Source organism: Oncorhynchus nerka, linkage group LG28 (genome assembly GCF_034236695.1).
Source record: "Oncorhynchus nerka isolate Pitt River linkage group LG28, Oner_Uvic_2.0, whole genome shotgun sequence".
Taxonomy (NCBI): Eukaryota; Metazoa; Chordata; class Actinopteri; order Salmoniformes; family Salmonidae; genus Oncorhynchus; species Oncorhynchus nerka.
Genome location: NC_088423.1, coordinates 69,680,497 through 69,752,585, shown reverse-complemented (window position 1 = coordinate 69,752,585; position 72,089 = coordinate 69,680,497). Strand labels below are relative to the sequence as shown.

Sequence of the window (72,089 nt, the reverse complement as noted above, 5' to 3'; positions counted from 1 at the left end):
AAGAGAAACAGTATAGGTGATGACCGTTACTAACCTTCTTTGGATCCCTCACCCACTCACCCACTCTGTGGATCCTCATAGCGAAACAGACATGGGGCGGGGCAGCAGTCGCAACCTCTGACCTAGTCTACTCAGTGCTCTTAGTGGTCTACCCAGGCAGCCACGCCTCCAGCCAGGCCGACTGGTAACCCCCAGCCCCCCAGCAGACAACACAGCCCCTCCGCCTCTCTATCAGGACAGGAAGAGGCGTGGCGTCCACTGCTGTCAGAGCAGGAAACAGGAAGTGCTCGACATATGCCAGGGGAAAATTACCGGTGGGCCTGGCAATACAATGAGAGAGAAACCTGGCATCCGTTACTGTCAAAATGGATCAGCTGGACAGCCAACCTGCACTGTGTGTGAGGAGGACAGACAGGCTCTGTCCAAGGGAGGATGCGTCTTAGTTCAGCCAACTGCTGGATCTACATACCTGCAGTTTGGTATAAGAGGCATTGACTAGTCCATTTCTCAGAACGGAGTGCCAGTTCTCTATATGGGAACCACTAGAGCAGGTGCAGGGAGAGAGAGAGATAAGGAGAGCTGTGAATACTGAACACTTCTTCCTCAAACAGGGCCAGTGCTTTCTAAAGGCTCCAACAACGCTGTGCAGAGATCGTTCAAAACAGAATTATTTCCACGTTTGCATGCCCACCATTTATGGACAGATTGTTATACTGTACCTCGAGTAAAGCATTCATGCCCGTGAGATATCTACATCGTATTGGCAATGCAATAAGTCTGTTTCCACTGTGTTTTTGGCTGATTGTATGAGATAGTAATTCTATTTTCTCACATTTTCTAAACTTGTCGTGTTTGTTTGCTAAAAACAGCAGGATGGCCGAGGACCTAAAGCACAAGAACAGCTCAGAAATCTCCTGATATTACATCCCCCCTCCTTCTCATTTCAACAGCAGGATGTTACGTGAATAGACGTCTCAGTGGGAATACATCAAACTGTACCGTCTCTCATCTCTTATTGTCCTCAAATAAACCCCCAGGGGTGAAACAGGGTAGCCATGCTGTTATTCTTAGCAGAGACAATGTTCAAGAGGAGTGGTTGTTGAATTGAATTCAGCTAGCTCCCTGAGGGACGGAGACAGTTCTGATTGCTTTGAGATGGTCCCATGCGTGCTTCTGCTTTGTGCCTCTGTACCATCACCTCACTCACATCACCTCACTCATATATCTTTATGTACATATTCTTTATCCCCTTACACATGTGTCTATAAGGTAGTAGTTTTGGAATTGTTAGCGAGATTACTAGTTGGTTATTACTGCATTGTCGGAACTAGAAGCACAAGCATTTCGCTACACTCGCATTAACATCTGCTAACCATGTGTATGTGACAAATAAAATTTGATTTGATTTGATTTGCCTTTCGGCATGGCTGTCTGACTCTGTCTGTCGCTCACACTGATGTCTCTGCATCAGGGACCCAGTACTGCTGGGAAAACAGGGTGTGGTGTCTGCTCACTGTGCCGTCAGCTGGTGGATGCTGTAACTACCAGCTATGTGGGACTATATTATGTGTTGTCTCTGTCTATAAGACCGGGCGGCAGGTAGCCTAGAAGTTAGAGAGGCGACCCAGCAACCGGAGGGTTACCAGTTTGAATCCTGGGTCTGACGGGAAAATGAAAATCGGTGTGGAAGTGAGCTGGCAACCGGAGGATGCGGGTATCTAATCCTAAATGCGTTGCCTGCCATTGTACCCTTGAGCAAGGCACTTAACCACCCACAACAACTGCTCCACGGGCACCCAGTGTGGCAACCCCCTGCTCCAACCTCTCCAACCTGTATGTTTGAGTGTCTTTGGGAGGGGATGGGATACATTTCGGTTGGACTTTGTGTACAATTTACGAATAAAGTTATCTCAAACTTAATAAAACATAGTACCTATTCTGTATGTGGGAGTCTATGGTTAAGGGGAGGTTGGTGCTGCCATACACTGTATATGGGACCACTTCAGGGGAGTGGCACCCTTAGGGGAGAGAGAGGGGACTCACTGGAAGGCAAAGGTGCTGCCGTAGAGCTTCTTGGCCGTGCGAAAGCGTGCCTCCTTGGCAGGCGGGCTGCTGAGTAATAGGAACTGGTGGGATGTGTGCATGAACTTCAGTTGCTATAGGACAGAGAGAGAGACGGAGGGAAGGAGAGAGAGAATAGAGAATCATGTAGTGGAGAACACACGGCAACAGTTACGAGGAAGAGCAGACAGACCAGAGATCTGTGTTATTCATACCCTGCTCAGAGGCAGCTTGACGATATGGGATCGGTTACTGGATATGATCCTAGAGAGGGAGAGAGGGAGAGAGAGAGAGGGAGGAGAGAGGATGGGACAGGGAGGAGAGAGGATGGGATAGGGAGGAGAGAGGGAGAGAGAGAGGGAGGAGAGAGGATGGGACAGGGAGGAGAGAGGGAGAGAGGGAGGAGAGAGGATGGGATAGGGAGGAGAGAGGGAGAGAGAGAGGGAGGAGAGAGGATGGGACAGGGAGGAGAGAGGGAGAGAGGGAGGAGAGAGGATGGGACAGGGAGGAGAGAGGATGGGACAGGGAGGAGAGAGGATGGGATAGGGAGGAGAGAGGGAGAGAGAGAGAGGGAGGAGAGAGGATGGGACAGGGAGGAGAGAGGATGGGTTAGGGAGGAGAGACGATGGGAAAGGGAGGAGAGAGGGAGAGAGAGAGAGGGAGGAGAGAGGATGGGATAGGGAGGAGATAGGATGGGATAGGGAGGAGAGAGGGAGAGAGAGAGAGAGAGGGAGAGGGAGGAGAGAGGGAGAGAGAGAGGAGAGAGGGAGAGGGAGAGAGGGAGAGGGAGAGAGAGAGGAGAGAGGGAGAGAGAGAGAGAGAGAGAGGGAGAGGGAGAGGGAGAGAGAGAGAGGGAGAGGGAGAGAGAGAGAGGGAGGAGAGAGGATGGGACAGGACGGGGAGAAGAAAAACAGGTTAGTGAAAGTGGCAGAACAAGGTTGGAGGTTTAGATTGCAGGAGGTGTAAGCAGAGACCTTCTACCTACCACTGCAGTAGAGGGTGAGCCAGGGGGTCCAGTTTGTCCATCTGTTTCTTAATCTCCAGATATGAGCCCTGGAAAAGACAGCTTTCATTATGTCACACCCCACTATCCTTTCGTCATTAGACTACCAGATCTAAATATGACAAGGAGACGACTCAACGCAACAACACATATATAGTCTCTTTTTTACAGCCCAAGTCCAGCACAGGACTGCCCTTCCTTCATCCCAGCCTCCCCCAGCCTCAGTACCTGGGTCATCTCGCGGATGGACATGACACTGTCCAGTGCTTTTTGCAATCTCTCATAGTTCTTCTTCTGTGACCAGGGAGCAAGATGGAGCCACAGAGACAGGCGTCAGAAGGACAGGGAGAGAGAAAACCATGGGATTAATACCTACAACCCAACCCATAATGTTTCAGAATGTTATCACATATACCAGACAACATGTATCGTGGTGTGTAACCATAGCAACAGTGGGTAACCTTTGGGTTGAAGGCCAGAGTCTTGGGGTCGTTGGGGTCGACCACAGACGGGTAGGGTTCAAAGATGATGCTTTTACGAGGAGACTCCAGAGCAGCCCGACACATAGCCACCAGCAGATCCACCACCTAGGGATCAGCATGAAAGCCCATCAGTTATCACCACATAGACAGGGACAGACAGACCAGACAGGGGGATAGAGAAAGTGTGTGTGTTGTTAGTCAGGCAGTCACCTCTGCTCCAGTGGCCACCTCCTCTGCTGCTCCTGACATCACACCCAGAGTGTAGAAGGAGAACACACACAGCTCTCTAGTGCACACAGCTGGCTGCGCACCCACACACAAACACACACACACACACACACAAACACACACACACACATACAGGGCAAGTGGTACACACACGTACACAAACAAACATCAATCTGAGTGAAACAAAGAAACTTGCTCATAACTGAATTGAAACGTTTACATTTTAACGTTCACTTCACACTGAATGTTTAAAAAAAAAGTGGTCTACCTTCAACATGGATCCGTTCTGAAAGACGTGCTGCTCGTCACAGACCACACAGTACTCATTGAGAGTAGGGATCCTCTGCTCCGAGTATTTCATTATCTGTCGGGAGACAAAACGTGGTTTTCCTGCCAATCACTCCCTCCTCTCCTCCAGCACCATATATCACTATCCTATGATGGCATCATCAGCTGACTGGGCCTCTTATCAACGCTGTAGTCTGTCACTTTAACCAGGGTTGAAACAAACCCATCATACACGGGCACATTAAATATAAAGATAAAACACTTCCTCGTTTCAACTTTCGTGAATCAAACAAACAGAGGTGGAGCCCTTCTTTAAGCACACACTGTGTCCTCTAACTCCTGTACGTGTGATTGACCCTTGATAGTCCTATCAGTGTTTGTGCTTTGGAGTTGTTTTGGAAGGACGTTCAGAGTGAACTAAAAGCCTGTTTAGGGCCCTAGCTATGTCCTTGAGGTCTTATCTACCTGTACTAAGAAGCCATACTCCAAGGTAGGGATGTTCTTGCAGTGGCCGCCCGCCTGGGATGAGAAAAACAATTCAATCAGCTGCCTCGTGGTAATCTGCGCTGGGGCCCTGGCCGCCGGGACAGCCACAGTCTGATGGGTACAGTGAAGACAAAGCATTATGGGACACGGCGCCAGCCGTGGTCAGGTATGGGTAGGGAGAGGCTCAGGAAGGAAGGTAGGTACAGTACTGTAGGTGTGTTGGTTGGGGGAGGGGTACAGTCAAAGTTGTCAGGTAGTTCAAAGCGAGAAAACAATTAGATAGTGTAGATAATAGAATGGGGAAATAGTTGCTTGTTACGAGTATTGCTCTGAATTCATGCACTTTCTGATATGGATGATGTATTGTGTTTGACTGTTCTAGCTAGCTGTACGCTCACAGTGACGTTTTTAATGCAATAGAATACCCATCAAAACACACATGTGCAATTTCATGAGGTGCAATAATTGGGCTCTGTGCAATACACTGCGTGCACAATTATTAGGCAAGTGAGTATTCTTATCTTATCATTATTTCTAAGCACATTTTCCAGCTCCGAACCATATAAACTCGAATGCTTATTGGATGGAATCATTTTCAGGTGATATGTATTTGTGTAATGAGGGAGGGTGTGGCGAAAGTGAATAACACCTTATATCAAGGTATAATTACTAGGCAGCTTCATTACCTCAGGTAAAATGGAACAAAAAAGAGATGTAACTGAGACTGAAAAGAACAAATGAACAGCAAAAGACTTGAGAAGAATTAAACATCAAGCTACCAGGAACCCATTATCCTCCAGTGCCACCATATTCCAGAGCTGAGAAGAATTAAACGTCAAGCTACCAGGAACCCATTATCCTCCAGTGCCACCATATTCCAGAACTGAGAAGAATTAAACATCAAGCTACCAGGAACCCATTATCCCCCAGTGCCACCATATTTCAGAACTGAGAAGAATTCAACGTCAAGCTACCAGGAACCCATTATCCTCCAGTGCCACCATATTCCAGAACTGAGAAGAATTAAACATCAAGCTACCAGGAACCCATTATCCTCCAGTGCCACCATATTCCAGAACTGAGAAGAATTAAACGTCAAGCTACCAGGAACCCATTATCCTCCAGTGCCACCATATTCCAGAACTGAGAAGAATTCAACGTCAAGCTACCAGGGACCCATTATCCCCCAGTGGCACCACAGGAACCCATTATCCTCCAGTGGCACCATATTCCAGAACTGAGAAGAATTAAACATCAAGCTACCAGGAACCCATTATCCTCCAGTGCCACCATATTCCAGAACTGAGAAGAATTAAACGTCAAGCTACCAGGAACCCATTAGCCTTCAGTGCCACCATATTCCAGAGCTGAGAAGAATTAAAAGTCAAGCTATCAGGAACCCATTATCCTCCAGTGACACCATATTCCAGAGCTGAGAAGAATTAAAAGTCAAGCTACCAGGAACCCATTATCCTCCAGTGCCACCATATTCCAGAGCTGAGAAGAATTAAAAGTCAAGCTATTAGCCTTCAGTGCCACCATATTCCAGAGCTGAGAAGAATTAAAAGTCAAGCTACCAGGAACCCATTATCCTCCAGTGCCACCATATTCCAGAACTGCAACCTACCAGAAGTACAAGGTGTCAAGTGCTCAGAGACATGGCCAAGGTCAAGAAGGCTGAAACACCACCACCACTGAATAAGATTCACAAGTTGAAGCGTCAAGATTGGGCAAAGAAACACCTGAAGACAGATTTTTCTCTGGTTTTATGGACAGATGAAATGAGAGTGACTCTTGATGGTCCAGATGGATGGGCCCGTGGCTGGATCAGTAATGGACACAGGCCACCACTTTGAGTCAGGCGCCAGCAAGGTGGAGGAGGGGTACTGGTATGGGCTGCTATCATTAAGGATGAGGTAGTTGGACCTTTTTGGGTTGAAGATGGACTGAAACTCACCTCCTAAACCTACTGCCAGTTTCTGGAACATTCTTTCTTCAAGCAGTGGTACAGGAAGAAGTCCTCAGCATTCAGGAAGGCCATGACCTTTATACAGGACAATGCTCCATCACATGCATCCATGTACTCCACTGCTTGGCTAGCCAGCAAGGGCCTCATAGATGCCCAAATAATGATCTGGTCCCCTTCCTCACCTGACTTAAATCCTATTGAGAACTTCTCAAACTTGAGATTTACAGTGAGGGTAGACAATACACCTCTTTGAACAGAATTTGGGAGATCAAGAATCTGACAGACTCCATGGATGGAACGGTGGCTATATTGGTCACTGGATATTTTTGAGAGGCCCAAAATGTTATTTAATTGCCATTTTCTGTTACTTATTTGTTACACTTACTCTAAAAATTGAGAATAAACAAGTGAATTGGGAGAAATTATTTTTGTAAATTAGTTGCCTAATGATTGTGCACACATATAATTCCCTGAGAAAGACAAAACTCACTTTTCCTTTGTTAAACGTTCAGGTTGGAGGTTCAATAACATTTTGGATTGACTGAGAGCATTCTGTCTGTTCAACAATAACATTTATCCTGAGGAATACAATTTGCCTAATAATTGTGCACGCAGTGTGATTTGTGTTTTTACAACTCAGGTCCAACAACAATATGTGGAATGACTTTTACGTGTATTGTCTTGACCCCTGTTTTGAAACGTGTCTGTATGTCCTGACTGCTGTTTTGAACATGTCTGACGCATGTATGTTGTCCTTTTGCATACAATGTTTCCATGTTTATATGTTCACCTTCCCGGGGACTGCAGATGTAAGTTAGCTGTTAGCTAAATCTGGTACAACGCATCACAACTCACTTCTGAGATGTATGTTATTGTGGTCCAAATCAACGTAATAAATCAAAAATAAATCAATATTGTGTTGTCTGTGCTGATGTGTATAGGGGTAAGAGGGCCAGTCAGGAGAGGGGTGTGTGATGGTGGTGGTGAGGGGAGGTGACCTCCGACCTGGCTGTTGGGGGGGTAGCTGAACAGCTCCCCCTTGGGGTTCTTCATGGTGCAGGAGATGGAGCGATTCATGAGCCGGGTCACCCTCAGCTCTGGAACACTCAGCTTCCCCTTCAGAACCGTGTCCTGGATCAGAGGGAAGCTGGGGGACCTGGGAACACACAGACACACAACCCAGAGACCATTAATGGATAGACCTGGAAGTATACAGCACATACACATACAGACAGTCATTCAGAGACCTATGGAAGAAAATTATACAAACACGAAAGTTCAGAGAAACTAATTAGTGTATATGTTTACATGCACACTAATAATTTGATATTAAGCTAATTATGACAAATACTAGTTTGGCACTAGTCATGTAACCACCTTACTCTGATTATCTTAATCTGCGTAAGGTCAAGCAAAGTAAAAGCATAACCCAGTTAAAAACACCTCCATTTTCTAGCAACCTAGGACATGTAAACACCTTTATTGGAGTGCCTGTGTTGTATTTGATCTGCGCGTGAGCTCCCTCGAGGGAAGTGAGTTCGGGAAAATGTCTTTCAAATAGTTTACACACCCAAACGTTATATGTCCAAACTCAAATAGGCTTCCCAAAAATAACATGGTCCCCGGTGATAAAACGTTAACTTTGATTGCCAATTTTCTACATTGTTCCATCAGGAAGCCTGTCCATGTATAGAGGATTGTAAGCGAAATTGTTCTTCTTGCAAACCATGTCAACGTTTTAATCTAAACATTACATTAAATCAGAGTATTCACAAGAATAGTTTTATTGAATGGATGTAAACATACCCATTGACTACTGAGATGACAGTGATGATGAAATCTGACCAGGATAGTGAATGTGAAGCTATAATAGTATCCGGGTCAGTACTAGAAGCTGTAATAGGAGCCATACTTGGGGATGGGAGAGAAGATGCTGAGTCCTGCGCGGAACTTCTTAATGGTTCCCCCGGCCTTGAACCAGCTGTGTCTCTTCTCCTGCTGGGCCTTCAGGAACTCATTACTGAGGTGCTTCCACTGTTGGGACGTGAACGTACTCAGGATCCTACAGGGCAGACAGCACAACCAGTCACAATCACTGAATTCGGACGAAATTAGCAGATGTCATTGACTCTACTGGACATTTAGGGTACATAATATACAGTGCCTTGCGAAAGTATTCGGCCCCCTTGAACTTTGCGACCTTTTGCCACATTTCAGGCTTCAAACATAAAGATATAAAACTGTATTTTTTTGTGAAGAATCAACAACAAGTGGGACACAATCATGAAGTGGAACGACATTTATTGGATATTTCAAACTTTTTTAACAAATCAAAAACTGAAAAATTGGGCGTGCAAAATTATTCAACCCCTTTACTTTCAGTGCAGCAAACTCTCTCCAGAAGTTCAGTGAGGATCTCTGAATGATCCAATGTTGACCTAAATGACTAATGATAATAAATACAATCCACCTGTGTGTAATCAAGTCTCCGTATAAATGCACCTGCACTGTGATAGTCTCAGAGGTCCGTTAAAAGCACAGAGAGCATCATGAAGAACAAGGAACACACCAGGCAGGTCCGAGATACTGTTGTGAAGAAGTTTAAAGCCGGATTTGGATACAAAAAGATTTCCCAAGCTTTAAACATCCCAAGGAGCACTGTGCAAGCGATAATATTGAAATGGAAGGAGTATCAGACCACTGCAAATCTACCAAGACCTGGCCGTCCCTCTAAACTTTCAGCTCATACAAGGAGAAGACTGATCAGAGATGCAGCCAAGAGGCCCATGATCACTCTGGATGAACTGCAGAGATCTACAGCTGAGGTGGGAGACTCTGTCCATAGGACAACAATCAGTCGTATATTGCACAAATCTGGCCTTTATGGAAGAGTGGCAAGAAGAAAGCCATTTCTTAAAGATATCCATAAAAAGTGTTGTTTAAAGTTTGCCACAAGCCACCTGGGAGACACACCAAACATGTGGAAGAAGGTGCTCTGGTCAGATGAAACCAAAATGGAACTTTTTGGCAACAATGCAAAACGTTATGTTTGGCGTAAAAGCAACACAGCGCCCTGAACACCCTGAACACACCATTCCCACTGTCAAACATGGTGGTGGCAGCATCATGGTTTGGGCCTGCTTTTCTTCAGCCAAATACAGGACCATTCTGGAAGAAAACCTGATGGAGTCTGCAAAAGACCTGAGACTGGGACGGAGATTTGTCTTCCAACAAGACAATGATCCAAAACATAAAGCAAAATCTACAATGGAATGGTTCAAAAATAAACATATCCAGGTGTTAGAATGGCCAAGTCAAAGTCCAGACCTGAATCCAATCGAGAATCTGTGGAAAGAACTGAAAACTGCTGTTCACAAATTCTCTCCATCCAACCTCACTGAGCTCGAGCTGTTTTGCAAGGAGGAATGGGAAAAAATGTCAGTCTCTCAAAGTGCAAAACTGATAGAGACATACCCCAAGCAACTTACAGCTGTAATCGCAGCAAAAGGTGGCGCTACAAAGTATTAACTTAAGGGGGCTGAATAATTTTGCACGCCCAATTTTTCAGTTTTTGATTTGTTAAAAAAGTTAGAAATATCCAATAAATGTCGTTCCACTTCATGATTGTGTCCCACTTGTTGTTGATTCTTCACAAAAAAATAGTTATAACAGTTTTATATCTTTATGTTTGAAGCCTGAAATGTGGCAAAAGGTCGCAAAGTTCAAGGGGGCCGAATACTTTCGCAAGGCACTGTACACTAAATGACCAAAAGTATGTGGACACCTACTCGTCGAACATCTCATTCCAAAATCATGGGCATTAGTATGGAGTTGGTCACTCCCTTTCTGCTATAACAGCCTACAGTCTTGTTGGAACATTGCTGAGGGGACTTGCTTCCATTCAACCACATTGAGAATTAGTGAGATCGGGCACTGATATTGGGCGATAATGCCTGGCTCGCAATCGGTGCTCCAATTCATCCCAAAGGTATTCGGTGGGGTTGAGGTCAGTCTTCCACGCCGATCTAGACAAACCATTTCTGTATTGACCTCGCTTTGGGCACAGGCGCATTGCCATGCTGAAACAGGAAAGGGCCTTCCCCAAAGTGTTGCCACAAAATTGGAAGCACAGAATTGTGGATGCTGTAGCGTTAAGATTTCCCTTCATTGGAACTAAGGGGCCTAACCCGAACCCTGAAAAACAGCCCCAGACCATTATTCCTCCTCCTTCAAACTTTACATTTGGCCCTGTGCATTCGGGTAGGTAGGGCTCTCCTGGCATCCGCCAAACACAGATTTGTTCGTCGGACTGCCAGATGGTGAAGTGTGATTCATCATTCCAGAGAACACGTTTCCACTGCTCCAGAGTCCAATGGTGGCGAGCTTTACACCACTCCAGTCGACAATTGTAATTGCGCATGGTGATCTTAGACTTGTTTGCGTCTGCTTGGCCATGGAAACCCATTTCATGAAACTCCTGACGAACAGTTCTTGTGCTGACATTGCTTCCAGAGGCATTTTGGAACTCAAATACTGAGTGTTGCAAACGAGGACAGACAATTTTTACGCACTACGCGCTTCAGCACTCAGCGGTTCCGTTCTGTGGTCCCATTCTGTGGCCTACCACTTTGCGGCTGAGCCACTGTTGCTCTTAGACATTTCCACTGCACAATAACAGCAGTTACAGCTGACCAGGGCAGCTCTCTAGGGCAGACAATTGAATGTCACTGAGCACTTCAGTAAGGCCATTCTACTGTCAATGTTTGTCTATGGAGATTGCATGGCGGTGTGCTCGATTTTATACACCTGTCAGCAATGGGTGTGGCTGAAGGGGCGTCCACATACTTTTGCATAGATAGTAGAAGTTGTATAGGTGTCATTGAAAATGGTGGAAATCTTGTGAAATTAGCGTAGGACCCGTGGATTGCCTCTCTGAACCAGAATGTGAAGAATCGTGCTGAGTGGCATGTGACTCGAGTAGGACTCACTTCTTGAGCTGCAGGCCCAGGCTGAAGCCCTCTTTATTGGAGGGCTGGAACACCTCCACTGACGGTTCTGAGAATAGATGACTCATTATTATGCAACACATAGGAGTGAAGAACTCAGCTCTGATTACACAAACACAGGCAGGCAAACGCATGCGCACACACACACACAGTCACTGGGGCTCTGCTCACCCGGTCCATCTAGGTACTGCGAGAGAGAGAAGCGCAGTCTCAGAATGATGGGCTCTGTTCGGATGACCTTCCAGGCTGTTGCCACCTCCTCCTAGAACAAACACATACACAAACACACACACACACATATGATATACACATACACTGTCTACCATGATGAATTGTAATACTGGAATGCCCATAGAAAATAAAATGAAAACTCACATCCAAGAAACTGATGTTAATCTGAAGGTCAATGTCCACATCATCAATGGTTCCATACTCTCTGAAAGAAGAAGAATAGCAAACATACAGATTTAATAATCACATAAACTGATCAGCTTTTCCATGCTAAGAAACTTGATATCTCAGTGGGTCTGATGTTGTCTGGAGCAACGTATTTACTGATCATGATAATAACAGTCAGTGGTCTTGGTTTCCAGATTTGGCTGTGGCGACTGTGTGTGTACTGTAGTACCTGACAGAGACAGCACTGTCGGTATAGATGTCCTTCACTGCCTCGATGTCTGCATCCAGTTGGGGGTGTCGGTACAGGTCAGCAGCACAGCTCCCCTACAGGCCGGGAGGGGCACAGGTCAGACCACTGAATTATCCATGGAGATGCTGCTGTAGCCTCCATTTACAGTAATATGAGCTAGCTCCGATACTCATGTATGAAATGACTGTAGTATTAGACAAGGTACAGGGCCAGTCTCCAGTGCTGCTGTCTCACAGGACTGTATCGGTGTGTCTCTCTATCTCTAGTTCGATCTTCTATCTGTCTCGTTATCACACACATATATCAGTGCCGACAAACAGGCTCTCATCTCTTGGTCGATGGTCTGAATCCAATGGAGAATAGGCTTTTAAAACCAGACTGAATTTACAGTACTTTCAAACCGAGCCTTCAGAGATAACTTTTTGTAAAAAGCTGATTGAAAGATGAACATATTGTGTATGTCACATAGGATTTGATGTAATAAGATAGCAGTTTCTGAGGACCACTACGGGGAGTTCTGAAGACCCCAAGTGATGATTCTGATTGTATTGGACCAAAGAGCCTAGCGGGCAAAACTGGTTGAAATGATGTCATTATGACATTTTGTCCGGTTTGCCCTCTGGGAGGGACAGGAGGCCTGGGAGGATGTCATGACAGCCTGGGTACCTGGATCCCATAGAGGAACTGCTCCGACTCATTCTCCCCATCTGATTCCTCATCAGTCCAGGACTGGCCTTTGATGTCCTGCAGGCATACAGACAGATGTGAAACGCCATTCTAGTTATTATCGCTCCATCTCCCATCCTTTCTCTCTCTCTGTCCATTTAGCTGCCAGTTCTTCAAAGACTTCAAAATAAAGCTTTTTATGTCACGTCAAAGGGATGGACGGAGTAAACAAAGTACAACTAGACATGAAATAAGCCACAGATATTCAATACATTTATTTGTAAAACATGTACGACGATTCACTATTATGTTATTGTTTGGCTTAGTAGTTATTGACAGCAAGGCATCACGTCTTGTATATCTATTAGAGATCTACACACATCAGACATTCTGACTGTATCTATTATGATAACTGCAGCCTGATGATAAACAGAGACTACAGTACTACGTCTATGATATTACCATTGGATATGGTGTTATACGAGTTGTCTCACCATTGGGTCTGTTGTTCATAGGGGTTTCTCAGACTGGGTTAGGCTTCTCCCATCCATAACAGCTGAGCTCCATGTAGGTGGAGGGACTGAGGTTGAAGTCTGGCCCGGTCACTCGGACTTCCTCTCAAACCGTGGTACCTAACCATTTGGCACGAGAGACAGGAGGAACAAGAACAATAATCTTACAGTAATGTCTCTTATTTCAGCATTTTTTTTTACGAAGCATCTACCTTTAATAAACACAACTTACTAAACAGTGATGCAATGACGTTTTCCGCATTGCCACTTCCTAATGGTGGCCTCCTTTTCCCTTTTTCCTTCAATCATCTGCACTCCACCGTGCCATGTATCCTAGCAACAGCCACTTCTGCCGTCTGTCACCCTCCCATTACTCACAGTGAAGACGGAGAGTGTGTGGGAGAGAGAGGCTTTACGTGTTTGTGCTTTGTGCACAATTTTATGTTTAGGTCATCTGAATATTCAACAGAATCTTCATCTAACCTTTTCAATCTGTGCGCAAAAGGTAAGGAAAGGGCCGTCCATTTGATGAAATCACTTCATTGTATTACCTGCACTCTCAAGTTTATGAATCGTCTTTGTTAGGAACAATCATTGAAATTGTGCAAAAGATTTACCTGGCCAAATTAGGAGTTAAAGCCAGGGAGGGATATATTTCTCTCAGGGCATTTTTGACATTTTCTCAGCATCCTAAAATGGTGATATTTCAACAGAGCAATCATAATCAGTCATTAAGCTCTCAGACCTCACAATGTCCTCAGAGGATGAGATCACTGTGCTAGATAGACAAACTGAATCTATGATATATCCCTAACAGCTCCCAACAAAAACACAATCGTGTTCCAGATTATACCGTACTTCACTCCACATATTCCAGCTGCCGTATCTTTACATTCAGATGTAAACACATCAGACATTGTGTCCCCTAAGCTAAACACAACATGCACTGAGGGCAATACATAATGGTAATGGACTCCTGTCTACTGTACGATGCTCATAGTTGAATACAGGTTGTTGGCACAGAACCCGCTAATAACCTCACAACACATACACAGCCTGTGGCTGTTAGAGTCAACGACAAATCCAACAATGCCTCCTCTGCCAGATACGTATGAGTCAGTAAAAATGAAGAAACACTTTGTCTCTCTCTGTCTCTCTCCCTTCTTCTTCTGTGCTTACTCAGTTCAGCGACCTCATCTCCATTTTGTTTCACCAGAAACTGCCTCTAGCGAGACCACATTCCACTTCAACTATAGTGTATTTATCATGCGTCCTATTGCTATTAATGGTTTTCCATATTTCCTGGATGTTCATGATCCTCTTTTGGAAAGCCCCCCCCCCCCCCCCAAACCCACTCACCATTATCACCCCCCTTCCTCCTCCTGTCCTCTCCCGCCTGCATTGCCATGTCCCGACCCCCTCTCGCCTCTCTCTGTCATCTCACATACAGATAGAGATGCAAACTGACGCCCTCCCCTCATCCCCTCAATGAGAATTATACACACGCAGAGGCATGCAGCTTTCCCCCTCCCCCACCTCTCCTCCGGCTGACACGCTTACCTATACAGGAGCTGGAGATGGAGGATGGAGATGGAGGATGCTGTCCTTGGTCCTGATCCTTTCCCTCTTAAAGGGAACACCTGCTTTTATATCCTTGCTATGTCCCCCCTGAATGAAAAATGAAAATAAAATGATTTAAAAAACAGCAGTGAGAATTGTAAATGCCAAAATGGCTGCCTCCCTCTCGCTTCCTGTCAGCATCAGCCTCTCTGCTTCCCGGTGGCTGCTCTATGTCTGTGTTTATCTATTGCAGATCTCGACTCATACTGCCGTCTTATTTTTTGCCTGACAACACTGAGGGGCCTGAGCATGCTCAGTTGGAGCTAGCAGCTGGTCATGTGACTTGCAGCTGACTGTGTTTCTGCTAAGGGGGAGAAGGGCGAGAGGAAAATGGAGGAACATGGCAGTCCTGTTAGTGCTGTGATGACTGTGTGTTTCTGAGTCTGTTTCTAAGTCTGTGCCTGTGTCTCTGCCAGAGCAATCACTTTTTGAGAAAGAAGTGCATGTCTATTGTCTGATACTATTTTAGGACCGTTCTGTCTGTTACGCTCACAAATCGCCTTTTCTAAAAGATGAAATTAAAAAATATATATAAAGTGAATCCTCAGGAACAAAACACATTCCAATTAACTCATGAAATGTAGAAGCAACGGAACAGTATTTAATGTATTGCAGTGTGTATAGCAATTATAGAGCTGCATATTGTTTAGGAAATCGTACAGTGGCTGAGTCAGCGTCTGAGACAATGGCAATTAGCCTCTGTGCAACGGTCTTAATCAGTGTTTAGCCTGGTTAGCTCCCTGTGTCGTGGTAAGTACTGACCAATATAACGGACAGATTAGGCTCTGGCTCTGCTGTGTGTCCACTCTTAGTAAGGAGTGCTGTCTCTTTGCTGATGTGATATGGCAGGAATCCCAAAGTGCAGTGACCCTTGTTAAGATTTTCTGCCTGAAGACAAATATAGGACATACAGTGCATTCAGAAAGTATTCAGGCCCCTTGACTTTTTCCACATTTTGTTACATTACAGCCTTATTCTAAAATGGATTAAACAAAATAATCTCACTAATCTACACACAACACCCCATAATGACAAAGCAAAAACAGGTTTCAGAGATTTTTGCAAGTTTAAGTATTCAACATAAGTATTCAGACCCATTATTTTTTATATTTTTTATCTCAACCTCTGACAGGTTGGATGGGGAGCGTTGCTGTACAGCTATTTTCAGGTCTCTCCAGAGATGTTAGATCGGGTTCAAGTCTGGGCTCTGGCTGGGCCACTATAGGACATTCAGAGACTTCCGAAGCCACTCCTCCGTTGTCTTGGCTGTGTGCTTAGTGTCGTTGTCCTGTTGGAAGGTGAACCTTCGTCCCAGTCTGAGGTCCTGAGCGCTCTGGAGCAGGTTTTCATCAAGGATCTCTCTGTACTTTGCTCTGTTCATCTTTCCCTCGATCCTGACTAGTCTCCCAGTCCCTGCTGCTGAAAAACATCTCCACAGCATGATGTTGCCACCACCATGTTGCCAACACCGTCCTCCAGACGTGATGCTTGGCATTCAGGTCAAATAGTTCAATCTTGGTTTCCTCAGACCAGAGAATCTTGTTTCCCATGGTCTGAGATTCCTTTAGGTGCCTTTTGACAAACTTGAAGCTGGGCTGTCATGTGCCTTTTTTTGGGCTGTCAAGTGCCTTTTACTGAGGAGTCAGTGGCTTCCGTCTGGCCACTCTACCATAAAGGCCTGATTGGTGGAGTGCTGCAGAGATGGTTGTCCTTCTGGAAGGTTCTCCCATCTCCACAGAGGAACTCTGGTGTTCTGTCAGAGTTTTTGGTCACCTCCCTGACCAAGGCCCTTCTCCTCCAATTGCTCAGTTTGGCCGGGAACCCAGCTCTAGGAAGAGTCTCGGTGGTTCCGAACTTCTTTCATTTAAGAATGATTGAGGCCACTGTTTTCTTGGGGAACTTCAATTCTGCAGACAATTTTGGGCACCCTTCCCCAGATCTGTACCTCGACACAATCCTGTCTCGGCACTCTATGGACAATTCCTTCGACCTCATGGCTTGGTTTTTGCTCTGACATACACTGTCAACTGCGGGACCTTATATAGACATGTGTGTGCCTTTCCAAATCAAGTCCAATCAATTTAATTTCCCACAGGTGGACTCCAATCAAGTTGTATAAAACATCTCAAGGATGATCAATGGAAACAAGATGCACCGGAGCTCAATTTCAAGTATCATAGCAAAGAGTCTGAATACTTATGTAAATAAGGTATTGCTGTTTTTTTATTTTTAACACATTTGCAAACATTTTTAAAAACCTGTTTTATCTTTGTCATCATGGGATATTGTGTGTAGATTGATGAAGACATTTTTTATTTAATCCAAGGCAGTAACGTAACAAAATATTGAAAGAAGGAAAGGGTCTGAATACTTCACGAATGCACTGTACTTCAAGAGCCTATGGTGGGGGAGCATGCCATAATCATTTGATCTACTAAGTTCTACTGCACAGTGCATGACCATTTCAATAGAAATAATTATACAGGACAAGTGTACATACCTTCTCAGAGGATGGCTCTAGCTCCATGCATACAGGGGAGACTTGCCATAGACATAGAATAGATAGTTCTGCAGTGAATACTGCTGTTCTAGGTCTTTAAAAAATATATAATCACTTCATTCAAAAATTATAAAAACTTGAAGATTTGACATTATATGTAAGTAAACAATCATCATAGTCAGACAACATATATTTTCACAAATCAAAATACGAATATATCATAACAGCTCTCATCTAATATCTATACATCTATAGGATTTGGCTGAGGATTTCACCAGGGTGAGGGCTATCTCACTGTACCTCATGGCTGTGGTGTGTGAGACGATAATGCCCTGTGACAGGTGGGGGCTTTGCCAGGTGATTGGGTTGGAGGGAATGTCCCTCACCTGGGCAGGTGTCCATTGGTCTGAGGGAGCAGAGCAGAGTGCAGGACACAGCCAGAGTCTGGCTGGGGCCAGGGAGAAGCCAACATGGGCAGTGGCAGCAGCTGCAGCAACGTTACCGTTGAGATCAGGTGAGGACTACTGTAGGAGGGGACAGAGAGGGAGGGGTTACATGCCAGGACTGAATACTGTACATGATGACATGTAGACAATCCCTACAGTTAGAACACTTCAACAGTGACAGCAGGTAGGAATTTGCCTCTAACTTGGCTTGATAAGGGTTAGACGGGACATGTAGTCTCTCTCCCATCTGTGATAAGAGGTTGAGTTGAGTAGGAATTCAACAATTCAGATTGAGTGAAAGGGTTTTTGTTTATATAACTACCTAACCAAAAATATATTGCATGATATAAAAGTAAGAGAAAATGTTAGAGGGAAACTATCAAAGGTTTGTGCTGGGGGAAGGAATATTCAACTGTAGTTTAGCCACAGTAAGCTAAGCCTCAGCTAAGCTCTTCTTCCTAATGAACACTAGAGGGAGCTGTTGATTATAAATTATCTCATTCTCAACTGTTATGCCAAAGATACTGGCTCCTTCTTTTATCTGTGGTTATACTGGTGCTGCTGACAGACTCCTCTGAATTCCCTGAATGAAAAAGTGAACTGTTAAAGTGACATGTTGTGGAACTTGCCTTGCATGATAAATAATATTGTGATGTAACTACAATTATGTCAAATATCGTCGTCATCATCATCAGATACTATGTGTGTGGGTGAGAGGAGTGGAGACTGGAAAGGAGAGAAGTACTGATTTGTTTGAGAGTGAGATACAATCATTTTCTTACATATTTGTTACTTACACAATAATATAACCTTTCAGTCATGGTGCATCCCATGAGGCACTGCGGCTTCGAGGATATACGTGCATCTTTTGGTGTGTCTTTCCTGGGATTTTCACATCTCCAACCACCACGATGGGCATACATTTATGCAATTATTGACTATACAGTGAGATTGAGGATAGTGTCACTGAAATACAGGTAATTGAATATAAGACCCTATGGTACCCATTCCGATGTTCAAGAAATTATACTGCATCCCTGAGTCACATGTCTGCCCCATGCTTCAGAGATACTTCTCAGGTTCCTGATTGGACATCAGCGGTATCGCATCACCGCACTTTCATTATTATGTTCCTTTATGTAAACTTTCCCTTGGTTTATAGTTCCAAGCCCTAGGTTACCGGGTGTTTTTTTCTTCTTCAAAGAATATAACAGAAATCATACATAAATACATTCTAAATATGTATGAATTATTGAAACCATATATCTCGATTGAATGCATTATATCATTTGAATAGCGACTTACTTCTTTATCGCGGATGGATACGTGATGGATCGGACAAAAAAATAGTTCCGGTTGAGTTTGGGAGATCACCTTGAGCAGCTGGGTGTAAGAGAAATACGTCAGTCTAGCAGTTGTTCATCCGAAGTAAGGTGAGTCTCGTCACAAGATAGCTAGCTAGCTAATGACATGATGTACGTTTGTTTTGTAGGACTTATGTCACCAAATGGCCATTTTATTCATTTTTGACGGTCTCATATTCTGTATTGCCAGCTGGTTTCTTTAGTGGCATAGTCCAGGCAATGGACGTATCCCCGAAAGAAAACTGTCTAGATAGTAAGAGGTAATAGTAGTGGTCACTTTGAACCATCTTAAATCCGCAAACCATGTGGTGTTGTAGTCATACAAAGAATGGTGTCGTTTGTCAGTGACTAACTCAAGTGTGATGCAGCTTTCTCAAGTTAACTATTCATACAGGTGAACTTACTACTTAATGACTATTTTTCTGAGTGGTGTTATTTGTCGTGAACTAACATGGTATCAGTCTAAAACCTTTATTTTAAAGAGGGGAGAATTTTAAAATAAAAGTGCTTTTTTCTTGTCTTGCATGGTGGGTGTGGTTAACCGATGAACTTGGAATTCCATTGGCCAGTTTCTCTTCGCAATATCTTAAAATCGTGAAAATGTGACGCAGAAATGGAAACGTGCCCTGTGGCGCGTCAGTGGATTGATTGTACTGCAAACTGATGACTGCGACCATTCTCATGTTACCAACTTATTATTAAAACTACCGGTTAATTAATCAGATATGTGCGGTCCACCCAGCCTCCTGAACAAAACGTTTATTCGAACTGTGACTTGCAGTGGTCTGGTGTCCTTTTGTTAGAAATAAGTCTACAACAAGCACCTTTACTGCAGTAGTGTGGCGTCACTGACATGTCAAACTATAGGGCCCTATAAAATCCGCGATACGGTGAACCCAGACAAAAAAACTACTTTTTATATGGCCCTAAATATATCACAATGGATTGGCTTTGTTGACATTGGGAGGAGTCCGTGCAACCTTCTAGAAAATCTCTACTGCTGTGCCTGTTTATTGACTAGTCATGCATCAATACTATAGCTCTTTCTATCAGTTAGCCTCCATCAAACCCTGAACTTGGTCAGTTCCATGTCTCCCAGCTCCCAAATCAAATGGTCATGTAGGCCTTCCATTTTTTTTTTTTTTTTTTTTTTTGATGAAGCCTGTCTAGATTACCTTGAACGATTAGCAAATTTCATATCAAATGTATGCTTAGTCAGTCTCAGAACTAATTTAGGCTTCACATTAAGGTTTAGTGCTCCTCTTAAGTCTGGTTAGGACTATTCCTGAGATTCTCAGCCATTGTTATGTAACAGATTCTTCTGGCCCAGAGCCCTGTGTAGGAGGAAATACAAGCCACCCTGGCCCTATACTTTACACAGCATCAGCCAGGTCACTTGGGGGAGCCGGTTTCTATTTTTGTGTGCTGGGGCATAGGCGCACTTCTCAGTAGGTGAGGAATCTTGTGTAATCAGTGGGGACAGGAGGGGCTGGGCTATACTATGGTATGTCCCAACATAGTGCATCTCGTAGGGGTGTGAGAGGCCTAGGTTATAATGTATACTTCAGTACCCTATCTGGCAGTCTGCATAGCCAGAGTACTGGGGTGGGAGCACGTAGGCTGCAGGCCCCACAGTAAATGTCTAAAATACTCCCACTATGGTGTCACCTTTTAGTCATTTCCTGCTGTAACTTTCCAGAGTGTTAAATTTACATTTAAGTCATTTAGCAGACGCTCTTATCCAGAGCGACTTACAAATTGGTGCTTTCACCTTATGACATCCATATATCATGCAATAGCCCCTAACGGTGCACAGGGAGAATGACTGACTAGCCACCTGAAGTTTGTTCTCAATGAGGTGAATAACTACTCAGAATCCCCAGGTTGAAAACTCCAACTGACTCACTATTTTGCATGGCATACTCCCGGTCTCCTACTCAACTGCTATTGAGAGTTGAGTAAGAAGAAATATAGTGTTTTGGGGTGTAGGCCTACAGTGACTGCATCTGTTTTTCTGCATAGTCCTGCTGTAGCTGGTGCCACTTCCATGCAGCCTGTCATGCATAGTGGTAGCCTTGCCTCCTGCTCTTGGCTATGACTAGCATAGTGGCTACAGGTGCTGCGTAACGCTAGTCAGCAGCACAGCAGAACATGGATACTTTCTGCTGTGTAATGCAATGCAGCACAGAATGCAACGGTGTCACCCGACCAGTGATGTATGACTACTGCCACCCCATTGCAGCATGATGCAATGCACTAATCCCAAGCTAGCACTTTGTTTTCTACACAGACTTACCCTGTGTTTATTATTAGAATATACATCCACCATTTTAGAACCCTAGGGGTGATATGACCTAGTGCTGCCAACATCGTTTACCACAGCACACTCTCATGTATAGCCGCAGTATCAGGGCACGCAGCCTGCTCCATGGATGCAGCAACCTGGACTGTGTACTGCAGCATGTTATCCTCGCTGAAGAGGATTTATTCCTGAGCTGTGCGTAGGCAGGCAAGTCACTCTACCAGGAGTTCCTGCCTGTCCGGTTAGCTCTGCTGTTCCTGCTGCGCTCAGTGGGGACCGGGGGGGGTCACACAGGCTGGACATCCTCTGGAGGTCTGTAGCAGCTACGTCCTTGTACGTCCACAGGAGGAACAGAAAGGTCTACTGGTACGTCACATAGCTGAATGACGAGACTGACTCAATGTAGCGCAGGGGGAGAGCTAGGCTTCTCGAGGTCACCAGTGTAGGTTTATAGGCTGTGTCAGTGTCATCATGGCTGCTCCTAGGGTGTCATCTGTAAGGCAACCTCTGGCCATGTTGCCAATGCGCATTGGAGACATCGCAGTGTGTGCATGGCATGCGTGTGTGAATTTGAGTAAAAGCGAGGGTGAGGGGCAGTACGTAGGCATGGAGAGCGGGGAAGCATATTTGGTTCCAGTGAGCAGTGCTGTTGGAAGGGTTTGGAGAGGATTGATAGCAGCAGAGCAGCTCTAAAGTTAAACCTAAGTGACCCAGATGCATGTCTTACTGGTGTGAGTCACTGGCCCCAGGTCAACCCTTTACATACTTTACATCTTTGTCACAGGCATATGAATGGTGGCTCAGATTGGCATGGCCTTGGACTGTAGAGCATCTTTTGGTGATCCATCAGCCTAGCTGTGTTAGTCACAGGGTAGGGAGGATTTCCTGAGGAAGCATAGCTGGGTCATGTCAGGACTCCACTAGAGGCTGTAGGATAGTTCCAAACTAGTCCCTGTTGATTTCATGGGAATAAAATCAAAGTGACCATATAAAAAGCAATTGCGCTATAAAGTGCCACTATGCATTTTGTAGCCTACGGAACTGTTTTCAATGTGCAAATGTTGAACTTGATATCTGCAACCTCTTGAGTTTGTTGCTGGTTACATAACCAGCCCATTACATGTCTCACCCCCCCAAAATAAAATCACTGTTAGGCTTCCTGCAGGCTGCTATAAATGGTGTTTTCCAGGGATAAGAATCTAGGCTTCATTTGAGATGAGACATTGTATGATTTCTGTTCAGCAGCCTCTGTGGGGCGGCTAGCCCCTGCTGTCATGCTGTGTACGCAGTTGGGAGTCTGTAGAGAGCAGGATGTGACCGTGCTCACGTATAACACAAGGCTGCTGCCTTTGCGGCTCTGACGTCACTGAGCTGCTGCCTATTGGTTTTACTGCTGCTGTGTGGCAGGTTCCTGTCACGATTCATTTACACACTGAAAAGAGCTGAGCTGTGTGTAGGCCTGGTTCTAGAGGGTAGCATGCTCTAAATAGTAGTGGGGTGGGGGGGGTCGATAGTTACATATCAGGATATTATTTTTTGACAATATATCATTTTGACAATATCGCAATATTATTTTTGTGCTAGTTGGCTGTACCTGCACAAACTCCAGTATTTTTTTTTCCCTTCATAGCCTGTTCTCCATCTTTTTAAATAGGGAGCCAATTTGTTTTCATAGCTTTTTTTCCCATGACTGAGCGCTTATTTTCTTATGGCTCTCTCGTCCCTCTGCAGCTGGCATATGGTGAGCAATATGTTTCGAACATCGAATCGCAAGAAAATCGTGATACAATATGTATCGGCACCTAAGTATCGTGATAATATCCTATGGTTCCAGGCAATTCCCAGCTCTGCTGAAATGGCCTACTTGCAGAGAGGAGAATCTGTAGCCAAATGAATGAGAACAAGGAGGTTTTGGGGTGCAGAATACATTGGGTAATGCAAATGTTAGGCTAACAAATTTGGCCTCTGCTAATTCAAGCTAGGTGAGTAATTTTGAGGGGAAATATGTGATTGTGCTTTGCAGTAAGCAGGGCTACTGAGGAAGATAACATGCTCTCTCTGTCCCTATGCATCCTGCAGATTCTCATCTGTTTTTAACTAGTCTTAGAGGTCTGTAGACTAACAGATGTAGCCTATTAGAAAGCTTAGTATTTCCTAGAAGCTCCACCTTGATGCAATCAGTGAGCGTGTTCTCTGTTCATGTGAGTGTTACTCTATAATTTACACTGGGTGAAAGTCAACTCTACACTGGTTAGTGTTTAGGCTAGTCCAGTTTGGTAACCCGGTCTTGTATCCAGGACAGCCCTCCAGGGATCCCCCTTGTCATGCATACCTTCTGTCTGTGCTATGTTCGCTATCTATTGCCACATTCCTGGGTTACAACACAACCATGGCAACAGAGCTCCTGTCGCAGCTTGCAGAGTTGCCTCGGGACTCCACACACTCTCAAAGTAGCGATGCTCCACCTTACACAAACAGAGCTACCTCATTGACTTTTTTAGCTTCCCCTAAAGCCATGCATAATTTGGCCTGACCTACAGTACCTGTACAAAGAGCCTGTTTTGTTATACTGTCAAGACGGACACTAGAAAAGGGAAGTGTTTTGACTCTTGAGCAAGATAACTTTATGGTGCTATGAAGTAACCTATTGGGTTTCATGCAGTCCTTTGCAAAATGTCCCCTTGTTTTCAACAGCTCTGTATTGAACCATGTTGAAAGTGATCTGTCCTGGGTCGGAGGAAGTCATGAAAGCACTGTGCCAGTCAGGGCTGCGGTTGCCATGACTTGCAAACAGCTCAATGTGCTTCTCAGTGAAAGAATGCTGTGGAATGTTACTGTAGCCCAGGCTATATTATAGATCAATCGTATTTAGGCCCATGTCTTTATTGTCTATGGTGCAGCCTGAGAACCAGCAGGGAAGGATTTCAATCACACTTTTTCAGATGTAGTCCTCTTTTGAATGGGTTCTTCATTCCACAAACAAACTTATTTGCACAGACGTCAGTTGATACAAAGCCACACATTGCCTCCAATAAGCTGTTGCGTGCTAATTCCCGAGGCTATACAGTGTTGTAGACTGGTGGATCTAAAGTTGATGGTTTCATGAACCAGTGTGGTCCTCTGTGTTTAATGTGGCAGTCCAGTCCATAACCTGATAATGCCCCAGATTGGCGACACTGAATTGAGTGAACCGTTAGCACCTTACTGTCTTAGTAGTATGCCCTTCATATCACCTCATGTCTCTCCTCCTCCAGGACTTCTTCAAAATCTGCCATCATGCCCGGTTCAAAGTCTCAAGACATGGGCTCTGCCTTCGTCCAGACGCAGCAGCTCGGCGCTGCCATGGCCGACACATTCCTGGAGCACCTGTGCCTGCTGGACATCGACTCTGAGCCCACCACTGCCCGCAACACTGGCATCATCTGTACTATTGGTCAGTGGCTACACACACGCTAGGCTAGGGCGGTATCCAGATGGTCTTACCTAAATACTAACCTTGTGCCATCTGGGATATTCGGTAATGCCGGCACCAAACACAAGGGCTGCTATTTTCAAACTCAACTGAGTTTCTGTAATTTGAAGGTTAGCAATGCTAACAGGTATATGTAAAATCCCATAGAAAATGCTAACGAATGCATTGCCAAATGTCTGACCTAAACTATTTGGAGGACAGACAGCCATCTAGCTGAAGATGGGATAACTAGCTACTAAATTAGTAAACCAAATGCACAACTGCATAGCTTTTAGCACATTAACTTAATAGTTAGAAGATATCTAGATGGCAAACTTTTAGTAGTTCCATACTGTAACTTCTGAGTTTCATAATGAAAAAATTAAGGTGCAGGTGAAATTCTTCATCACAAATTGACTGCATGTATGTACTTAAAGTAGCTACAAATATTTAATGGTTTCAACAGTATTGAAAAACCATCCCGTTGCCATTTCCAAATACCCCGGTATGCGGTATATCGCCACACACAATGGATGCTAGCTTTCAAATGTCTGTAGGTCTATACTATTTTTTTTACATCGAAGACCCTCTACTCTAGCATGATGCTGTGAAATACCTACTGTATGACATCACACTGTGTACTGAAGTTTAAACCCTACCTCTAACCCTTATCTGTCATAACAGGGCCAGTCTCCCGCTCTGTGGACATGCTGAAGGAGATGATCAAGTCTGGGATGAACATCGCTCGCATGAACTTCTCCCATGGATCTCACGAGGTGGGTTCCCTAGCATGTCTAGACGCCTAGATTGCTGCAGTGGAGGATGATCAGACTGGATCCAGACCTAAACTTTATATATCTGAATAGTAGTGAGAGGGTGGGGGGGGGTGGAGTCAATAGTTACATATCAGGATATTATTTTCACTATGTATCTCTATTTTTGCACTATTTGGCTGAAACTGCACAAACGTCAGTATTTTTAAATCATCGATTTAAAAAAAATGGGGAACAAACTTCTTTTCAGTATTTATTTCCATGACTGATCAAAACAGGTTTCTCATTGCGCCTACTTGTCCCTCTGCAGCAGACATATAGTGAGCAATATGTTTGAAACATTGAATTGCAATAAAATCACAGTGAGTCGTGATGCATATTGTATCGGCACCAAAGTATTGTGATCATATCGCGACGCCCTGGCAATTCCCAGTTCTACTGAATAGCACAAACCCACAGTCTGTTTTGATGAGCTTTAAATCAAGTTTAGCTGCACCAAGGTATAATTATTTTTTAACAATACATCAGTACATGGGGGGGGATATTTATCACACATGACAATTGGGCTAGGGGGTACTATCACATTACAAGGACCTTAAAGGACATGCATAGAATTATAATTGTACCAACAAAAAAAGCTGTTAGAGTATTTAATTTTCTTAAAATATAGTTCAATTTCTTTTTGTAAGAATGTGTGAATTTATGTTTTGAATATGAAATTTGGCCAAAAGAATAATGAAATGAATTACATTGTTTCAACTTATTTCTATTGTAGGTAAAGAATCCATGCAATACATCTCTCCATAATGGTGTGAAATCTTCATGTGTTCAATTATAAATCTATTGATATCTTAACAGATTCCTTACATGGAGACAATGCCAAAAAGATACAACACTGTTTTGGGTGGTTAATTCAAATTGTGCCTTTTTCTAATGGTGTTTTTCTTCAACTTCTTCATATAGTGGTTTGTAGGGTAATATTTAGAAAATAACCAAATTAATGACGTTCCTAAGTAGGTGTGTGGCATGTTTCAAACTTTTTCCAACCGATATTATCAATAAAACTGTTCCAAAAAGGTATGACATACGGTATAGATGCAACACCCTGCTGAAACAAGGTTTGTATAGCTCTGTTGAATGGCCCAAAAGGGGAAAAATCAATTTGTCCTACTGATGAGTCAACAGGGTTAATGGAAGGTAGGTTCTGAGGGTCAGGTCTTGACACATTCCTGAATAATAAAGCAACACCTGAGGGAATGGCATCTAAAACAATTTCAAGATCTTTAGGTGTTACAGGGATCTTATATAGTGATAAGAATTCCTTATAACTGAGTAAAAGACCTTCATTTACCAGTTGGTTCACCAATAGGATATTATTTCAGAACCAATATTCTAAAAACAAAGCCGTATTTTTATACAATGTGTGGATTATTCCATATCAGTGTGGATAAATTATGACTCAAATCTGACAAAGCAGTTTCACTGGAAGTTTGTCAATATTATAATTGCCAACCAACCAATGAAGTAAAGGCCACCACAAGTAGAGAAGACATGACAAGGAATAAAGTTCCACATAGAAGTGGGTCTTAAGATCAATTGGATAAATCAATTCCTAAGTATAATTGAAGTCAAGTGCAGAATTCAGCCCCCTGTACTCTTGTTCATTACATCAGTTTTTTTCCTAATGTAATGGGTACGGTTTCTCCACAGAAATTTGAAAAGCATCTGGTTAATCTATTTGCTTATTTTACCGTAAAGTTGTAAAGAGAGCTGCATATGTTAACCTAGAGATAATGAAAGAATGCCAAGAGTGTGCAGAGCTGTCATCAAGACAAAGGGTGGCTACTTTGAAGAATCTCATGTTTTGATTCAAACTTTTTTTTAACTACATGATTCCATATGTTATTTCATAGTTTTGATGTCTTCACTATATTCTACAATGTAGAAAATAGTAAAAAATAAAGAAACCCTTGTAGGTGTGCTGTGTGTGTACATGAGACCTTTCTCGCGTATTAATAACCACGTAGAACAATAACAGTGTAAAGTAAGTCAGAGCAGATCTGTATGCATAAAAAATAAACTACTTTCAGTCCTTGAGTTTGTAAACAAAATAGGCAGCCATCTGGTCATACAAGGGGGAAAAAAACTCAATTTGAGTTAACTGAGTAGTCTGGGAAATTGTCACCCAAGGCTTGTTAGGTAGTCATTACAAGGAAAATGGAATATGGATTTCCAAACTGATGAAGCCTCGTCCTCCGACGTAGGCAGGATTTCACTCATTTTGTGCTTTCTTGATCGTTGGCCACAACCCGTTACTCGTTCTTATGTCATCCATGCTGAGATGCTTTTCGACATGCAGACCATGGCTCTGAAGGAACGGTTTTCCAGACAGCATCCCTGTAGAATCTGTCAGTCAAGAGGATGATTTCCCCTTGGTCTTGAATCGTTTTGCTGTTGCCTCTTGCTGACGGTATCACCGACTTTATTCTTCTCTGCAGGTGTAACTTCTTGGCAGATACGGATAGCGTCGCACATCCTCATTCTCCACCTCGGGCATGAAGTAGTCCATCTTGTGTATTGCTGCAGATCAGTGACATTTATGGTAGACATTGTTATTCTGTTCCACCTTTTCCAAACTCTAACTGTAGCCACTAATTTTCACATCCTTGATTTTACCACACGCAAATTTCAGTCTTTTTCCAGCCTTCAATTACCATGGTGTTTGCGCCTACCATTTTCTCAATGGCGTCAGACCTGGAGTTGATGAGTAGGGACAGGGTAGCCAAGCTGTCAGTCCCTGTTGGGTTTTTTGGAGGGTGGAGGTTTGCACGGAGTAACCGGTTAAAGAGGGGAACTCGTCATCTTCGACAGACTTTGAAAGCGTGAGATTATCTGTAGGGCAAGCATTATGGCAGTTGTCTAAGAACGTTCCTCTCTTGTTTAGCAATAGAACGGCTAGCTTCTCTTTTTGGCACGGACATGATTGGCGCGCAGCTCACTAAAACTTCTGTTCAAGCTGCCACCTTGACCACTTCCCTGCTTCAATGTCGTCATAGTCTGTCAGACATGCTTCTTTGCAAAGTATCAGCTACATTCAGAAGATCTCGTTTGAATATGAGATGTTCTAGGTGCCAACCAGGGTGTGCAGTTCAAGGGTGATCCTGACCAGACAACTCCAAAGGTAGGCCCTAAACTGTGAGATGGAGCAGTGGAAACCTTACCTGGGGTAGCTTGTGCCACTAAATTCTTAATCTGTGCCTTCCTCTTGTAGCTTTATCACCCCACCCAGGATGCAGGCCTGGAGCAACCGGTTGCGTCACTCCCACTCGTCACACTGTCACCTGCTTCAATTCCCTGTTCAGTAGAGGTCACTTACCAGGCCAAAGACGCTTCCTCTGTCTTAACCTGCTACACTCAGGCAGGGGGCCTGAGCCACTCACCTGTCTCCTGGCCCTCTACTGGCTGTGCTGTGTCATGGAGGCTTATCAAAATGTTAGGAAGGGCACTTCCACGTCTTTATTTATAGCTTCATGAAATTACATTTCCTCTTGCTGAAACTAGACCTGGCTTCGTCTGACTAGCTGCTCTTAAGTATATGCTGGAATGTAGTTATCTTGGTGTAATTTGGCACTGCACTTTTGGCTCCCTTTGATGCCAAGGCTGTTTGTGGTGATACAGTAGCAGAAGTGCAGTATAACTGGGAAGGCGCGACTGGAAATGAAGCCCTGTGTGATTACCTACCAATTAAGTGCTTAGGTAAAGCTCAGGTTACGTTACCCAGATGGAGAAACGGCATGAGCCATCTGGGGCAGCTGTCTCCAAGGGTAGTGCTAGCACTGCCACTCAATACCATTAGTGTAGTTGTGATGTACATGTGAACAGGCAGGTTGTAGTAGCATATTTAACTCTTTGTAAACTGTGTTCTCTTGCGTAAATGTCCAGGTCATACTGTCTGTGGATAAGGTTTCATGTTAACCCCACGTGTTTACAATTGAAGGGTATTGCACTGTGGTGCCTAATCTGAATAGGGACTAGGCATAAATCAGGGGTTGACATTAAGCTCTCATGGGTACTTGCCCATCTGGCAAGTTGGGAGCAGTTTTCACATGCCTGAAGATTATGGTTACTTGTGCAAAATGTATTTGGTTTTACACTTGCACATGCCGTAAATTGAATTGTCTTTCACTCCAACATGGGGGTATGAAATCAACTTTTTGGTGAACCAGCCATAGTGTCTGGTGAATTAAATTTCTGCTGAATATAAACAAATATTTTAAATCACAGAACTCCAACTTGCTTTTCTCTAACTTGCTGAGAAGAGGTATTCATGATGTGGATTATCAACTCCACTTTCTATAGTAGTCAAGTGGATAAAGTGTTCTTTTTGGCAAACTATACCTTCAATGATGAGGCTCGTGAGGGAGTTGCTTTTTCCACAAGCCTTTTTGTCATGGCAAATTTAATGAAACTGTAGATCCACTTCCTAGCTAGCACACTAGGCAGCAAAGTCAAATTAATATTCTGTCTAAACTGAAACATTTGAATTGTGAGGTGATTTCCTAAATGGAGGACTACAAGCGCCACTTGATCTGTGACTTGCGCTACTGACATGGCTGCATCTCTCTCATTGAGCGTTGAGACATGACGTTAACAGCATTAGAAAGAGTTTAAATTCACCAGATTTGGTTGGTGTTAAGTGGTTTTCCTTTGATTTGTGAGCTTAAATGTTGTGGGCAGTGGTTTTATCATTTCTATTATTATTTTAAACTATACAGAGGGTAGCTAGATGTTTGAGCTACTGGTAACAGTTGTCTAGACCATGTCCTTGATTGTGGTCATATTTGTCACGTTTATGCCCTGATACAGTATGTTGTCAGCTGATTATGCTCAGTTGTGTGACTCATTACACCTACACTAGGTGTCCACCCTCTGAGTTTTCCCATGCCTGGGCCATCCCACTTCGTCACTGAAATAAAATGTCAATGTCTGGCTGATGCGTTGTTGCTTTAGTGTTTGTTAAAAGCCTGTTCAAAAAATAATTTCCTTTTTTATAGAAAATGTTTTTTAAAATCTATTCTCTGTTCCACAGTACCACGGTGAGACCTTTAAGAATGTGCGTGAGGCCTGTGAGAGCTTTGAGGCCGGCAGCATCCACTACCGCCCCGTGGCCATCGCTCTGGACACCAAGGGACCTGAGATCAGGACTGGACTTATCAAGGGAGTGAGTAGAAACAACCAACTACCATGTTCCCAGCACTGGAGGCCCTATCCAATGTTTACTACACATTTTGTTGTACAAAATATTGAGTACAGATGTAGGATCTTAATTTGAGCCAGTTTGCTACAGCAGGAAAATAATACTGCAGCAACGGGAAATTAGGATTATAGTTAATAGACATTTTGTAGGTGTTTTTTTTTTAAAGGCTAAATCAAGCCTGATATTTTAGTGGAATTGCAAATTTCATAAGCCACCTTCAACCTCAAATATACAAGGTTTACATTTACTGCATATTTTGGACTACTTCAAGCTTGAGATTGGTATGGTAAATTTCAAACTCCTTTTACTTCATTGAGTGGTTGACCCCCCCAATAGTCGTGATTCCTATTGAGACTCATCCATGGTCCTGTGTGTCAGAGTGGCACGTCTGAGGTGGAGCTGAAGAAGGGCAACATGATCAAGTTGACCCTGGATGAAGCCTATCAGGAGAACTGTGATGAAGACAATCTGTGGCTGGACTACAAGAACATCACCAGGGTGGTGGAGCTGGGCAGCAAGATCTACATCGACGATGGACTCGTGTCCCTCCAGGTCAAGGAGATCGGTGAGTTCATGTCTGGCTCCCACTTAAGAGCTGAATAGACTAGAGAATATTCCTTTGTGGATCTATGAGCCCTAGAATCCCCTCACTTACTGAGCTTTTGGGTGGTTAGAGGATGGCCAGATGGAGCTTCCTATTCTTTATAGCCTGGAGATGTTAACGCTGTCTCCTCAATGTGTGTCCCCAGGTGAGGACTACCTGATGTGTGAGATTGAGAATGGAGGGACCCTGGGCAGTAAGAAGGGTGTGAACCTGCCTGGTGCTGCTGTGGACCTGCCTGCTGTCTCTGACAAGGACATCGCTGACCTGACCTTCGGCGTGGAGCAAGGAGTGGACATGGTGTTTGCCTCTTTCATCCGTAAAGCAGCCGACGTGCACGCTGTCAGGAAGGTGCTGGGAGAGAAGGGCAAGAACATCAAGATCATCAGCAAGCTGGAGAACCACGAGGGAGTTCGCAGGTCTGTGTGATGGCATGAAATGCACAGAAATACAAGCTGATTTTTTTTTAATTTTTTATTTTTTTAATCCTTGATTAGTAGAAATTGTGCTCGACCTGGCCTGTGCCCAAAATCCTTACGTTCTGTCACTCAATTCACATTAGAATGAATGGCATACAGTAGGTCTTATCATAGTTTGTAAACACGATAGGAATGTTAAATCCGACTAGTACATCTGAATCCGGTGTCCCGTCCCCTGTGCAGGTTTGACGAAATCATGGAAGCCAGTGATGGCATCATGGTTGCCCGTGGAGACCTGGGAATTGAGATCCCGACAGAGAAGGTGTTCCTGGCCCAGAAGATGATGATTGGCCGCTGCAACAGAGCCGGCAAGCCAATCACCTGCGCCACACAGGTCAGTTTAGTTGTGATACCTTTTTAAACTTTTTTTTTAACAGGAGACATTTCTATTTCCACAGGCATGCTGCAGTTTGTTGTGATGTGAAAGGTTGTGTGTTATTTCACTGTTGGTAGCCTGACATTGTGAACCCCTGTGCTTCCCACAGATGTTAGAGAGCATGATCAAGAAGCCCAGGCCCACCCGTGCTGAGGGCAGTGACGTGGCCAATGCCGTGCTGGATGGAGCTGACTGCATCATGCTGAGTGGAGAGACCGCCAAGGGAGACTACCCACTGGAGGCTGTCCGCACACAGCACATGGTGAGACATTGCCCCCTACAGTTACCCTCCAGTACTGTCCTTCATTCTGGGTGTCATCAGCCCCGGGCTTCCACTGGTCCTGACCTACACCTTATAGACCTATCAACAGCAGGTTCAGGGCTACTGGAAGTCATGTTGCTGATGACGTCCCATTTCCACTTACACATTTATCATGTTTTATGTCTTATGTGATGTTTGTCAGGGTCAGCAAAGCAATCTGGATTCAGACGGTGTTATATTGAGTCATAATGTTGTAATGATCCATAATGGTTTGCTCACTAGGTTTTAATAGTACAGAGTGTAGGACATGGGTGGAGAATCTGGCTGACGCTGCCCTCATTTCCTTCTACTCAGACCTTTAACAGCTGACTCTAGTTCAGCTGCTGCACTCCTCTCTGGGTGCAAGCAGGAGTTACTCGGCAGTCCTTGAGCAGCTGCCTATGAGTTCACTGCAGCACCATGTCCTTCACACTCTTAAACCCGTTTTCGCCTCTAAGAATGCATTGAGTTAACTGAAAGCACTGTCCTACACAAGGACTGGCATTAGGCTCAGACTAACTGCCTCTTAACAGCTTCTCTTTTACGGTCTTTGAATGTTTTCCCTCCGTTTTTTTTTATTGGACTTTGGAAGCTTTCTTCTTCGTTTAATTTCCTGATCTACGATCTCTTCACATGTGTGACTGTACAAAGCATGCATGTTACAACACCAGTTGACTATAGTCATCTGCCCATCTCATAACCTCTAACCAGCTAACTAGTTTGAATGAGCTGTCAGTTTGGGTGGTATGTAGTAATTCTAACGATAGAATTACCATAGAATCATAAAAGCAGTTTAGTGTGTTGTAATGCTGTGATGTGTTGCGGTGTTAGATGCCATAGCTACATGGACTGGCTGCAGTGGCCCATTGGATGTGTTTTTAACGTGTGTTTTGTTCTTGTCTCACTAAACTGCACCTACATTTCTCTCCTTTCCCTCTGCCTACCTATTCCTTTCACCTTAACGTCCTACCCTCATCTTTTCTCCTATCACTCTTTCCTTATATCTGTCTGGTGTTCTCCCTGTCTGTCTGCTACATCTTGCCATCGCCTGTGCCAGATCGCTCGCGAGGCAGAAGCAGCCATGTTCCATCGGCAGGTGTTCGAGGACCTGCGGCGCGCCGCACCACACTCCACCGACCCGGCCGAGGCAATCGCCATCGGCGCCGTGGAGGCCTCCTTTAAGATCTTGTCCTCTGCGTTCATTGTGCTCACTAACTCTGGAAGGTAGGCTGGTGGATGTAGCACGGCTGTTTGGGAGGGACTCGGGAGGTTTGTGAGAAGCCAGAGTAGGGAGAGACGGACTGAATGAAAGGGCATGGCACGTGTTTACAGGTCCTTACGGTCACAACAAACTGGAGATCACTGAAAGTTGACTCATTATAAGAAGAGTCTCTATATCTGGTAGTGCCTCTGATCGACAGCCAATGTTTTAGTCGTTACATCCACTATTCCGTAAATGAACTGGACCAGGACTAGATAGGCGTTTGCCATGTGCCTCAGGTGCAAGGAACGCCTCGTAGTGGTGTGACTGAGTGTAACCCTCGTGCCCCGGGCCCACCCTCGCACTCAGATTGCTCGGGAGGCTGAGGCAGCCACATTTCACAGACAGCTGTTTGAGGAGCTGCGACGCCGTGGCCTGTGGCGCAGAGGAGTCCTCGTTCAAGTGCTGTGCTAGCGACTGGGAGGAGAGGGACGGGCAGGTAGGAGGAAGACTGGGAGGAGAGGGACGGGCAGGTAGGAGGAAGGCTGGAAGGAGAGGGACGGGCAGGTAGGAGGAAGGCTGGGAGGAGAGGGACGGGCAGGTAGGAGGAAGGCTGGGAGGAGAGGGACGGGCAGGTAGGAGGAAGGCTGGGAGGAGAGGGACGGGCAGGTGGGAGGAAGACTGGGAGGGGAGGGACGGGCAGGTGGGAGGAAGACTGGGAGGAGCGGGACGGGCAGGTGGGAGGAAGACTGTGAGGAGCGGGACGGGCAGGTGGAAGACTGGGAGGAGCGGGACGGGCAGGTGGAAGACTGGGAGGAGCGGGACGGGCAGGTGGGAGGAAGACTGGGAGGAGCGGGACGGGCAGGTGGGAGGAAGACTGGGAGGAGGTGGGAGGAAGACTGGGACGGGCGGGCAGGTGGGAGGAAGACTGGGAGGAGCGGGACGGGCAGGTGGGAGGAAGACTGGGAGGGGAGGGACGGGCAGGTGGGAGGAAGACTGGGAGGGGAGGGACGGGCAGCAACAGATCAGGGACTTACAGAACATGCAACTCTGACCCTTAACATCCTGTTCCCCTACATTAGATTGGTGGGGAACGGTTGCATGGTCCCAGATAGACGCCCCCCTCTGTGGGTGGAGTGTTCCAGGGTGGGTGGAGGCAGTAATATGAGCTGTAGAAGGGTGGGGGAGTGTTATGGGTTGTTCTAACAGAGGCCACTCTGTAGATAGATCTGTAGATGATAAATACAAGTAGAACACTATTCATGAAGAGTCCTCAACATTATTGGGAACACCTGCATTGGTAGAGCCATACAGTTTGTCAGGGTAGAAGGTTCCACAGTCGTTATTGAGTTGTGTTCCCGCTGACCCTTTTTGACTGCTCAACCGTGACCTTTTCCTAACTATTTTTAACTCTCATTGTGATTATTTTGTTTGACCAGTCTAGAGTGACTGTCTTTGTAACCCCCAACAGAACCGACAGGATGAAATGTTAATTTTGACTGTGGCTTTGAGACATCCTTAGACTTAGTGTAGCCATATTCGTTGATGTCTCCCATTGACATAAATGCATATTTATTTTACTATAGTAGGTCCTCCACTAATCAAATAATTTTCCTAATATTTCAGAAATGCATTTTAAGTTTCAAATCTACCCCCTTTCTAGATTTTGTGTAGGCTTTGTTCAAGCCATATCTGCTGCCATTCCCATATCTGAAATGGCAGCAGGCCTTTGATGTGTCCTTGGCTGAAGGAGTCTGAGCTGTGTTGTCTGTGTGCAGGTCAGCCCACCTGATCTCCAGGTACAGGCCCCGCGCCCCCATCATTGCTGTGACCCGTAACGGCCAGACCGCCCGCCAGGCCCACCTGTATCGCGGGATCTTCCCCGTCTTCTACAACAAGCCTGCTCACGACGTCTGGGCCGATGACGTCGACCTCAGGGTCAACTTCGCCATGGAAATGGGTGAGAGTCTGCAGCCATTATATCTCTCTTCATGAGATGTCCAGTTGATCTTACATCTATGATATTTAGTGTTCACCAGAAGAAGAGAAGCTCGGTCAGTCCGTCAGCTTCCAAACAGTCTAAACCACGGGGTCTCCAACCTTTTGTAGCATGAAAAAAAAATATTTATATATATATATATATATATAACATTTCAAATGGGCACACTAATCCTCTCCCCTGCAACACTTTTGTGTCATTAGTGTTGAAGATAAAATATTGTGCTGTTTTCTGTCAATATACCAGGTAAAATAATTAAGCAATAAGGCCCGAGGAGGTGTGTTATATGGCCAAGACTCATTACATTAGACTCCACAGACTCCAAGACTTCACAACTAAGGGCTGTTCTTATGCACGGCGGAGTGCCTGGACACGGCCCTTAACTGTGGTATATTGGCCATTTATCACAAACCCTTGAGATGCCTTGCTATTATAAACTGGTTTCCAATGTAATTAGCCAATCAGCATTCAGGGCTTGAACCACCTAGTTTAATGGTTAATAAATCACTAAGGGGGCCCCTATAAAATATTTTTACTTCTCCAAATTCTGTTTTATATTTAATTTCTTGGTTTTAGATTATTTTGTTTTTCACTGCATGCATTTGAGTCAACTCTGCCAGACCCAGTTCAGAAGCCCAGCTCCATTAGCAGCATATTGTAATTTACAATGGAAAATGTGTGTATGCAACAAATGGTAGTGTGTCGTATCACACCATCAATTCATTCCTCGAATCATACAGAAGTTTGAAACTAAACGTATCGGAGCCCGTGTATCGAATTGTCTTGAAAGGGAACGATGCACACTGATACTAACTTTCCTTGCTAGCTTACAGCTTCAGTTAAAATCAATTCACTACCCTAGAACTTTGTTTGTGAACTTATGCAAAATATGCCTTTTTCAAAGCTGTCACCAAACGTTCACTGGGTTAATCATCTTTCCCTCACGTCTCCCCCGCCGAAGTAACTGCATGTGCCTCATGAATGACGGTCTTAGAAACAGCTTGCACATTTAAAAGGAGAGTGCTGTTACGTTGCAAATGTTGATCAGTACAATAAAGTCCCGAAGGGAAGCCGTCACCTGTAGCCCCAGGAGACAAATTGAAATCAGCCAAAAGAAGCTCAACCCAAAGCATCCAGTGAGTAGGCCTAGGTTACATCTTGATATACAGTGTCAATAGATTTACTATTCACATAAATGATTACCGTGATGTAGTTGGATTGTTTTTACCCAAGTCAAATTGTTTGAAATAATTGCTTTATTAATGGCTGTCTCAAAAAATGTTCATTTTTAAACATTCCAAATGTAATATTGAACTCAATCTGCCCAAAGATGTCAGGTCAGTGTTGTAGCCTCGTTTCTGTCTCCAAGTGCCATTCTCTGACTCTGGATAATCTCTTATTTCTTGCTCTGGTATTGCCGATTCTGGACCTGGTATGGCGTTGACAACTGTGCTCTTTGTTTCCCAGGAAAGGAGCGAGGGTTCTTCAAGGAGGGAGATGTGGTGATCGTCCTGACCGGTTGGCGCCCAGGCTCTGGCTACACTAACACCATGCGTGTGGTTGTGGTTCCTTGAATTATGACTACCTTTCCCCTTCTCACCCCTCCACTGTCTTCCCCTTGTCCCTCTGCTCACCACCCCCTCTCCCATCACCAGGGCTGACTTGTACATCCCACAACAGTTTAAACTCACTGAAACAAACACCTGGTGGTGACTTGACCAATAGGAAATCTCCTCCCCACGACAATCACCTCTCCAGGGTTCCCCTCATGTAAATGTGTTCTGTGCTCCCCCTGTACCCCAATCTCCAGGATATCTGTATGCGCCCACCAGAAACGGCTGTATTTATTCACACAAACAAAACCATGTATGACTCTTATATTCAAACCAGACTGAAAGGCTAGGTTGCAGAGCTATCGATCTGCGCATCCCGGGCGCTTCTGTTTTGAGGGGGAGGCGGGGCACACCTGCTGTACTGTAACTTGTAAACAAAACACACACTCTCATTCCTATAACGCGAACAAAATGGCGGCGACCCGACGCGAACAGCTTTTTATGACCCTGTCAGTTAAACTCTTCTCCCAAACAGCTCCTTGTAGTGTTGTCTGTATTTACATTGTGCACTGTATACTTGCTTTCTTTACACTCTCAATCTACTGTAGACAATGTTACATTCTGTGTTATACTTTTGTGAAAGGTGAATTTAGATTCTGGGCATCCAATACCACATATTTTGTCTAACATAGAGAAATCCTATAATGTATTGGGTGTCCATGTTTGTTTGACTACAGATTTTGTTTTGTGTGTTGAAGTATTCTTAACTCACATTTATTTGTATTTTGGTCATATAACTAAGTTGGCACTTATGAACCACTATGTAGGCTGCTACTTGTTCTCTCAAATTAGTGCTGTGTGAATTCAGTACTTTGAGGGTCTTTCAGAGGGCACTGGGGGGTGGATAAAGGGATTAGTTGGACATGCCCCCCCCCCCCCCTCCCCAACAACCTCTTCATTCCTCCTGCACCTGCTCTCTTGTTCCTGTCGGTGATCTAGTGTGTGTGTGTCTAAATGTCCAACTGCTTCTTTGATTGTGATGGTAGGGTGTAAGGTCTAACAATGTTAACTGGTGTAATGAGTTGTCCTTCATGACTGACTGGATTTCAATCATTAAAAGAGACGAGCACCTGTCTTGTTCCTGTCATGTTATTACGGCAGTGTTAAACCCAGCTATCCTCTTAAGGTCAGACAGACCATTTGTGTACATGCCATCTCATAACGGCTTGCCTCTTTTGTGTTGGAGCTACTCACCACTGACGAACTGTTAACACTACAGTACATAGAATTTACACTCCACATGTGCCTCAGTTCATTTGCTTAATGTGGTCTTAATACTTCAAGGACTCCATAGAATCTATGATATCAAGAAATTAGGGGAAGTTAATGAGTGTACTTGAAGCCAATTTCAGTGGGTAATTTTATTGAACCGAGGTAAGAAAGCGGTTTGTCACTGGCAGTCCTGGCTGTAAACCACCCCCACCTGCCTGCGTGTCTCACCCATCACCTCAGCCAGGAGCCGAGTGCCTGGGATATACTGGGGCTCTCCTTCAGGCCACATACAAGAGAATCGCCAGAGATTGAGTCTGACAGACTACGTCGTTCTAACAGTTTACCAGGCGCCATCAGTACAGATGTCTTGATGTAAGCTCTGCCTAGATAGGTACAACTGTCCTGAGGTACTCAAACAAAATGTCACATGCACTGAATACAACCGGTATAGACTTTATTGAGCAATGTAGAGTAACAAATATTTGCTAAATGAAAATAAATTCAATGTGTTGGTTTCATGAGCTTCAATAAGACCGAAAAATGTCCATACACACAAAGCTTATTTCTCTCATGCACAAATATGTTCGGATTCCTCCTTTGCCATGATAATCCATCCACCTGACAGATGTGGCATATCAAGAAACTGATTAAACGGCATGATCTTTACAGATGCAACTTGTGCTGGGGACAAAGGGCCACTTAAATGTGCTGTGAGCAGTATCCTCTGTAGCACCTTAGAAGGCTGAGCAGTTGCCATACCAAGCAGTGATACAGCCAGTTAACATGCTCTCAATGGTGGCTCTGAGGGCCCATGCCAAATCTTTTCAGCCTTCTGAGGGTGAAGAGGTGTTGTGCCCTGTTCACAATTGTTGGTGTGTTTGGACACTCATCCTGCTCCACAAGAGCTCCATCAATGTGAATGGGGGTGTGTCCGGCCCACAGTTTCCTGTAGTCCAAGATAAGCTCCTTTGTCTTGCCCACGTTGAGGGAAAGGTTATTGACCTGGCACCACACTGCTCATCGTTGTCAGGGATTAGGCCTACCACCGGCAGACTTAATGATGGGGTTGTGTGCCATGCAGTCGTGGGTGAACAGGGAACATAGGACGGGACAGTGTGGCGGATGTGTTGTTGCCTACCCTCACCACCTGGGGGGAAGTCCAGGATCCAGTTGCAGAGGGAGGTGTATAGTCCCAAGCTCCTTACCTTAGTGATGAACTTGGATGGCACAAGTCTGGAGCAAGCTGGATGTCAGAGATACATGTCAAGGGCATTTCAGATGGTTTGCTGCCACCTTGTAATTTATACTGAGTAAACAAGACATGAGTCTGTAACTGCTTCAACATTTAGGGAAGGCGGGAGCAAGTTGAAAGGCAATCCATGTTGCACACATACATGGGGAATAATTGACCAAGAAAAAACAAAAGAATAGGTAAAGGACTAGTAGGATATCCCCAATAGGTAAAAGACTAGTAGGATATCCCCAATAACTAAAGGACTAGTAGGATATCCCCAATAGGTAAAAGACTAGTAGGATATCCCCAATAACTAAAGGACCAGTAGGATATCCCCAATAGGTAAAAGACTAGTAGGATATCCCCAATAACTAAAGGACCAGTAGGATATCCCCAATAACTAAAGGACTAGTAGGATATCCCCAATAACTAAAGGACTAGTAGGATATCCCCAATAGGTAAAAGACTAGTAGGATATCCCCAATAGGTAAAAGACTAGTAGGATATCCCCAATAGGTAAAAGACTAGTAGGATATCCCCAATAACTAAAGGACTAGTAGGATATCCCCAATAGGTAAAAGACTAGTAGGATATCCCCAATAGGTAAAAGACTAGTAGGATATCCCCAATAGGTAAAAGACTAGTAGGATATCCCCAATAGGTAAAAGACTAGTAGGATATCCCCAATAACTAAAGGACTAGTAGGATATCCCCAATAGGTAAACGACTAGTAGGATATCCCCAATAGGTAAACGACTAGTAGGATATCCCCAATAGTTAAAGGGCTAGTATGATATCCCCAATAACTAAAGCACTAGTAGGATATCCCCAATAACTAAAGGACTAGTAGGATATCCCCAATAGCTAAAGACTAGTAGGATATCCTCAATAACTAAAGCACTAGTAGGATATCCCCAATAGGTAAAAGACTAGTAGGATATCCCCAATAACTAAAGGACTAGTAGGATATCCCCAATAACTAAAGGACTAGTAGGATATCCCCAATAACTAAAGGACTAGTAGGATATCCCCAATAACTAAAGGACTAGTAGGATATCCCCAATAGGTAAAGGACTAGTAGGATATCCCCAATAACTAAAGCACTAGTAGGATATCCCCAATAGGTAAATGACTAGTAGGATACCCCCAATAACTAAAGACTAGTAGGATATCGCCAATAACTAAAGGACTAGTAGGATATCCCCAATAACTAAAGGACTAGCAGGATATCCCCAATAACTAAAGGACTAGTAGGATATCCCCAATAACTAAAGGACTAGTAGGATATCCCCAATAACTAAAGCACTAGTAGGATATCCCCAATAGCTAAGCACTAGTAGGATATCCCCAATAACTAAAGACTAGTAGGATATCCACAATAGCTAAGCACTAGTAGGATATCCACAATAGCTAAGCACTAGTAGGATATCCCCAGTAGATAAAGCACCAGTCTGCCTTTACAATCTTCACCTCACCCACCTCTCCCCGAGACAGTAGGCATTCAATCTCCAGAGAGGCTCAGAAGAAGCAGGTCCACACTGCCTGGAGCATCAGGAGAGGAGGATGAGGACGCGGAAGAGGGAGAGCACTATGGTTACACACAGACACTCACACGGGACGGCCTTCACCTGCGTGCTGTTGAAACACTGGTTGGGTATGTAACGTGGTCATAATGACACAGATGTAACAGTCCGTATTACCTCCATGGGAAAGACTTTGTTTGTCTTGGCAGAGGCCATCAGCTCTTACACCCCTCTGAGGTTCATGGCCATAGGCTTCTCACACAGCACATTCTTCTGGGCCTTCATGAAGAGCATGCCAACCGGCAGGTGGCATGCCAACCGGCAGGCCCACATATACCACCTCTACCCACACACATTGACAATGAGTAGACAGGATTAAGGATACATTTTAAGGAATTAGAAGAGGAATATATCTTATTACTGAATGTGAGGGTGGTTTAAAAAAAATGCCATAATAAAATGCACTAATAAACACTGTTCTGATGCATATTACACACACTGAGAGGGACATTAAGCACCGGAGGTGATGGCTAGATTATGTTTGAGACAAAACACTGACCAATCTCTGGATCTCTGGCCAGTTCCTCATGGGGCGGCAGGGTAGCCTAGTGGAACAGGCAGTTAACCCACTGTTCCTAGGCCATCATTGAAAATAAGAATTTGTTCTTGAACTGAAGGACTAGTTAAATAAAGGTTAAAAAAAATAGCTGCCATAGGCTTGAGGGATGCTGTGCTTCTTTGCAAACTCCTGAGCGTCCTGTAGTTTCTGAGCAGCAACAAACAAAAGGGTGGGCTATTTCATTCACTCATTATTTTACATTTTCAACATGTTTGTAGCCTATGACACTTTTAAATAAGCCACTTTCACATTTCTATATTACATTTCCTACATACTCATTTAGTTCAAGTTTTACGGTAAGTCATCCATCTGTGCAGAGTATATATTGCGGCATTAAACGAGATTGTAATGTCAGCAACTCAAAAAAATCATTACAATGGGCCACATTGTAACTGTTCCAATCTACTTAAAGTTAACTACGTGAGTGCAGTGAAACCTTCTGATTTCTGATCATAAAACATTTCAGATCATTCACGTTAATTTGAAACTCCACGCCGACGATAGCAAACTGAGGCTTGAACACGGCCACAATAAAGTATGTGGTGGTGGGTGTCACTGTCTACTGTAAACCGGTACAAGTAACTGTTGGTCTCCGAGAGGGAGGGTTTCAGTGCCACTGTGAAATCATGGCTGATTTTACCGGTGCTACAGATTCCCCACCTGGTTGCCATATTGGTGTCGACAACATGTAACTATTAGCCAGCAGGTGGAGACAGACTCTGTTTAGATTAAATTACGATATAGCGTCATTGACGCGAGTAACCAACCAGTAGTGTTCGGGAATATTACAAATACATCCGGGTATATCAAGCACACGTTATAAAACACTGGTGCTGCAGTAATGGACATTTACCAACAGATAGAATCAACGTGCCATTTTACACCCATAACAGACCGAGGTTTGGTGCTGATTGTTTTGTGTCTAATGAATCATTTATTTTCATATTTTCGATTAGGCCTTCAAATCACTTAAAATCTTTAATATAACATCTTTTAATTACTTTTAGATTACATTATTTCCTCGTGTGCTGCTTGGTGTACTGAAACCTAAGAGCTGGCCAAGGTAGCCTATGTTGTCAAATGTGACATACATAAACTTGCTGACTCACCAGGCCTTGTTTCAACCTATGACCTTGGGAAGCAAAGTCATTGTTTACTCAGACAATAGTTTTATGGGGGTCCTACAATGTGTCTATGACAATTAGTTTTTTCTCCAATTTGAATGTATTCTGACTGATAATCACCCTTTTAGGATGATCTTGTCACCTCATGAAATAAACCTCACCATGACAATCAGTGTCCTTTATTGAACCCATCAATCTTACACTTCATCGTGACAGACTTTAGCACTCTTAATTCAACCTGTCAGTCTTAGCAGCTCACAGTTGCTACTGATCAACTCAGGCTTCCTTGTCATCACCGTGTTCAAATTTGTTTCACATCAGGTGCAAGCTGTATAGGGCTAAGTCGTGAGGGGATCATTGTACACTCAGGGATTAATCCCTCCCTCCTGTCGTACACAGCTCTGTCCATGTCCAGACCCTGTGGCACAGGTCAGATTGACCATGGTCGAGTGGCGATTGAGGGGTGGTTATTGGCTGTCTTGGTTGAAGACCATTCCCACCTGTTTCCTGCACTCATCCATAATCTCAGTGAGCAGGGCCGACTCGGACAGGGGCATTCTGGGGTTCTCCTTCAGTCCTGCTGAAGAGAAGGATAAATTGACTGTCTGTATTGTAAGCAAAGATTCCGGTTGGAAGCCGCAGGTAACAACAATGTTATTATTTATTTGACTGTTTTTACTGTTTATTACCTAGGATATACGAACAGCATTGCAATTGGATTGTTGTTGTATATCTGTTCAAATGAACTCTCATCTTTGAACAGAGAAATTGTGTTTTTCTCTGGTAAGACCTTGCGAGCCACCATACCTTTGTGCAGGCACTGCCTGACTTCCTCAGCCTCGTAGCGCAGCCCAGTGCTGTTAGTGAAGTTCAGAGGTAAAGAGGGCTCAGGCAGGGGGTACTGTGTCATCTTCCCATTCACCACCAGTGTGGTGGGACAATGCATGGGACCTAGAACCTGAGAGGACATGAAACAGCCATTATGTTTTATGTGTATACTTATCAGTATATGAATTCATCAATAATACATCTCAATGAAGTCTCAATCAGGGACATACTGTAGATCAGACATTGTTTAGCATTTGTTGGCTCTTTCGTCACTATATTACATTTCCCCTAAATGAAGATAAAACAGAGTGGGCAGTTTAAAGGTTGATTCAGTAGCAACATACCCTGATGGTGCCTGTTGTTCCGCTGATGGTGGCGTCGTTAGGCAGTGAAACAGCAATGGAGAAGGAACAGAAAGCCAGCCTGTTCCTGGGAAACTTCATCACCACCACCATGGACTCATCCACTCCTGTCAAACATCAACTGTTCAAACAGCAAGCCAGCCTGTTCCTGGGAAACTTCATCACCACCATGGACTCATCCATTCCTGGCAACCATCAACAAGTCAAACAGCAAGTTAGCCCTTTACACTTCAATAAAGAATGAATTATTGTCATAGGCCTAGTCAATACTGACCCCAATGCTAATCTGATCCTTGGGTTGTGCCCAATTCCAAACTCATTGTCCCTGTCCCACAATCTCTGGTTTACTTGACCAGTACTTGGCTTACATGACCAGTGAGTAGTATAGATTGAGTGAGTAGTGATAGATTGTTAGCTGGCCAGCATGCACAGGACATTTTGTACTACATGTAGGTGCCAAGATTAATACCTGAGTTGAGAAGAACTCCAGTGGCATGGATGGACTCTGGCCTCTCCCCGTTGAACACCATCAGCACAAACTGCAAGTTGTAGACCCCAATGTCCAGCAGTGCCTCCTCCCAGCTTCTTCTCCACCGAGCGGGGGATGTGAAGCTGAGGGGAGCCGAAACAGGCCTTCACCAGCTTTACGTCGCCGTTGGCGTCCTCAGCCAGCAGCCTGCGAACCTCCCTGTGCAGTGGGAAACGGGACCAGATGGCCTGGGAGAGGACAGAGAGAGACCATCACCTCACAGAGTGGACAGACAGTTCCTTTCTATACCTCAACTTGGTCATTTCTACAACAGCCCTCATATGATCAGCAAAATCCGTCCATAAATTTGCCAGACCTTGGTTCAAATACATATGTAGTTGACAACTGGTATTTAAAATACTTTTTCTGTGTATTTGAGTATTTTCAAATACACAGCCCAAAACAAGCACTTTTATTTGAGTATTTGAATGGTTACTTGTAAAACAACAAATAGTAGTTGAGAGTATTTTCAAATACCTTTTTGAAATAATATATTCAAATACCTGGGTTAAATGTATGGAAGTGTATTTCCAAATACATTAAAATATTTAACTACTTGTCTTTTCAAATAAAATATACCTTACTTTGAATGTACAGTATGTGAAAGTAATTTAGATATTTGAAATAGTATTTGAACCCAGGTCGGGTATTTGCTACAGTAATGTGACAACAGTACAAATGGTGAGACTCAAGCAATAAACACGTTGATGGAAACCCCAACTCTCATGGAGCCTTTCCCACACCTCCATGAGAAAGACGTTGGACTTCTTGGAGGCAGCAATGAGGTCCCCCACCTCCCTGGAGTTCATGGCGAAGGGCTTCTCACACAGCATGTTCTTCCCTGCCTGGAGTACCAGCAGTCCCAGGCGCCAGTGCTCCGTGTGCAGCACGTCCAGGTACACCATGTCTGCAGGGACAGTCACACAGTACACAGACTGGAGGCTGATTTTCAAACAGTTACGTCATTAAGCCATTATCTGTGACTGCACAGACAGGCCCTCCGAGGCTAACCCACCAATCTCTGGGTCGCTGGCCAGCTCTTCATAGCTCCCATAGGCCTTGGGGATGCTGTGCTTCTTGGCAAACTCCCGGGCACGCTCCAGACTCCTCGCAGCCACCGCCACTATCTGGAACGAGAGGGGAAAACACACAGACATTCATTACTTCTAGGCAAGCTGTCAGTGCCGACGGAGCGATAGAGAGAGAGAGAGAGAGAGAGAGGCAGGAGGAAGAGAGACATCCAGTATGTGAATCACAATAGAATGTGTTTGTTTGGGTGGAGTGGGTGGAGTGGGGTTCCTGGTGGTCTCTTGGAGCGAGGGTTTTCATGTCCACACTGAAGTCGTGGCTGATCTTCCCCGCACTGCAGAGTCCCCACCGGGTCGCCATGTTGAACAGATGGTAGTTGGCAGGTAAGAGGGGCTGTGCCTGGGCCTCGGGTCAGAGCTAGGGAGAGCGGTTGTGACCTTGTGGAGCGCTGGGTAGTCAGATGTAGTGGAGCTCCACAGCGTGTCCACAGAGCTGGTAGCTTCACCCTGGAGAGCTGCTGCTGCTGGGAATGTCAGCTCTCCACTCCGCTGCCCCTCACACACACACACACACACACACACACACACACCCCTCGGAGATTAATACAGTCATGTAATGCTGCTGCTGCTGATACAAGTCTCTTACAACCAGGCCAAAGTGGTTTGTACCGGTTGTCTCTGACAATCTGTAACAGAACAGTTCAATGGGATTCTTCAGCAACATTAGCATCATGGGGAACTAGACTGTTTAATGTGTACAGACATAATTCACCTTGCCCTCGCGTAATTACTGTCCCAAAACGCTGCAGGTCAACCCGGGGAAGCTGGAACTATTAGGAAGGAGGTAGGGGACTGTTTTGTTCCCCACTAGGGAGGCGTTGATTAGCCTGCAAGGGCTTGACAGCAGCACAGGCCAATGGTTAAAATGGACCCCACTGGGACCACTGGAGTGAACAAGTAGGCTATGCAATGTTCACAAGCTCCCATAGGAAAACATAGTACATCCAAGCACAGCTGTTTAGCTGCTGGTCAATACACTGAGCTATGATGACAATGGAAACGAGAGAGCTCTGTTGCCCTTGGGCTAAATATTAAGCAGTTAGGAGGCTTGTTATTGTGTAAGATTCATTACCAGAACCGACCACTAGATGGCAACATGTTGTAAGTGTAGTTCAGGGATCCTGCAAAACTCGGAGAATTTCAAATGGATTATTGTTGTGTGTCACGTTATAAAAGCATCATCAGGTATCAAACAAGTGTCAAGCAAAAATACAATTGTTGACATTTTTGGAAATGGCCATACCATCTTGATTAGAGAGAAACATACATTTATTTTGTTTTCTAATTGTTGTGCAACTTATACCATTGTTTCAGGTTGATATATTTATGACTATTATCACTTTTTATATGATAAGTATATGTCCCAATAACTCCCAAAATAAATATATATCTATATATCTATATATTTTTTCCACATATTCATTACATAGTGTACTTTCTTCCTCTATCTTAATTAAATTTCAAACAGATACCTGAAGATTGCAGGAGAACATTGTCGGCAAACAATTCTCATTGTGATTTTATTTTTTTATCAATGACTCTTACTTTGCTGGTCTGCTGCTTTGCCTTTGTGTCTCACTTCCACAGGCATTCTGGGAGCTGTGTGCCGTTGTCATAACGACAAGGTACCAGCTGGGCAATTTGTATGCAAATGGTATCAGGCTTGGCCTAATCTCGCTGCCTATACAACAGGACCTAGTTGCCATGGGAATGTCCATCTCCGCCTTGGGTGAAATGTTACACTTTTTTTGTGTACATTTTGTGTGCAGCAGGAAAGGTGCATATAGTGATGTTACTGCCTGGTGGGTAGGGAGAGAAAGAGAGAGAGGGAGAGAAGCAGGAGGAGTGAGTGTTAGTCAGGGCCGTACCTGAGAGAACTGGTCCGTCTGGGTGTTGGAGGTATGGAGGGGAGGATTGGGCCTGGTGGCACTGTGGCAGTGCCAGCTGATAGGACAAGAGAAAGAACCTAGAGCCTCAGGTGGTCTGCTGTGGAAGTTCTGGACAGGGCTGGCGCAGAGAAGAAGCCAGGTACTGGGACCCAACTTTCTCCCTCCAAGCAGTGACACTGCCAGCCATTAGAGGGAATGAAAAGTCAAACTTTCTTTGCTAAGACTCATTAAGACATCTTTCTCTGTTTCCAGCATGGTCCTCAAGGTCAAGAAGAGGGCATGTGTGCCTCTGAATCAGGCAGGCTCACAGATCTGACAGAGATGTGCTGAAGGACAGGAGGGTTGGCATAGTGTGGGATGGGACCAGGGGCCCTGGGGGGATTGCGTTTGAGATTGGAAGACGTCATACAGTAAAGAGACTGTTGATGAGATGAGCCGAGTCAGGACGTTGGCATGCAGGAAGCCAGGCGGGGGCTTCATTAATTCACCACGGCCAGGACGTTGGCATGCAGGAAGCCAGGCAGGGGGCTTCATTAATTCACCACGGCCAGGACGTTGGCATGCAGGAAGCCAGGCGGGGGCTTCATTAATTCACCACGGCCAGGACGTTGGCATGCAGGAAGCCAGGCGGGGGCTTCATTAATTCACCACGGCCAGGACGTTGGCATGCAGGAAGCCAGGCGGGGGCTTCATTAATTCACCACGGTCAGGACGTTGGCATGCAGGAAGCCAGGCGGGGCTTCATTAATTCACCACGGCCAGGACGTTGGCATGCAGGAAGCCAGGCGGGGCTTCATTAATTCACCACGGCCAGGACGTTGGCATGCAGGAAGCCAGGCGGGGCTTCATTAATTCACCACGGCCAGGACGTTGGCATGCAGGAAGCCAGGCGGGGGCTTCATTAATTCACCACGGCCAGGACGTTGGCATGCAGGAAGCCAGGCGGGGGCTTCATTAATTCACCACGGCCAGGACGTTGTCATACAGGAAGCCAGGCGGGGGCTTCATTAATTCACCACGGCCAGGACGTTGGCATGCAGGAAGCCAGGCGGGGGCTTCATTAATTCACCACGGCCAGGACGATTGCCTTCAATTCCTATCACTTCTCACTGAGTGCTTATTTGATTAAAATGTCATGCATCATCTCTGTCTGACTGTGTCCCTGGCTTTGTCACTGACAGAGCTGGGGGAGTGTTGGGGACTGGGTGGCTATCAGAGATGTCACCGTGGTTGGTTTCCATGGAGCCATGTTGTTGTTGTTGTTGTGTGAAGGTGGCTGATCACAACAGACACTTTTGTCTTTGCACTCCGTCACATCACTTCATCTTAGCTTTCAGCTGTCAGTAGAAGTGCCCTACTTATGGAGCTGCAATAGCTGTGCATTTCATCCTACAAAACAACATTTCATCTCTGACTTGAGCTTAATGGGAAATACAAATGTCCATGCAGGGAGAGACTGTATAATCCTGTTTTGATTTAGAGGGTTTCTATTTCCTCTTAGACACAGCTGTCCATAAGTGAAATATACTGTGTATCTAGAGCTGGGTGTATTTGGGGGGACTAGTATCACTGTATTAAAGGAGCCACCATCCCTCCATCTGTAACTCAAGGTCACTGCAGAGGGAGGAGGGGTGAGGAGAGGAGGTGCCGAGGACAGGGGAGTTTGAGGGAGGCTGGGAGGAGAGCTTGATGAATGTGGGGGGAGAGCAAAGTGGGCATGGGACCAATACGTAATTTTGTCAATGGAACGGGATGTACTGACGACTGGGGGCTGCAGTTTTTTTCTTTCCATTAAAAAAAGTGTGATAGAGCAGAAGGATAGAGCTGAGGAAGAGACGAGCTAGAAGGCTGTAATGACAGTCTTTGACCTTCTGCATTGTGCCAACCCTTTGGGAGTCCTATCTGTGTCTGCAGCACATACCATTGGATGAGACTATACCGTAGCTCACTTAGCAGCCCTTCAGTCAGCAGGGAAAGAAAAGGTACAGCCAGCCATAGAGAGAGAGAGAAGGACAATGTATTCACCCTGCACACCATAATTGACAAACAAACAAACCAAAACAAAGGAAAAGTGTTCTCATGATTTGTTGATTTCAAAATAGCTTTTGACTCAATTTGGCATGAGAGTCTGCTATACAAATTGATGGAAAGCGGTGTTGAGGGAAAAACATAAGACATTATAAAATCCATGTACATAAACAACAACTATGCAGTTCAAATGGGCAAAAAACACACATTTCGGCCTCCTGGGTGGCACAGCAGTCTAAGTCACTGCATCGCAGTGCTAGAGGCCTGGGTTTGATCCTAGGCTGTATCACAACCTGCCGTGATCGGGAGTCCTATAGCGCGGCGCACACTTGGCCCAGCATTGTCCGGGTTAGGGGAAGGATTGGCCGGGGGGGCTTAACTTGGCTAATCGCACTCTAGCAACTCCTTGTGGTAGGCCGGGCGCCTGCAGGCTGACCTCGGTCATCAGGTGAACGGTGTTTCCTCCAACACATTATGCGGTCGGGTGTTAAGAAGCGAAGTTTGGCGGGCCTGTTTCGGAGGACGCATCACTTGACCTTCCATTCCCGAGCACGTTGGGGAGTTACAGCGATGAGGCGATTGAAATTGGGGAGAAAAAGGGGGTAAAAAATGTAAAAACACACATATTGCTTTCCACAGGGCCGTGGGGGATGTGGCTTGAGCACCACCCTCTTCAACATACAGTATATATCAACAAATTGGTGAGGGCACTAGAATAGTCTGCAGCACCCTACTAGAATCTGAAGTCAAATGTCTACTGTTTGCTGATGATCTGATGCTTCTGTCACCAATCAAGGAGGACATACAGCAGCACCTAGATAATCTACACAGATTCTGTCAGACCTGGGCCCTGACAGTAAATCTCAGTAAGACAAAAATAATGGTGTTCCACAAAAGGTCCAGTTGCCAGGACCACAAATACAGATTTCATCTAGACACCGTTGCCCTAGAGCACACAAAAAAATAAACCTACCTCAGGCCAAAACATCAGCACCACAGGTAACTTCCACAAAGCTGTGAACGATCTGAGAGACCAGGCAAGAACGGCCTTATACGCCATCAAAAGGAACATAACATTCAACATCCCAATTATGATCTGGCAAAAAAAATACTTGAATCAGTTATAGAACCCATTGCACTTGATGTTTGTGACGTCTGGGATCGACTCACCAATCAAGAATTCACAAAATGTGTCAAACACCAAATTGAGACTCTGGATGCAGAATTCTCCGTGTACAATGAAAAACACCAAATAATGCATGCAGAGCAGAATTAGGCCGATAACCACTAATTATCAAAATCCAGAAAAGAGGCATTCAATTCTACAACCACCTAAGAGGAAGTGATTCCCAAAACTTCAATAACAAAGCCATCACCTACAGAGAGATTAACCTGGAGAAGAGTCCCCTAAGCAAGCTGATCCAGGGGCTCTGTTCACAAACAGACCCCACAGAGCCCCAGGACAGCAACAGCAACAGCAACACAATTAGACCAAACAAATCATGAGAAAACTAAAAGATAATTACTTGACACATTGGAAGGAAATTACCAAAAAAACAGAGCAAACTGAAATGCATTTTGGCCCTAAACAGAGAGTACACAGTGTCAGTATACCTGACCACTGTGACTAACCCAAACTTAAGGAAAACTTTTATTATGTACAGACTCAGTGAGCATGGCCTTGCTATTGAGAAAAGCCGCCGTAGGCAGACATGGCTCTCAAGAGAAGACAGGCTATGTGCTCACTGCCCACAAAATTAGGTGGAAACTGAGCTGCACTTCCCAACCTCCTGCCAAATGTATGACCATATTAAAGACATATATTTCCTTCAGATTACATAGGCCCACAAATAATTCCAAAACAAATTACATTTTGATAAACTTCCATATTGGGTGAAATACCACAGTGTGCCATCACAGCAGCAAGATTTGTGATCTGTTGCCACAAGAAAAGGGCAACCAGTGAAGAACAAACACCATTGTAAATACAACCCATATTTGTGTTGATTTATTTTCCCTTTTGACCTTTAACTATTTACACATCATTATAACACTGTACATAGACATAATATGGCATTTGAAATGTGTCTATTCCTTTGAAACTTTGTAATGTTTGTAATGTTTACTGTTCAGAGAGAGAGGGGGGGGGTAGAAAGACAACCACATCACATCAGGACACCTGATACGGCTCTTCCTGGCCGTGGATAACGTGCGGTTTCCATAGGTTTGATGCGTTTGATATCATTCCAACGAGCCCGTCCTCCTATAGCTAAATCTCAGCTCCTCCCACCAGTCTCCTCCGCTACTTTCGTCTGTGGTCCCCGCCCTTGCAGACACTCCTATATGGTTTTCACTCAAATGCACATGATCCATGGCAGGCCAGGAGGAGTCGTGTCAGGTGTCACTCTCCTGATGTGATTTGGTGTGATGTGGATGTCCTTCCACCAGCAGCAGCTGATAACAGCACTCACATCATAGCAGGAGACAGGAAGAAAGATTCCAGACTCTGCAGGAGTGATAGGTGCTAAAGGTTCACTGTGTTGAGGTTAGAGGTGCTTCTCATCTCCCTCAGAGACGTGGAAATGTGATACTGTGGTTTATTATCTGTCCCGTTTTGTTCCAGCCTGTAGTAAATGTTAACAAAGCACTGATGCAGCTAGCATCTGTCTGTGTCATTAAATGGAGCCTGTCCTACTCCGAGAAACTGTTGTCTGTGCCACTGAAGGTAGACACACACTGAAACACACACAGTACACAATTTGAGCCCATCCATAAAAACTATCCCAGTGCACAGTGGAGACAGTAGTATCTGCAGACTGACTGAGTACAGATTGTGTAAGGAGATATATACCGAGTCCATCACTCGGCTCCCACTGAGTAGGGAGTGTCAGACATGATGAGAGCCAAGAAGGCACAAGAGCAAATACCAACTCCTATCAACCGGTTGATAACAATGTCCTCTTCAGCTTTGGGAGCTTCCAGTATGTTGACCTATCAACCAGTTGATGTGAACATATCAAACAGTAATCTACCAACCAGCTGATAATGTGCCAAGAGACAAGACTAATGTCAACCGCTATCAACTAGTTGATAGTAATGTCCTCCGGTGCTTGGGAAACATCCATTTCGCGATAGATCCATAACCCCTTGAAGGTCCAGAGGGGTGTTTAGAGGTGTTGTGTTGGACATGTCAGCACCCTTCCTGGAGCCCTCCTGCTCTGCCCACTCATCTGAACCCATCCGTGGGAGTGAAAACCATAAAGCAGTCTCCACACTTAGCTGTGTTTGTGTTTAATTGCCTGTTATGGCCTGCAATATTTTGATCTGCCGTCCCTTGGCGGAGGGGCGCCATGGGAGGAAGAGTGTGGCCCTGAGTGTGTGTCATAGCTCAGTACACCTCTGACAGCAAAGAGAGAGAGCTGCCTGCCTCCCTACCTGCGCTTCATGTACCCGCAAGTAAAACACTGACCCAGCACCTCACCCATGGCACAGAACTGTCACACCCTGATCTGGTTTTCCTGTCCTTGTGATTGTCTCCACCCCCTCCAGGTGTCGCTTATAATCCCCAGTGTATATATCCCCGTGTTTCCTGTCTCTCTGTGCCAGTTTGTCTTGTTTGTCAAGTCAACCAGTGGTTTTCCTTGCTCCTATCTTTCCCAGCCCCTGTTTGTTTCTAGTCCTCCTGGTTTCGACCCTTGCCTGTCCTGACTCCGAACCCACCTGCCTCACCACTCTGATTGTTCTGACTACCAGCCTGCCTATCCCCTTGTACTGTTTTGGACTCGGATCTGGTTTCTGACCCCTGCCTGACCACGAGACTGCCTATTGTCTGGTACTGTTTGGACTCTGACCTGGTTTATGAACTCTCACCTGTCCCCGACCTGCCTTTGCCTACCCCTTTTGTTGGTGTAATAAATATTGGAGCTCAACCATCTTCCTCCTGTGTCTGCGTTTTGGTCTCACCTTGTGCCCTTATAAGAACATCCATACTCAAAATAAGTTCATGCTTTATAGAGCTCTATAATCATCCTTTAGCTCCACACTCATTGTGGGTTATTTACTTGCACAGTTTTAATGATTGATTGTTGTGATGGAAGGATGTTTACTGTACATGTTCTACTGACATGGAAGAGACTTGGAGGGAGGTCTGAAAAAATCCATCATCCCCCCCATCTGTTATCAGTGTCAGATATGAAGCGTCTGCCTCTGGGTTTGGCGCACACACACACACACACACACACACACACACACACACACACACACACACACACACACACACACACACACACACACACACACACACACACACACACACACACACACACACACACACACACACACACACACACACACACACACACACACACACACACACACACACACACACACACACACACACACACACACACACACACACACACACACACACACACACACACACACACACACACACACACACACACACACACACACACACACACACACACACACACACACACACACACACACACACACACACACACACACACACACACACACACACACACACACACACACACACACACACACACACACACACACACACACACACACACACACACACACACACACACACACACACACACACACACACACACACACACACACACACACACACACACACACACACACACACACACACACACACACACACACACACACACACACACACACACACACACACACACACACACACACACACACACACACACACACACACACACACACACACACACACACACACACACACACACACACACACACACACACACACACACACACACACACACACACACACACACACACACACACACACACACACACACACACACACACACACACACACACACACACACACACACACACACACACACACACACACACACACACACACACACACACACACACACACACACACACACACACACACACACACACACACACACACACACACACACACACACACACACACACACACACACACACACACACACACACACACACACACACACACACACACACACACACACACACACACACACACACACACACACACACACACACACACACACACACACACACACACACACACACACACACACACACACACACACACACACACACACACACACACACACACACACACACACACACACACACACACACACACACACACACACACACACACACACACACACACACACACACACACACACACACACACACACACACACACACACACACACACACACACACACACACACACACACACACACACACACACACACACACACACACACACACACACACACACACACACACACACACACACACACACACACACACACACACACACACACACACACACACACACACACACACACACACACACACACACACACACACACACACACACACACACACACACACACACACACACACACACACACACACACACACACACACACACACACACACACACACACACACACACACACACACTTTCCGCTGGCTGGAAGTTTTATTAACTGTATGCTTGTCCACAGTCATAGTCGGTTAAGGCTTTGGAGGCTGGTGGAGGGAGAGGTGTCGCTGAGAGCACCAGCGAGAGAAGAGAGGGGGAGGGAGATGGCGAGGACACAGAGGAGCCTGTAATGGAATGCCTGAGCCCACTAACTGTGGACCAAGATAAAAACAGGAAAAACCAATTCTCTCCTTTTGCCAACTGAGCTGTGGCAGGGATTAGAAACTGGAGTCTGCTCCAGTGTAGCTCCCCAGAAGTGTGAGCTGTGTTTTATGTGGGAATTATTGAAATCGTTCGCTGTCTCACTCAGTGGCGGCCTGGGTAATTTGATGACGTTAGCTCCACACTCTGATTGGACATAGTAAATTAGTCATGCCGTCTTACAAAGCTACCGTCCCTCAACAAAGTGGGCCAAGCCAGAGAGATATCATGCAAAATGTGCCAAACAGAAATAATAAAAGACAATCAGTGGAATTCATGACTGAAGCTCAAATGCACCAAAACAAATCCTCCATGTGTTATTATAACATCTTGGCCAGAAATGTGTGTTTGGGATCTGAACAAAAGCTGAAGAACATCCAGGTACTTTCCGTAGGTGCTGGAGTTGCCAACTCCTGGAAAACAGGAAGGAAAAGGACACGCTGCTGCTCGTGCTCCCAGGTGATTTGACTATAACAGCGTGGTGGATGCCTGATGAAGACCTAAGGGTCCAAACGTTGGTGTGAATAAAATCACCTGGGAGCACGAGCAGCATTGTGCAGCGTTTTCCTGTTTGTTTTCCATGTGTTTGGGATCTTAACCCGTTACGCTCATGGAAATTGGCCTCTATGAATCGGGTTTAATGTAAATGTTTGTGGTTTTTGTTTGGAACACAGCCCATCACACAAGTACTGTTGTTCCATTATAAATCGCCATCTGGGTTAGGTGGGCATCGTTTGAAAGTTTATTCTATTGCCAACATGACTAGCTAAGTTGTCAAATGCGATCTGACAGTATAAGGCTTTCAAAAGGCCCTTCAGACAGATTGTAACTTTGGCGCACATAGAATGGAGTCATGGGTGCATTTAGGTGTGTGTTATGTGGCTCATTTTCTTCACAATACCACAAGCATAGGCTCATTCTGTTCAGGACAACCCAGGGTATAACGCATGTCATCCTGTAACTGTGGATCAAACATAATGATCATAAACGTTGATAATGTAAATGACGTGAGTTTTCAGATATGGACATGTGAAGTGCACATTTGGACTCATGGGTGTGTGCTTTTCTTGTGTGACATCAAAACGGTATATTTATTATCATTCTCAACGTCTCATCTTTACGAACATATCGATTCCTCTCAATTAACAGCATTTCCCTCACTCAAACAACAACAAATGTGCAAAAGTAGCCCAATTAGCTGGAGGGATAGGGGCATATTGTTGCGTGCGTTGCTCACGTTTATAACGGCCGTCAGTCAAAACCCATATAGCACTGTTAAATGGAGAACCTGAACTCTGACATCATGTATAGCATATTACTGTACAGCCACTGTGTCCCAATTTAGGTGCTTATTAATGACTAAATCTGCGATTTTCAACCAGTATATGGGATGACAGTGGCTATGAGTGGAAAGGTCTTCTCAACTGGTTTATGTTTGCTTCTTATACTGTATGAATATACAGTGTAAACTCTTTAAATCCAGTCACCAAAGTACCAGAGGTATATCACACTTCAAATGAAAGAGGTCCCTTGAATATGTAAATCAAAAAAGAAACAACCACATGAATGGGGAAACAGACATGGAACCCAGATTCCTCAACAGACCCAGAAACATTGCCTTCTCTTTCAAGAAAATGAAACAAATAGGATGTGCATTAATTATCTGAATCCCTGTGTAGTTGACTCATAACAATCATGAAATATTCAGAGTTTTACACAGTCTCCCTTTAAATCCCAACGGCTGGGGCAGGATAATAACAACCAGAACTGGATGCTCAAAAACACAGCCTCTCCCTCCATCTCTCTCTCTTCCACGTCTCTCTCTCTCTCCTCGTCTCTCTCTAGCTCTCTCTCATATTCATATTCTCCCACAAACTTCCCCTCGCAATCCTTCAACCTTGCTCTCTCTCCCTAGATCCCCTCTGCTCTATTTTCTGTGTCCTTTTGTTCTGATACTCTCTCCCTGCCCTCTCACCCAGTTCATATTGCTCTGGGGGTCTTGGTACAGTAAGACATCATACCGTGAGATGTGTGGTTTAACATAAATGCTACTGTATGAGTATTGCAAACAAAGCCAACCCCTGAAACCCATCAGAAACACCAGCAGTAGTAACATCAAAGGAAGCTTGGAATATATTAGTTCTAAGAATAGTTGAACTATTTTCTGCAAATGAGGATCTTCATATTTCAATGCAATACATGCTCTAATGTTAATGGTTCATCCCTGGGTCTGGCCAGCTCATTTCAGGGTGAACATACTGTTAATCAACCAGCGAGGAAGAGGCAAAGCTTGTAACCCAGATGTGAAAGTGAGAGCTCACAATTTATCCCCGGATCAATCAGCTTCAAGGCAAGGAATTGGGTTGTGGCACACTGGGGTGGGCGAACTCATAGGGGATGTTGACTATACAGCAGCATCACGCGGTGCCATTAATTTTCAATGGAAGTAAAGCGAAGAGAAACTGAGTGGGCAGGGGACCGATTAGCAATGCGAGCACGGGCGAGGGAGCTGAACAGGGTGGGACTAAAGTTAGGGAAAGCTGTACTTTATGCAAATTGTCTGCAATATCGTGGCGCAAGTGACAAATCAAAGCTTTCCATAGCTTCCAGCCTCTACTGGATTGGCTGTTGATACCTACAGCTGCACTACCTAGCATACCAGCTAGCTTGCTAGCACCCACATGAGGCTTGAATGACCCCGAGTTGCCGAGTTTCACCACTGACCTTTTACCTTTTCAGCCAAAAGATAACACATTTGTTATTGACAATTACAACCTTATCAATGTGGATTATGTAGCAGGTCTGACCATATTCTCAATGTTAAGCAAGCTAGCTAACTTTATTCTTAACATTGTTAGCAAGCTTATCAAATCAAATCAAATTTTATTGGTCACATACAGGTGTTTAGCAGATGTTATTGCGGGTGTAGCGAAATGCTTGTAGCTAGCCGTTTCCAGTTTCCTATTTTCTACGAGCACATGAAGACAGCATGATTAAAGATATCCCATCAAGGCCATCTCCCCATAGAGATAGACAGAGGACTCTAGTGCCCAAATGCCAGTTTTAGCATGGGCAGCGTCATTTGGGACTTTCACTGGGTGAGACTTCCTATGGGTTAAGGAAAGATCACATAATTCCATCTAGGTCATCAGGGGAGATGAGCCAATTAATTATACTCGTGAGCAAACATGACATAACTGCAGGTGGCAGTAAATTGCCAACCTTGACTTTTACCTTTTCAAACAACACACTCCAGGTGGCAGTATGCACCAGTTTGTTTACCAACTCATACAGTTTGTTTACCAACTCATATTAGAAGAAAAAATGAACTACTTCAAAATGGAGATGATGCAATGGTGATGAAAAGATTTTCTCTCTAAAAAAGAGTTTTTTATTTCACCTTTATTTAACCAGGTAAGCTAGTTGAGAACAAGTTCTCATTTGCAACGGCCAAGATAAAGCATAACAGTGTGAACAGACAACACAGAGTTACACATGGAGTAAACAATTAACAAGTCAATAACACAGTAGAAAAAAAGGGGAGTCTATATACATTGTGTGCAAAAGGCATGAGGAGGTAGGCGAATAATTGTTAGAGTTGCAAAGAAAAAGCCATATCTCAGACTGGCCAATAAAAATAAAAGATTAAGATGGGCAAAAGAAAACAGACACTGGACAGAGGACCTATGCTTAGAAGGCCAGCATCCCGGAGTCGCATCTTCACTGTTGACGTTGAGACTGGTGTTTTGCGGGTACTATTTAATGAAGCTGCCAGTTGAGCACTTGTGAGGCGTCTGTTTCTCAAACTAGACACTGTAATGTACTTGTCCTCTTGCTCAGTTGTGCACCGGGGCCTCCCACTCCTCTTTCTATTCTGGATAGAGACAGTTTGCACTGTTCTGTAAAGGGAGTAGTACACAGTGTTGGAAGAGATCTTCAGTTTCTTGGCAATTTCTCCCATGGAATAGCCTTCATTTCTCAGAACAAGAATAGACTGATGAGTTTCAGAAGAATGTTCTTTGTTTCTGGCCATTTTGAACCTGTAATCGAACCCACAAATGCTGATGCTCCAGATACTCAACTAGTCTAAAGAAGGCCAGTTTTATTGCTTCTTTAATCAGAACAACAGTGTTCAGCTGTGCTAATATAATTGCAAAACGATTTTTCTAATGATCAATTAGCCTTTTAAAATGATAAACTTGGATAAGCTAACACAACGTGCCATCAGGAACACAGGAGTGATGGTTGCTGATAACGGGCCTCTGTATGCCTATGTAGATATTCCATAAATAATCAGCCATTTCCAGCCACAGTAGTCATTTAAAACATTAACAATGTCTACACTGTATTTCTGATCAATTTGATGTTATTTTAAATGGACAAAAAATGTGCTTTTCTTTGGCTAGTTAACAAGCTAACTTTCAGAGGATAAACTATATGGCTCTATATCCAAATATTGTTTGATTTGATTGCCATCTATAGTGGTGATGACAGTAGTACGACTGACAACTTTACCAGGATGAGGATTTGCCGATGTCAAGCTATTTCCAAAAGCATCATCTCTGATAAAGCAAGCTACATGACACATGTTGTTTGCTTAGGTTGCTAGCTAAATGACATGTTGTTTGCTTAGGTTGCTAGCTACATGACACGTGTTGTTTGCTTAGGTTGCTAGCTAAATGACATGTTGTTTGCTTAGGTTGCTAGCTAAATGACACATGTTGTTAGCTTAGGTTGCTAGCTAAATGACATGTTTTTTGCTTAGGTTGCTAGCTAAATGACATGTTGTTTGCTTAGGTTGCTAGCTACATGACACATGTTGTTTGCTTAGGTTGCTAGCTACATGACACATGTTGTTTGCTTAGGTTGCTAGCTAAATGACATGTTGTTTGCTTAGGTTGCTAACTAAATGACATGTTGTTTGCTTAGGTTGCTAGCTAAATGACACATGTTGTTTGCTTAGCTAGCTAGCTTTATGCCAAATGGATAGGCTACCCTCACGTATCTGAAAATACATGATAAATTGATATTTACTGATAATGTAAAGCATCCCGTTATTTGCTGTATAACTCTGATGATATAGCTAAATGTGGAAAAATGTTCTTCGGACTATGCTCTTCAAGAGGTGATGATATTAAAAACAAATAGTTATAACATTTATTTAACAATCCCTTGAAAACGGCACGTAGTTGCCACTGGATTTAGCGTAGCGGAGGACTCCTTGCCCCCCAGCAGGCAAAACAAACACTCTGCACTTTTTTACCCCTTTTTTTCTCCCCAATTTTGTGAAATCCATTTGGTAGTTCCAGTCTTGTCCCATCGCTGCAACTCCCGTACGGACTCGGGAGAGGCAAAGGCGGAGAGCCATGCATCCTCCGAATCACCACCCCTGCCAAGCCGCACTGCTTCTTGACACACTGATCACTTAACCCGGAAGCCAGCCGCACCAATGTGTCGCAGGAAACACCATACAGCAGGCGACCGAAGTCAGCATGCATGCGCCGGTAGTCGCTAGAGCGCGATGGGACAAGGACATCCCAGCCAGCCAAACATTGCCCTAACCCGGACGATGCTGGGCCAATTGTGCTCCGCCTCATGGTCCTCCGGTTCTCGGTCGGCTGCGACACAGGCCCGGGATCGAACCAGGATCTGTAATGATGCCTCTAGCACTGCGATGCAGTACCTTAGACCGCTGTGCCACTCGGGAGGCCCGGTCTGCACCTTCTTGTGACGTTTTATTGATAACGCCCTATATATTTACTATTGTTTGGTTATGGCATATTAACCCATTTCAAAATGCCCTTTGCAGCAGAGGCCAGAGGCCCAGGCTAGGTCAATAAAATGAATGCCAATCAGTAGCTAGTATAGCATAATTTAGACAATGTATAGTCACTACCTTGCACTTAATTGTCCCCCGCAATGAAATCGGGGATGGGACTGTGGATCTGTCTGTACATTTGTTCATATGTTTGTTAGTCACACGCAAATATCTTTGACAGCACTTAGTCGATTTTGATGAAACCATAGAGATCCAGCATATACAAAATTAAACTGATTGGTCTTAGGCGGGGGCTATAGTGATTAACTGAATTTTGTTAGTCAAATGCAAAATCTCAATTGGCCCAAGGGGGTGGGGGTGCTGCACCCTTCATGGGGGACGACATGTTTACTGTTGCCTTGTTACACTATAGCTCAAGGTCTCTTCCCTCTCTCTCAACCATCTCTCCTCTTTCTCTTCTTGCCGTATCCATTTTGTATCTTTCATCATCCCTCTGTCTCTTCTCCTCCACAGCCTGTTCATGTTGAAAGGTCTCCTGTTTAACTTCCCTGTCTATTTTCTATTCTATTTTGGACTCCTATGAGTATCGACAGTTGGGAGAGAATATATGCAGTGTCAGTAAAGACATCTTTTGTCTCTTCTGTGACCACCTCAGGAACAGCAGGCTCCCTCCTTCACCTCCCCACCTCTCTTCTCTCCTCCATCTCTCGGTAAGTGTTTCTGGGGCTTCAGTCACTCCTAACAAAATCTCAGACAATTCAAGGTAATTTGATTTGAGCCCTTCTAGGCTCTCTGACATAATATAACATGGCATATAACATGAGATGACGTTGAACAGAAACTTTCCCTCAGGCTACATATATTCACATGCACCGCATCACATCCACTCTGGCGTCTGTGTCTGTTTATGTTGTGGGACTGGGTTAACGAAGTACATTATGGCTACACATTTCAGAGCACATCAAAAAGAGGAAAGATTTCCCAACATCAATGTCACGGTCGGTCGGTTCACCTCCTCTCGGATGGATGGATGATGTTTGTTTGTTTATAGGATGAATGGAGCAGAATAAATTGATCTCTGACCCATGCGGATTAAGTTAATGAGGCCTTTAGGTTTACTTTCTGTTTTTTTAATACCCATCAAATTCTCTATGGCATTGGGATTCACAACATAAATAGCATGTTTTTCTTCTCTATCCTGATGGCTGGCTGGGTTATTAATTTGAGCATCAGGGTCAAGAGGTGCATTACAGTCTAGGTCGAAAATATACAGGTTAAGACAACGTCATCACAAATCTGGGACCAGCGCTGTTCCTAACTAGCATAGCTGGTCCAATCGTTGCAAAGGGTTATGGGATATTAGAATCCTGTTCTCTTAACCTTTGTCATCTTCAAACTAGACTACAGTGACATCCATGACGCTGGCTCTGGCTGACAACAAAATGGTTCCTCTCCTTCTCTTCTCCAAGAGTAACTGCTGCTCTGCTCTGCTCAGTAGAGTGTGGTACTTCTACCAAACTAATTATGGGAGTCATTGATGGCACTTCAAACAACCTTAATTGTTCTGCACAATGAGCGGATAGCCCTGCACATGTAATTAAGCCCCTCTAGATGCACACTGACGATAATTATTTGATTACCCGGCTAGCTCTTCCTGCTATCCTTCCCTAGCTTGGCCCAAATGAAATTAGATTTCTATATTTCTTAATTAAGGCCAACAATGGATGAGAAAATAACACTAAATTATAAATAAAGATGAACGCAATCCTTTTACTGCTACATTATCCACATGCATTTATCATGAGATCAATATTCAAAAATATTGATGGGAGATTGAACCTGATCCATTATGTTATATAAGTGTTCTAATACTCAAGTAGTCTCTATGACACATACAGTTGAAGTCAGAAGTTTACATACACTTAGGTTGGAGTCATTAAAACATGTTTTTCAACCACTCCACAAATTTCTTGTTAACAAACTATAGTTTTGGTAAGTCGGTTAGAACATCTACTTTGTGCATGACACAAGTAATTTTTACAACAATTGTTTACAGACAGATTATTTCACTTATAATTCACTGTATCACAATTCCAGTGGATCAGAAGTTTACATGCACTAAGTTGACTGTGGCTTTAAACAGCTTGGAAAATTCCAGAAAATGATGTCATGGCTTTAGAAGCTTCTAATAGGCTAATTGACATCATTTGAGTCAATTGGAGGTGTACCTGTGGGTGTATTACAAGGCCAACCTTCAAACTCAGTGCCTCTTTGTTTGACATCATGGTTTTGTGATTACAATAGTTCACCTTGGCTTTATCTTTGAACATTTGTCACGTGTATCCTCTCCTCCAGATGAGTCAGTTCGTGTTGCAGACCTACTGTAAGTGTATAACTTGGTTCCATTATGCTACCTTAAGCCGAGGCACCAGGCACGTAGAACAAGAGAGGGGGGCCAAAACTATAGTTTGTTAACAAGAAATTTGTGAAGTGATTGAAAAACGAGTTTTAATGACTCCAACCTAAGTGTATGTAAACTCTGACTTCAACTGTAGCTTCATTCTTTTGTGTTTCATTTCTCATAATTCTTTTGTACATCTTTTTTTTTCTCTCATAATTTTGCATTGTTGGGAAAGACCTTGTAAATAAGCATTTCACTGTAAGGTCAACACCTGTGGTATTCGGTGCATTGAAGCCATGGAAGGCCACAATACAGTTTCTTATGAAGAGATTAACTTGTAAAACCGAACATTTTTTTTAATCAAGGGTGCCAATAATTTGAGGTGACCGTATAAGAATACACAACGGGACTTTTCAAAGCTCTCTTCGCCCCACTTGACCCCTGTCTCTTCACTTGCGCATGTCTGTCACTTTTGATTTCTCTTGGAACGTCTGATCCCCTTAAATGTGTGTCTGTGGTGATGGTGATGAATGTGCACTGTTTTCAGTGCCCCCACTTCTCACTGATAAGCGGTGAAAGAGAGATGGAAATTGTGGGCTCTGTCTATCAGAAGTGATTGGTAATCTTATCCTCAGATGCTCTAAACTCCTCCTTCTGGGGCTCAAATGTTGAGATCGAGAAAGAGGCCGTTTTCTCCCCCTGAATAGTTTAAGTAACGGAAGGGTAAAGGCACCATTTCAGGGACACAAGCCTGCCTCCTTTACAGGTGTTCCAGAAGCTCTGCTACAGTAGGTGCTATTGGTGTACAAGCCAAGGCCATTTACGCTTTCTTCAAATGATTTGAGTCTACATGATTTATGGTATGGCCGTCTAGCCACCCAGGTCTGTTTTCTCCTGCTCGGTTGAAGGAAGACCCTGTTACAGAGACGCTCAAGAGCTTGGGCTAATATGATAAGCTGGGAGCAGGGGACAGTGGGGGCTTCTGTTGAGTAGCATTTACCCTTCCGTCACAAACAGAGAGAGAGAGGAGGGTGTCACGCCCTGGCAATAGAGGCTTTTATTCTCTATTTTGGTTAGGCCAGGGTGTGACTAGGGTGGGCATTCTATGTTAATTTTCTATGTTTTGTATTTCTTTGTTTGGCCATGTGGTTCTCAATCAGAGGCAGCTGTCTATCATTCTCTGATTGAGAACCATACTTAGGTAGCTTTTTCCCCACATGGGTTTTGTGGGTAGTTGATTTCTGTTTAGTGTTTTTCACCTTTCAGGACTGTTTCGGTTATTCCCTTTGTTATTTTTGTATTTAGTGTTCAGTGTCAATAAACAAACATGAACATGTACCACGCTGCACCTTGGTCCTCAACTTCTTCCACCAACAGCCGTTACAGAGGGTCAGAAGAGAGGAATCTTTCCAGAGCCATGGGGGAGAAGGTATGAAGATCCTTCCTCACCATGCCCAGGGCTTAGCTCGGGAAGGTGGGAGGAGGACACTGTGCAGGGATCACCAGACACGAATAATTATTGTTATTGAAGTTAAATTAAATAAGAAAATGTTTCTTCAACCAATTTAGTCTTTCATTTTTTTACTCCAAAGTAGCCAATTTTAGAGGTTGACTGAATGATATGGAAATTATCCAGAGCTCAAGAAGATAGTAAAACAAATTAACTGTAGCTAATATGAGGATAAATGGACATGCAGTCAGAACTAGAGTTTTAGCGTTACAGTACCAGGGAGTTTATACTGAAGCATTCCTAGAAAAAAGGCAAGCAGGGCTATGTGAAGTGAGCATTAACAGACATTAGATTAGTAGGGTGGAAGGTTTAGTATTGAAACCTGGGTTGAAAGGCATGAATGTTAGCTTAGCATAAGACATCAAAATTAGCGCTTACCTGTTATACTGAATTTCTTAATGTGTTTTCTTCTTTTGAGTGGCAGCCTACGGGTACATGTTTTATAAACCTATCATTTGAAATGGATAATGTACATGTACCCCCCCCCCCCAATTTTGTGGGGTTAGCATTAGTGAGCTAGCAAGCTACAGTAGTATTGTGTGCTGGCTGAGTGAGGCAGGCAGGCTCTCATAAACAGACAGTGAGGACTGTTAGCAGACGCGAGGGTAATGATTTGAGCAATTTGTCCTCGTGTTGTCATCTCTCAGGGGAATGCAGCTCAAGGCAGAACATCATTTCTGAAATGGTCCATGAGACAGTGCTATACAGTAGCTTCTGGGATCTCGGATGAATTGAGCACAAGCACATTCAAAGAGATGTTATCTCCAATGATTCTAATACTGACCCATGACCTGTACAACAGTAAAATAAACCCTAACCTACAATAAAGCTTATGAGTTACGGCACAGCTCCTATGTTGAACTAATGCTCATGCGAAATGTCACACAATTCCCAGAGCAGCACACGTCATAACAGTAAAGACCTTTTCCCTAAAGTGGACCAACTCGCAGATAGTCCAGTTATGTCACTTGTCTCGTTCTCCTAATTCTAAATAGGGCAGGCATGTACCCATCCATGAACATTGACAAGTTGTATAGGGAAAAATTACAATTTTTTGTGTGAAAATGGGGATCAGGTTGAGTGGCCTGTGGCCATCTTAATCTCAAGGTTTATCATACATACACTTCCCTGAACCCTAAGGATCTACCTCACAAAATAAACACATCGACACAAAAAAAGAAAAACTTTCAGCCGTGCGCATCAAAGGCTGGAGCCTTGCTAAGTTGGCCTTTTGACAATATTTGTGAACATGCTGGCAGATGTCAAAAGGCTTTGACGGTAGGATTTTATAGGGGGAAAAAAACAAACTAATACGGATGTGCTGTAGTTTCTGTGTGTTACTGAGTGTTCTATGTCTGGGACTGCCAAAAAAACAAGGGGGCAGGCCAGCATGCTTCAGCACGACGTGAGAAGATCTGCAGAGAAGGGATGAGTAGTCAATTCAAAGCCAGTCTTCTCCTTTTACAAGGGGATATTGGATAACAAACATAACATCAAGGATTCTTAACCGTATAATGATGAATCTTTGTTGTGCTCATGTACATTTCTATAATGATAGGTTATTCCTTTTGATCCAGAGCAGAACTGTAGCATAGCTCTTAGACTTTTAGCATACTTAAATTTCATCCCTCTGGTTTGTTGAAATCCACTCTAATCCCCATGTCCCCTGAAATGCCACTATGAAAACATTTGAATTTATGTGAAAGTCAAGGCCTGCTTTACCGCCCCCTCCATGACCACAGAATGCTCCGGCATAGAGAGAGAGAGTCTAAATGGTCATCTGGAAAGGAGGGAAGACTTGAGAGAAACAGACACACACACACACACACACACACACACACACACACAGCCGCTCTACCTCGGCCTCACAGAGCAATGAGTGGGATTAATTACTGTTGAGTTTGAACCAAGGAGGCCCAGAACAGATTATCCCAGATGCTTCACAAAAAGGCATTAGCGCTAGCTGTCCATCCCACTATGGCAGGAGAAACCGAGATGATGGGCTATGAGGCATTGGGATGGATGTCACTGTGGAGGCACACATATATCCACAGTCGGAGAGTGAGAGTCTCACGTCGGAGAAGTGCTACTCACATGCTGGCTTGCTTGCTATGCAGAGTTTTGTCTCATTTCTGAACATAGGGTTAGTAGGCAGCCGTATGCCAATCTCTGCACACTCCTCACGAGAGGACAATTCTGTATAATTACAAGAGACAATCTAAAACAAAAGGCCTTCACTTTCAATGAGTCCCTCTCTCTCCTCTCCCCTCCTCCCAGGGAAGGTTACCTCAAGGGGGAATTCTAATGAAACAGATGGCTGAGTGCTCACAGGGGCAGAGTTAGACAGTCCCCCTTTTACGGTCTGCCATGCAGCATAGCACTCTGAGGAGCCTCACTTCTTCTCACTGCCTGCCTGTGTGCATGTGTGTGAGAGAGAGTAAAATAGAGAGGGGAAAAAGTGAGAGAGAGGTGTTGAGTGGTGATGAGAACATGTGAAAGGCAGGAGTGTGTACTGAACTGTGTGGCTACATGTACTAGTGCATGTATTGGTTAGGGCATGTGTGTGGCTACATGTACTAGTGAATGTATTGGTTAGGGCATGTGTGTGGCTACATGTACTAGTGAATGTATTGGTTAGGGCATGTGTGTGGCTACATGTACTAGTGAATGTATTGGTTAGGGCATGTGTGTGGCTACATGTACTAGTGAATGTATTGGTTAGGGCATGTGTGTGGCTACATGTACTAGTGAATGTATTGGTTAGGGCATGTGTGTGGCTACATGTACTAGTGAATGTATTGGTTAGGGCATGTGTGTGGCTACATGTACTAGTGAATGTATTGGTTAGGGCATGTGTGTGTACTAGTGAATGTACTAGTGAATGTATTGGTTAGGTTAGGGCATGTGTGTGGCTACATGTACTAGTGAATGTATTGGTTAGGGCATGTGTGTGGCTACATGTACTAGTGAATGTATTGGTTAGGGCATGTGTGTGGCTACATGTACTAGTGAATGTATTGGTTAGGGCATGTGTGTGGCTACATGTACTAGTGAATGTATTGGTTAGGGCATGTGTGTGGCTACATGTACTAGTGAATGTATTGGTTAGGGCATGTGTGTGGCTACATGTACTAGTGAATGTATTGGTTAGGGCATGTGTGTGGCTACATGTACTAGTGAATGTATTGGTTAGGGCATGTGTGTGGCTACATGTACTAGTGAATGTATTGGTTAGGGCATGTGTGTGGCTACATGTACTAGTGAATGTATTGGTTAGGGCATGTGTGTGGCTACATGTACTAGTGAATGTATTGGTTAGGGCATGTGTGTGGCTACATGTACTAGTGAATGTATTGGTTAGGGCATGTGTGTGGCTACATGTACTAGTGAATGTATTGGTTAGGGCATGTGTGTGGCTTGTACTAGTGAATGTATTGGTTAGGGCATGTGTGTGGCTACATGTACTAGTGAATGTATTGGTTAGGGCATGTGTGTGGCTACATGTACTAGTGAATGTATTGGTTAGGGCATGTGTGTGGCTACATGTACTAGTGAATGTATTGGTTAGGGCATGTGTGTGGCTACATGTACTAGTGAATGTATTGGTTAGGGCATGTGTGTGGCTACATGTACTAGTGAATGTATTGGTTAGGGCATGTGTGTGGCTACATGTACTAGTGAATGTATTGGTTAGGGCATGTGTGTGGCTACATGTACTAGTGAATGTATTGGTTAGGGCATGTGTGTGGCTACATGTACTAGTGAATGTATTGGTTAGGGCATGTGTGTGGCTACATGTACTAGTGAATGTATTGGTTAGGGCATGTGTGTGGCTACATGTACTAGTGAATGTATTGGTTAGGGCATGTGTGTGGCTACATGTACTAGTGAATGTATTGGTTAGGGCATGTGTGTGGCTACATGTACTAGTGAATGTATTGGTTAGGGCATGTGTGTGGCTACATGTACTAGTGAATGTATTGGTTAGGACATGTGTGTGGCTACATGTACTAGTGAATGTATTGGTTAGGGCATGTGTGTGGCTACATGTACTAGTGAATGTATTGGTTAGGGCATGTGTGTGGCTACATGTACTAGTGAATGTATTGGTTAGGGCATGTGTGTGGCTACATGTACTAGTGAATGTATTGGTTAGGGCATGTGTGTGGCTACATGTACTAGTGAATGTATTGGTTAGGGCATGTGGGAATAAAACAATGAACGGGGGAAAAAACTCAAAGCAGTTGTTCCTTATATTTTATTCGATACCTTTTTAATATTATCCAGTATGTGTGCTTATCAACAACCCCATTTCTGCTTCGCTCCACCCCCCATCATCCACATTGTTCGTGGACAGCCAGTCACAACATACCTGTACATCTCCCTTATTGCTATATCCCATGGTTCCCATTTTAAACACAGAAAATATATATTGATATCCATTGATCAATAGCAAAGCAGTCAAAAATACTGTCCTCCGCAGAGATGTCTGTGTGAGAGCTGTGGGACTGTCACTGCGGTTACAAAACAGAACAAAGCCATCTGATAAAGAGTGATGTACCGTAGAGCGTCATGTCCCACTCCTGCACATTACCAAAGTCAAAGAGATTATACATTGCAAACAATGTTTCTTTTAAAAACCATAATGATGATATGAATCTGTACATACACACAGTTTGGTGAACATTGCTTATCTTTATCATGGTGATGATGACGTCACTTAAGAATCTAAAATAAATACAGAAATATAAATAGGTTCTATGGAAATATATAAATCTGTATACGTAAATATACATTGACATATGATCCTAAGTATCATCAGAGTATGTGAGATATACATAGTTCAGCAAAACGAAAGCTACAGTAAGAGAGAGAAGCAGGTTGGTTCTGAGCCCTCACCTCCACTCCATTTACTGTATGCCCTTTCCCCCCTAAGCCAGTGAGGAGGACTGGAGGGTCTTGCTCCAAAGCAGCCTTGTTTGACTAACACCCATGGCGCCTCTGTGTTGCTAGGTGATGCGGTTCTGAATTGCACACTCATGCGCTCCCCCCATCCTTGATTTGACGCACTCACATGCTACACTCTCACTAAACTGGGCCATATCCGGGTTGCACCCTTAACACTGCTCCCAACAGCATACTTTGGGATTAAACTCACATAATTATCATGTTATTCTATCTGACAGAAGTAGAGGGGAAAGAGGTCAGTTGCATCAGGCCCTGCCATAAACAGTAGTTTTAACCACATGCCATTTCTCTATTTGAAATATGTTGCTACATGTGTCCCTGCCTCAGATGCCTACATAGGCTGGGATGGTTTGTTTGTTGAAGGTTAAGAATGAATCTGTGGTTCTAAATGAGTTATGAAGGCGTCTAGTAAACACAACGCCCCCCCCCCCCCCCCAGCCTCTGAAATAGCAGGTTCAATTCTGCTGCTGTTACATCTAATCCTCAATCACTGCAGCTGATTTCATTTTAGTGTGCACCACTGGATTCCCCACCCACATTCACGGCCCAGTAATACAGCACAATGGGAAGTGGGGAGGCAAAGATTAGGTTCGGAAATTGGGAGTGGCCCAAATGGAATCAAAATGTGTTGTGTTACAGAGACCGCCATGAATTGGAAATGCTGCTGGGTATGCCAGGAGAAGCTTCTCCAAGTCTCCCATATAGACAGAGTCCGGGATGAAGCAATACAGCACAGAATCCCATTCCCTCCATTTCCTCCATCTCTCCAGCCCTGGCTAGTGCTATAGGACCAGAGCATGCTAACACACTAAGGCCCTGGAGTGATCTGGACAGAGGTGAACACAATGACATACATCTGCAGGCAGAAGGAAGGAGAATGAACTTCCACCCTGCCATTCTACAGTAAACTTGTTTGGTCTGTTTTTACTGAATTACAGAAAGACAACATCCAAGGGTTATATCTGCCTACCCTGAAATGAATTCAGAATGGAGGGGTTGTTTGTATTGAGTAGTCTTTAGTTGCCACGCTCTCACTGTCCTTGATATGTCCTTCATATGCTTTCTCTGGCATTCCACAACACATCAACCTTCCCATGTTGGATGGATGGTAAAAGGGAAATGGAATGGAAATAACCCTACTGTATATTGAGTCAGTCTCTGATATGTAGAATTCAAACACGGTTCACTGTTTTGTAGAATTGAGTCTATAGTCTACTATAGATGGTCTTTATGGATGAGCTCTGAAATCTCCAAGGACATAAAGTTGGTTTGCCTCTGTTCCCCATAGACATCCTTAAAGACAATCTATAGAAATCTACAAATAGATTAGCAGTAATTAATCAAAGGCTCTGTCTAGATTTGACAGTTCATGCAGCTTTTGTATTCTGATCATGGAGGTCTGAAAACCTCACACGTCTACACCTACATTTAAATGTGTCCACCGTGTCCACATTGTGTCCGGATTCCCTTTTCCCGTGCTATATTCAAATGCAGTATGCATTCTGCAAATGGTGGAACAGGCTAAATCTGATAATAACAAAACAAATTGATGGCAGTAGCCAACTACTGTAGATAACTAGCCAGCTAAACTCTGCCAG

General features: G+C 44.4%; 2 protein-coding genes and 1 pseudogene across 12 annotated transcripts in view; 1 reads left to right on the top strand and 2 right to left on the bottom strand.

The window, feature by feature from the left end:
- Positions 1 to 15,185, bottom strand: part of LOC115113618 (protein mono-ADP-ribosyltransferase PARP6) — a 19,560-nt gene extending 4,375 nt beyond the window's left edge. For 4 of the 9 annotated variants that reach the window (XM_029641447.2, XM_029641448.2, XM_029641449.2 and 1 more), the window contains exons 1-18: positions 14,911 to 15,181; positions 13,333 to 13,470; positions 12,839 to 12,916; positions 12,152 to 12,246; positions 11,899 to 11,959; positions 11,695 to 11,785; positions 11,506 to 11,572; positions 8,430 to 8,579; positions 7,523 to 7,673; positions 4,528 to 4,659; positions 4,043 to 4,138; positions 3,757 to 3,849; positions 3,526 to 3,651; positions 3,293 to 3,358; positions 3,047 to 3,114; positions 2,277 to 2,325; positions 2,044 to 2,156; positions 470 to 542 (exon numbers count right to left, since the gene is read on the bottom strand). In XM_029641447.2, the coding sequence (XP_029497307.1) occupies positions 470 to 542; positions 2,044 to 2,156; positions 2,277 to 2,325; positions 3,047 to 3,114; positions 3,293 to 3,358; positions 3,526 to 3,651; positions 3,757 to 3,849; positions 4,043 to 4,138; positions 4,528 to 4,659; positions 7,523 to 7,673; positions 8,430 to 8,579; positions 11,506 to 11,572; positions 11,695 to 11,785; positions 11,899 to 11,959; positions 12,152 to 12,246; positions 12,839 to 12,916; positions 13,333 to 13,335 (1,512 nt within the window). In that variant the 5' untranslated portion in view covers positions 13,336 to 13,470; positions 14,911 to 15,181. Of the gene's footprint in view, positions 1 to 469; positions 543 to 2,043; positions 2,157 to 2,276; positions 2,326 to 3,046; positions 3,115 to 3,292; positions 3,359 to 3,525; positions 3,652 to 3,756; positions 3,850 to 4,042; positions 4,139 to 4,527; positions 4,660 to 7,522; positions 7,674 to 8,429; positions 8,580 to 11,505; positions 11,573 to 11,694; positions 11,786 to 11,898; positions 11,960 to 12,151; positions 12,247 to 12,838; positions 12,917 to 13,332; positions 13,471 to 14,910 lie in introns of all 9 variants that reach the window. The other 5 variants (XM_065013057.1, XM_065013059.1, XM_065013058.1 and 2 more) reach the window with 5 other exon arrangements.
- A 2,709-nt stretch (positions 15,186 to 17,894) lies between these two features.
- On the top strand, positions 17,895 to 38,704 carry LOC115113617 (pyruvate kinase PKM-like). Of its 3 annotated transcripts, none has more exons than XM_029641443.2 (11): positions 17,895 to 17,984; positions 24,837 to 25,015; positions 25,718 to 25,809; positions 30,896 to 31,027; positions 31,442 to 31,628; positions 31,813 to 32,083; positions 32,327 to 32,477; positions 32,629 to 32,781; positions 33,878 to 34,044; positions 35,800 to 35,981; positions 37,488 to 38,704. In XM_029641443.2, exons 1-11 carry the CDS (start codon positions 17,941 to 17,943, stop codon positions 37,592 to 37,594), a joined length of 1,665 nt encoding a protein of 554 aa, XP_029497303.1. In that variant the 5' UTR covers positions 17,895 to 17,940; the 3' UTR covers positions 37,595 to 38,704. The 3 variants fall into 3 exon arrangements, with proteins under 3 accessions (XP_029497303.1, XP_029497304.1, XP_029497306.1); XM_029641444.2 differs by lacking the exon at positions 17,895 to 17,984 and adding an exon at positions 19,243 to 19,349; XM_029641446.2 differs by lacking the exon at positions 17,895 to 17,984 and adding an exon at positions 21,924 to 21,948.
- A 4,803-nt stretch (positions 38,705 to 43,507) lies between these two features.
- Positions 43,508 to 46,524, bottom strand: LOC115112745 (trans-1,2-dihydrobenzene-1,2-diol dehydrogenase-like; annotated as a pseudogene).
- Positions 46,525 to 72,089: the final 25,565 nt, after the last annotated feature.

Excerpts from the sequence above, each read along its gene's own strand:
- LOC115113617 (XM_029641443.2), top strand. The coding sequence starts at position 17,941 with ATGGGCAGTGGCAGCAGCTGCAGCAACGTTACCGTTGAGATCAG. Across the intron at positions 25,016-25,717 it reads TGGCATCATCTGTACTATTG|GGCCAGTCTCCCGCTCTGTG; the intron begins GTCAGTGGCTAC and ends CTGTCATAACAG. Across the intron at positions 31,028-31,441 it reads GGACTGGACTTATCAAGGGA|AGTGGCACGTCTGAGGTGGA; the intron begins GTGAGTAGAAAC and ends CCTGTGTGTCAG.